At 46.7% G+C, this 55,397-nt stretch overlaps 1 long non-coding RNA gene across 1 annotated transcript; it reads left to right on the plus strand.

Moving 5' to 3' along the window:
• Positions 1-27,497: 27,497 nt before the first annotated feature.
• On the plus strand, positions 27,498-27,930 carry LOC129625155 (uncharacterized). The gene is made up of 2 exons (XR_008701288.1): positions 27,498-27,623; positions 27,710-27,930. It is a non-coding gene; the product is annotated as an uncharacterized LOC129625155 (long non-coding RNA).
• The last annotated feature ends 27,467 nt before the right edge of the window (positions 27,931-55,397 follow it).

The following is a 55,397-nucleotide window of genomic DNA, read 5'->3' on the forward strand; positions in this document are numbered from 1 at the left end:
CTATTGTCCCTGGTGTCAATAGGTAGGGACAGAGGATTACCATTTATGGAGCATTTATAGCTGTTGTGCTAGGCCCTTCGTGTACACGACCTCAATTCCTCTTAACCCTAAGCTCTCTGAAGAAAGACCGCTGACTGCGCCCAGCTTACAAGGGAGGAAACCAGCTCTCAGAGAGGGCGAGTGATCGGTGGTCTCATACAGCCAGCATGCGGCGGAGCTAGAAATTAGGTGTGGACAAAGGACCATCTCCCTCGAGCTGGCCTCTTAGATTAAAAACTCTCCCATCACCTTTCAGGGATCCCCTGGGTTAAATTCTGCCAGGTGCTACACCCAAGTGTGAGATGTGAATCCCGTCCGTAACTTATTTGTATGGGAGAGAAGATGAATGGGCAAAAAGAAAAAAAAAGTTTAAATATCTCAAAAGCTCAAATCTTTGACATAGACAACTCCCTACCACTTGGGCCCTCCAGAAAATTGGCACTTTCAACGTGCATGGTTGTATCTGGTACTTTTTTCGTCTATGGAGGAAAAAAATGATGTTTCAGGTTATGTTATTTTCAATGCTACATTACTCGATTTCACAGTCAAATAATTCTATTTTTGTTCACCAGCGGATTTTGTCATGTTTAATTGTTTATGACTCCCCCCACCCCTTTGCTGCAGCCTCCACTTCCCCCTTTTCTGCCTTCCTGTGGATCCTCTGGTGTGTAGTAACCATGGAGATGGGCCCCTCCTGGATGGTGTTTTTGCTCTGGTTTAGAAGTCAAAGACCAAGTGGGACCCCATCATCCCAGAAATGTAGGAGGATGAAAAGCGGGGGGAGGACTTTGGAAGCCGAGGTAAGGACCGTCACAAAATCTCAGATGATGGAGGCTTCCTGATGTTGAGAAGTCCTGTGAAGGAGCCCAAGGCAGAGCTCAGCAAGGATTCCTCCCTGCTGAGCTCTGCCTTGAACTGCTGAGCCCTGAACTGCTTCAGGGCCTGAGCAGGGCCCTTAACTGCTGAGCTGGGCCTCGGGACCAGGTCTCCACTTTTCAGCTGAGAGACCAGGGGCAGGTCACGTCGCTTCTCTGGCCCTCAGCAGCCTCTTCTGTCAAGCGGCTGCGCATAGGCCGGCCTGAGACCACGTCACAAGGTTGCGTGCGGAAGTGTCCGTCGCTCAGCATGTCCAACCCTATGTCTTTGCAACCCCAGGGACTGCAGCCCGCCAGACTCCTTGTCCATGGGATTTCCCAGGCAAGAGTACTGGAGTGAGTTGCCATTCCCTTCTCCAGGGGATCTTCCCAACCCAGGGATCAAACCCACATCTTCTGCATTGCAGGCAGATTCCTTACCTTCTGAGCCACCTGGGAAACCCCATTATAAAGTTAGCCTCTTTTAAAACCTACTAAGAATTGATGCTTTTGAACTTCGGTGTTGAAGAAGACTCGAGAGTCCCTTGGACTGCAAGGAGATCCAACCAGTCCATTCTGAAGGAGATCAGCTCTGGGATTTCTTTGGAAGGAATGATGCTAAAACTGAAACTCCAGTACTTTGGCCACCTGATGCGAAGAGGTGACTCATTGGAAAAGACTGATGCTGGGAGGGATTGGGGGCAGGAGGAGAAGGGGACGACAGAGGATGAGATGGCTGGATGGCATCACCTACTCGATGGACATGAGTCTGAGTAAACTCCAGGAGTTGGTGATGGACAGGGAGGCCTGATATGCTGCAATTCATGGGGTCGCAAAGAGTTGGACACGACTGAGCAACTGAACTGAATCCTCCTGGTACAGTATCAGGCACATAGAATTAAAGAGGGTATCTTTCATCCGTGTTAAAACATAGCATCCCTAGAATTAAAGACACATGAAAGTGTCTAACAGCTGGAATCATAACAGCAACCAGGACAGTTAGAATGTGCTGGAACCGAGTCACAAGTCCTGTCTCAGGAACAGGGAAAGACAAAGATGGAGACAGTCACTGAAGAGTAAAGGCCTGTCGTGTGCTGGGGGCCATGGCTGGGGCTGGGATGGGGCAGCCTGTTGAGCCGGGCAGGGACCAGAGCTACCAGTCACAGAGACAGAGCCCTCCCCGGAGCTCGGCGCCGCCCGGGAGAGCGTGCTGGACCGGTGGGCCCCAGGGCTGGGGGAGTCTGGCCACAAGCAGAGAGCAGGCTGATCTAGGGTGACCAGAGGACACCTGCCAGGCGGGGGAGTCCTGAGGGGAGAAGGAACAGCGAGAGTGAAGCCTTGCGAGACAGAGTGTGTGTGCTCGTCCTGGAAAAGGCACATCCCTCAGCGTGAAGGGAGCCTGGCCCAGGAATGAGCTGGAAAGACGCAGCCGAGCAGGCAGAGCCTGGAGGATGTTCAGATGGCGGTCTCGGCCTGGATGGGTCAGCTTTGTCTAGTGAGCCGCGGACAGGCAGGTGCCCAAGGGCAGTGTCCTTCCCTGAAGTGCTTGGGCGTTTGTGGAGTCTGTGCGTGATGCGTTCAGCCGCAGCAGCCCCGCCCTGCAGGACCTTAGAGAGGGGCGTCAGCTTTGTGTCCGGTGAACTGGCTCAGGTTGAAGTCCAGGGCTCCACCTTTATCAGTGAGTGAAAGTGTCAGTCATTCAGTCCTGTCCGACTCTGCGACCCCCCGGACTGTGGCCCACCAGGCTCCTCTGTCCAGGGAATTTTCCAGGCTAGAAAGCTGGAGTGGGTAATCATTCCCTTCTCCAGAGGATCTTCTCAACCCAAGGATGGAACCTGGGTCTCGTGCATTGCAGGCAGATTCTTTACCATTTGAGCCACCAGGGAAGCCCTCACTTAGAAGACTCAGGTAGATAACAATCCTAATGGCTAACATGTATTGAGCACAAAACAAAAAGTCAACAATTTCTTAGAACAAGGGGCCACCAAGAAACACGGGGCAGCGTGGGGGCCTAGGACAGGCCACATGCTTTAAACAGGGGCGGAGGGTCGGGGGAAGGAGACGGGAGGTTGGGGAGCACCGGACACGTGACAGATTCAAGGCAGCACATCCCAGGCGGGAAAACAGGAAGAGGGGCTGCGGGTCTGTTCAGAGGAAGTGGGGCACTGACAGCTGGGGGCGGGCACGCGTCAGGGCACCGCCGAGGGGGCACGAAGTTGGGGAGGGCTTTGCAGAAAATCCTCAGAACTGTGGGTTGTGTTTTTCCCCCCTTGAGCCCAGCAGAAAGCTGCTGGAGGGAGTTAAAGCAGCAAGTGGCATGATCTACTTTCTCTTTTGGAACGATCGCTCCAGCTATGCCGTGGAAGGGACGAGAGGGACGCAGATAGAAGGGGTGACCAGCCATCTGACCGCAGTGGGGACAGGGAGCAGAGACTCTGGAGAGGGGCTGGCAAGGCCGGGGGTCCGGGCCCTCAGGAGCATGCTTGTTTAGGAAGGAGAAAGGAATCAGGCGAAGAAGACCCACCCGGAGGGCCTCAGGACAGACCCCACAGGCTTCTCATTGTGAGATCCCCAGCGGGCCTCCGAGGACCTGGGGCAGCTGTTCCGCCCTATCTCTCCCAGACCGCCCTCAGCTCCCAAGCTTGCTATCGCCTCCTGTTTGCCGGGATGAATCCATTTTGATAAAAGTAAACCACTATCTGTATGCTTCTCTAGGAATCATGAAACACAAACGAAAGGCCCCTGCTGTGCTTGCCTTCCTATTTTTCAATCCTAATTTAATTCCTCTCTCCATTCTGTAATTCGGCGCCCCCCTCCTCGGCCCATCAACACTAGGCGGTCCCGACTTCGACGGGAGATTTACTGGCGAGATGAAACGGAGGAACACATTGTTTTTTCAAGATGATTTAACGACCTTTTTGGCATCCCCGTGACTGCTGAAATCTTCTGTAATTATTCAGTTTGGCGGCAAAGACTTCTGTTGATCAGAGGAAGGCTGATGTAGATGTCAAATGTCAATAAATTTGCAATCCATAATTGTAACCACTTGACGCTGGAGCAGACCGGGAGACAATTCGGTCACAAAGGCCGTGAATGGTCGAACCAAATTAAGCACCAAAGCATTTCGAGTGTTACACATGCAGAAGCATTGTATCTTTTCTTCTTGCACCAACTCACCGCTTTCTCTTGTCCTGACGTTTTTCCTTCCCTACCTCTGTCCTTGTTACTGTCCCCTCCCCTGGAAATGGGCCTTCTGCATATTCTACTTTCCAGAGTCTTCTGGGTCCACTCAACCCAGAGCCAGTGACAACTCTCAACGCAGCCACAGGTTTTCCCCAGAGAATTGCCATAAGCTCTTGTCGGTCTTGCCATTCAGGACTCTCTGGCCCCTACTGGCGATTCAGCATTGATTTTTTTTTTCCTGTTTGGCTTGCTTTCCAACAGCATAGTTTATATCAGAAAGGTCTGTGTCAGGAATTAGAGAATGTGCCTAACAATGGGGGGCGGGGGATACCCTAATATAAAGATACCATCCGTGGGCTTGCACTTTGACAAGTCCAAGTGAACTGAAAGATGCTAGGAAAATCTCTGAAGTCAGGAGCCAAGGCATTTGCTTTAATAACGCATCTAATTCCTTGAGCTCACCTTATCAAGTTTTAACCTCTGAATCTCTGAGTTCCCAGTTCAAAACTGCAGAGTCTCCTCTGTCCTTGTGTTAATTTTTAAATTATATATCATTGTAGAGAGGCCCTTGTGGTGAACATGATGAGCCATTTTCGCATCTGAAATGGGAAATTACAACTGAACATTAGCGATTGCTTATAAATCACTGCAAGCAAAGTGGCGTCTGTAACCACACGATATTAACTGGGAAGAAATGTAGGGCACAAAAAACGGGGACTTGGAAGGGGCAGGTGACTTTCCAGAGTGGAGGCTGTAAGCCGACGATCACATTCTTCCACCTGCTGAGCCGTCTCTAGGATCTCAGTGGACCTGAGCTGGGGATCAGTTGGAATTCAGTTCTGTGGCTGCCTTTCTTTTTTTCTTTTTTTTAAGTGGAAAGTTCTGGAGGTTGAGAAATGTGTCCTAAGGTTCACTGCTACTGCTGCTAAGTCATTTCAGCCGTGTCCGACTCTTAGCAACCCCATGGACTGCAGCCCACCAGGCTCCTCCGTCCATGGGATTTTCCAGGCAAGAGTGCTGGAGTGGGTGCCATTGCTAGGAGTCAGCAAAAAGGTGACAGGAGACATGAATCTGAGGCAGCACTTCTGCCAGCCCCTGGAGTGTGAGCCAGGCGCTCTGCTCAGGAATACAGACCCTGAGGGGCTACTCCCACCTTTGCTGGGGAACATGGAAGAGGTTTGTGGGCCAGGCCAGGGTTGGATCCAGGCCTACCACTTACTAGCAGTAAGAGCAAATGTCCTAATCTCTCTAAGATGGATCTCTTCATCTATACAATGGGCATAACTGTCCTCCCTTGGGAGTCAAGAAAATCATTGAAAAAGGTAATCTAAATGATGCTTTAGGCCAGTGGTTCTCAAACTTGAGTGTGTATCAGAATCGCGGGCAGAGGGTGGGAGGATTGTTAAAAACCCCCAGATGGCTGAATCCCTTCCCCAGAGTCAGACTCAGTAGTTCTTAGGTAGAGCCAGATAATTTGAATTTCTAACAAGCTCCAGAGGAGGAGATACTTGGATGGCATCACCGACTAAATGAACACGAGTTTGAGCAAACTCCGGGAGATGGTGGAGGACAGGGAAGGCTGGCGTGCTGCAGTCCATGGGGCCACAAGGAGTTGGACGCTATTTGGTGACTGAATAACAAGTTCCCAGCTGATACAGCGATGCTGGTCCCAGGGCCACACTCTGAGAACCCGTGCCTTCTGCACTAACCTGGCATGTTGTAAGTACTCTAACAAGTGTTTGCTCTTGTTGATTTTAACTCGGTCTTAGAGCCTGCCTCATGCTCTGTCCTGGGTGAGGAAGCAGCAGGACCCATTAGGTAGACTCCAGCTTGGTGTGCACACCACGGCCACGCTGAGTGCTCGGTCACGTCCGACTCTTTGCGACCCCACGGACGGTAGCCCTCCAGGCTCCTCTGTCCACGGGATTCTTCAGGCAAGAATACTGGAGTGGGTTGCCATTTTCTATTCCAGGGGATCTTCCCAACCCAGGGATCAAACCCATGTCTCCTGCATTGCAACCCGCGTGTCCTGCATTGCAGCTGGATTCTTTACCACTGAGGCACCTGGAAAGGCCGCTTGATGTACAAAATTGAGTCAAACCAAGATGGCAAGACTGCAGATCACCCATCAGAGGGGCTGAAGAGAGAACCAAAGCTAAAGTACAGGGGCAACAGAAGGGAGGACAAGAATCCAGGAAAAGCAGGTGGCCTGGAAGCTTGCGTGACTCTGCTGAGATCACTTAAAAGGGGTAGACAGTAGCAACTCAGTTGTTTCTACTATATCAGGAAGAATTTCCTGTATGAAGAGCCTTGACTGGCAGTCAGGGGATTAGGTCTTCCCCTTAGCTTAACACCTTCCTTGACTTTGAAAAGATGGGCTGTATAATTGCTTGGGAAGCAATAGTTAAAACTGCTCAGCATGTTACCTCCAAATTGTGTTTATCAAAATCTCTTGTTTATAATTGACTGCAAACCAGGTCAAACTTAATTAAGTGAAACAAGGAATTTTCTGGCTCATTCAAGGACAGAGTTGGTTTTGTGCACAGATGAAGCCTAGGGGCGACGGAGATGCGTCATCAGAACTTGGTCTTTCAGCTTCAAGTTCCTCCTTGTTGTCTTCCCCTTCAGGCAAATGACAAGATTGTCTGGACCAGCTCTAGAGTTATTTCTTAAAAAAAAGTAGTAAGGGGTTTCAGTGGAAAGAGTGCCTGTTTCCCAAGAGTTCCAATCAGCTGTGGAGGTTGTGTTGAGCTGGCTTGTGGGCTCACATCCCCTTGAAGAGATGCCCATGACTGGGAGAATGGGATGCTCTCTTTGGTTGGGGTCAGATGCAAGCTCCTAGAAGCACAGGTGGACTCCGCATGCTTCAGTTTGGCCTGAGATTGGTCAGCCCCAAGGGCTTGTGATCAGTGTCGGGGACATGGCGGGATGACCCTGAATCCAGCTCGTCTTATTCAAGCTTGACCCAGGCCAGCTTTTCACTGCCCCGACATCTGCTTATCTTTCCGATCGGAAGTGACAGTGAGTGGCCCCGCTGTTCTCGCAGGCTCTCAACTCAGGGCCTGCGACCCCTCTTCTCTCCCCTTTCCCCCAGCCCCTGCATCTCGTCCCTGTTTGTCTCTGCAGGGCCTCTCCAGTGCTTTGCCCACATCACCCCTTCCAGCTCGGTCTCCACAGCAGTTGGGTTAGCAGAAGGACAGCCTGTCTCTCATTAGGACTGTGGCAGAGGACACCTGCCAACCTTCTCAGCTCTGTTCACCACTTCGTGCCAGTTTGCCCAGCACCCCACTGCCAGATTAAAAGTCCTAATTCAAAGCTTATATTGTAATAAGAAGGCTGACCATTTTGTGAGTGCTTCTCTCTTGGGATGTCAAACATCATCTTCCTGAACCTTATATTCATCATTCTCATCCCTTAAATTCAACTTGAACGTCATCTTCTTTAAGGACTCTTTCCTGAAAATCTGTCTAAATCAGGAGTCAGCAAACTTTTTCTAAAGGGCCAGAGAGAAAATATTTTCAGTGTTGTAACCAGAGTCTCTGTCACAACAACACAACCTGCCGTTGTAGCGTGAGAATAGCAACAGGTTTTCAGGTTTTAGGTATGTGCGTATGTGTGGCTATGTTCTAATACAACTTTATCAGTGGACACTGAAATTTGAATTTAATATAACTTTTATGGGTCATGAAATAGCATTCTTCTTTGGACTTTTTACTACCATGCATAAAATACACAGCTAGCAGGAAGCTGCTATGTAACACAGGGAGCTCAGCTCAGCGCTCCGTGTTGACCTAGAGGTGTGGGGTGGGGGTGGGATGGAGGCGCAAGAGCAGGGGATATATGTGTGCGTAGAGCTGATTCACGTCGCTGTACAGCAGCAACCAACACAACATTGTAAAGCAAGTATCCTCCGATTAAAAATAAATTTTAAAAAGCTACAATGAGGTTCTTCTTCACACTGGTCAGAATGGCCATCATCAAAAAGTCTACAAATTACAAATGCTGGAGAGGGTATGGAGAAAGGGAATCCCGAAACACTGTTGGCAGGAATGTAAATTTGTGCAGCCACTACGGAACACAGTTTTGTGGAGGGTTAATACATGCAGGCTCCATGTCTGTGGTCTTCAAGGAGCTTCCTGGTAAAGAAAGAAATGCACATTCCCACACATATTCATCTGTGGTCCATTCTCTATGGGTGGCAGCCAGAGTGATTTTTAGAAGTGCCAGCTGGGTCATGCCATGTCATTAAAAATGAATAAATAAAGATTTTAAAAATTAACAATGTAAAAACTATTCTTAGTTTCTGGGGCCCACAGAAACAGGCGGCTAGGTGTGGCCCGCAGGCCACAGTTCGCCATCTCTGACTCTAAAGCCACCCAGCCCTTCGCATGTCCTTTTCTCATCACCCTGTTGTCTCTTTTCTTACATTTACGATGCTCTGATCTTCTGTGTCTGTGCCTGGCGTTGTGTCTGGCACTGCGCTGGACTCCAAGGGTACAGCAGGGAATAGATGGCATTTTCCTTCCCCTGGCAGATATTCTAGGAGGAGAAAGATAAAAACCAGGAAACAAATTAATAAACAAAGTCGCATCAGATCCACAAGGAAAATAAAGTGCTGAGCGCCTGGGTAGCGGAGGTGCTAGTTTACTCTGGGGGCTGCTGCAGGGAGGCCTCTTTGAGAGGAAAGAACTGAGGCATGAAAGACTGAGGGAGCCAGCCCTGAAATGAAGAAGAAGAGGGTTTTAGACAGGGACGACAAGTGCAAAGGCCCTGAGGCCAGTGGGAGCTGGAATGCTGGGGGAAACTGAAAGAAGGACCCTGTTGCTGGAAGTCCGTGATCTCAGGGTCAGACAAGTGTGAGTGTTTAGCACAGACCCAATAGTGCAGGCTATGGTTACGAGTTTAGATTATTCTGAGTTCATTGTAGGTGGGCGGGTGGTTAAGGGAATGGCATGACCCAGCTGGCACTTCTAAAAATCACTCTGGCTGCTACCCATAGAGAATGGATCACAGATGAATATGTGTGGGAATGTGCATTTCTTTCCTTACCAGGAAGTTCCTTGAAGACCACAGACATGGAGCCTGCACATATTAAACCCTCAACAAAAGCTTTATGAAATTAATGCACTAATTAAACCATTAACAGAGTAAAACTTGATCCCTTGACAGCAAGGCTTTTTATATCCAGGTTCTTGAAGCAGGTCAATTTATATCATAAAATTCAAAAATTACAGCTTATCACATAAAGTGACCTCCCATTATATAATGTGGCAAAACAAGCACATTAATACCAGAGATTATAAGTGTCCAGGCACTAATACAGCTTAAGCATAAAATATGTTCCCATCACTTTGGGAGTAAGGATTCAAAACAAAGTTGGAATTACCCAGCACCATCTAAACAGAGCACTTGATGTCTAAATCCAACTGGAATAGGTGCAGCCCATTGAATATTTTCCATTCTTCCTCATCATTCAATCAGCACATTTTTTCTTTTGTTATTAATTTTTATTGGTGAATAGTTGCTTTACAATGTTGTATTAGTTTCTGCTGTACACCACAGTGAATCAGCTACATGTACACATATATCTCCTCTTTGGGATTCCTTCCCGTTCAGGTCACTACCAAGCATTCGGTAGAGCTCCCGGTGCTGCACGGTGGGTCCTGTTAGTTAGCTGTTTTAAGCGTGGTGGTGTTTGTGGTCAGTCCCGATCTCCCAGTTCATCCCACCCCTCCTTCCCCCTGGGCATCCGTATACTTGTTCTCTGTGCCTCTTTTCCTGCTTTGCAAATAAGCTATATGCCTACTGTGTCCTAGATTTCACATATATGTGTCAACATACAATATTTGTTTTTCTAACTTCATTCTGTGTGACAGTCTCCAGATCCATCCACACCTCCACAAATGGCCCAGTTTGGCTTCTTCTAATACAGTGAGGGATACCCCACTGTATATATGGACCACATCTCTGTCCGTAGGTATTTTGGGGTGCTTACTGGGCCAGGCGCTGGGATCCAGAAACGAGCAAAACAGAGAAGGCGTCTGTCCCTCATGGAGCTTATGTGCCAGTGGGTAATACGGGGGGGGGACAGGAGTCCTTAAATAGAGGCAAGAATCTCATAGTTGAAATGTTCTGAATAGAGGGCAAGGGGTGGGGCGTGGGGAAGGCTACCTTGGGTGGATGGGCAGGGAAGACCTTTATGAGGAAGTGATGTTTCTACTGAGGTCTAAGAAATGAGAAGCAGCCCATCACCCATTAAGGCAGGGAATAAGAACCACAGGCAGAAGGAATAGCTCACACAAAGCTCCTGAGGTGAGAAAAAGCTTGGTGTGATCATCATTATTATTAATTATTATAATTCATTATAATGGATAATGTGTCCAAAGCATGATCTAGTACAAGAGCAGGAAAACTTCGTCACAGGATTAGATAATAGATATCAAAGGCTTTGCGGGCTGTGCAGTGTTTATCGCAGTGACTCAACTCTGCCATCCCGAAGCAAAAGCAGCACATACAAGAGCGGGTGTGGCTGTGTTCCAATAAAACTTTATTTATAAAAGCAGGTGGTGGGCCGGATTAGGCCCACAGGTTGAACTTGGCCAGCCCCTGGTCTAGTAGGATAAGGTTTTGGGGGGGGGGGGTGTCCCAGGAGCAGACTCCCAACCTCAGGATCCCCAGACAAGTGATCTTTTTTTTTAAGGAACAGGCTCTCAGGAGAAACCAGTGAGGGAGTGGATAAGCGCGACAGAGAAGGAGGGAAGCCAGACGCAGATGTAAGTCCAGACAAAGCCCGAGGCTCAGCCTGAACCCCAAGGGAGCTCTAGGGCGCTTATTCTGCCCCCGAGTTTAGGCCCCCTGGAGTAAGGGCTGGGACACCTGCGTTGGTCAGTCATTGGTGAAGGACCGTCCCCAGCCATATGAGCTCTGCAGGCGCTGGGGGTGCAAAGCACACGCAGGCAAAGCAGCTTCAGAAGCTCCAGACCCTCCCCAAAGGGCAGCTGCACATGCGTCTGTTAGAAGGAAAATCACGTACAGAAGCCAGGCGTGGGGCATGGGATACAGTGTTCAGGGCATCTCGACATCGCCCTCTGCGGGAGGTTCTCACTGCGGCCGGAGTCTAAATATGGTTTCCGAGCAGGGGTGAGGCCCCGGCAAAGCCGCATCGCTCTGCAGGCGAGTGAGGCGAATCCGCGCGCCTCGGAACCGCAGCAACTCCTCCCTACTCCAGGCGCAGTGCATGCCAGCAACTAATACAAACAAACTAGCCAATTCGTATTTATTCCTTTTAAGTTCCAGCCTGAAGGATGCAACTAGAAAATGCACAGTCTTAGGCATCATGCGTGCGTGCCTGCGTGCACAGTCGCTTCAGTTGAGTCCCACTTTCCGCAACCCCGTGGGCTGTAGCCCGCCAGGCTCCCGTGTCCGTGGGATTCTCCAGGCAAGAATACTGGAGTGGGTTGCCATTTCCTTCTCCAGGGGATCTTCCTGACCCAGGGATCGAACCTGCGGCTCCTACATCGGCAGGCGAATTCTTTCATCCTCTGAGCCACCAGGGAAGAATGAGTAGGCTGGAATGCTCAGGTTGAGGCACTGAGCACCTGCGTGCGGAGTTGTGATGAGTTAGGGGTGAGAGGAACGCAAACCTGTCTGGCCACCTCCTGGCCTTGGGTTGAGTTTCTAACCAAATGCCCAGGGCAGGGGCCTTCTCCTTCCCCTTCTTCCACTTCTTCCTTCATTCCCAAGAGCTCGGCCGCCTCTGACAACAGGAAACGTGGCCTGGACTTGGTGAGGATGGAGTGTGTCTGTTCAGGCTGCTCCTTGGATGTCGGACGGCCCCCTCCATCTTAGTCATGCACGCCCGTCTTTTTCAATCTAATGAACTCCCACCATCAGTGCAACTTAAGTTCGGCTGTCTGTTCGAGCATAGTTAATATTAAAAATGTACTAACAGTGTGGCTGAGAAATCAAATTATGCACATAAATATGCTGGCATAGCAGAGGCGGCGGCAGAAGCTGAAGTTAGCAACACTGATGCCAGTTCACATTTGCAAATCTCCCGTCAATCTGTCATTAAACATGTTATCAAATGATGATAAGTGTATGCTTCTTGCTTGCATTGGTGAGCCGAGGCCCGATGTTGATGCACATTAATGGGATAATACGCATTAACAAAGTTGTGCTTGGATGAACGCAAAACATTTTTTATCTATCTCAGTTTGTTTCCCCCTGTGGCCCCCAAGTAAGCGTTTTGTGTTATCAAATTGCCAAAAAAATGGGAAAACATATTACTTTTAATTAGCAAACCTTGTGGTTGGTGGGGTGTGTTTTTTTCCCCATAACACCCGCTCCCCCCCATAATTCCTGTGAGTTGGCAATAAAAGAGAGACAGAGAGAGAGAGAGAGAAAGACAGAGAGAGGGAGAGAGGAGCTGCACTGTCTTCTTTCAGTAAAACGATTAATGTCAGAAATTCAGAAGCTGGCAATTATGCTCTGTCTTAATGCACTGGCCTTTCATCCGGGGCCCTCGCTCTTGACAGGCCTGATCGTTTCAGTTCAGTGATATGAAAGGCAGCGGAGGAAATGATCGGAGACAGCCCGGGTCCATCAGGAGGGCCAGCGCTGACACACGGGCCTGGCTCTGTCTCCTGACGCTGCTCCACGGAGTCGCGGGCGAGGCAGACGGATGGTGGCCCCGGGCGTTGCCCAGCCTTCGGGGTGTCACCATGAGGTGTGGCGGAGATGAGCTACAACCATTCTTCCAAACTTGGGAACTGAGAAAGCATGCAGGCCCCCAGATAGTGGGGAGCATTCTATGAAAAAAGCCGAACCATGTCCTTTTCCCTGATTACTGGGCATCTTCTCAATCACAAGAACAAAGCAAGTGTAGACATTGATTTCATGCAGCCGTGTTCAGTGAGAAGTCCGTTCTCCTGATGACCCTAGATACAATGGGATTAATTTTGTATTGAAGTGAAATTTAGGAATGCTTGAGTGAACACTTCAACCTTCGTAGCCCCAGAGCTGGGCCAGTTTTGTATTTGAGAAATGGTGCTGGCACCCAGGCTTTTTTTGTGACATTCTGAAGCACTCGGGTTCTGTTCTTTTGAAGGAGATCTGTTAGCACACCTCTGAGGTTTGATTAATTCATTCATTCAATTTGATGCATTGAATACCTAAGTGCACAGAGTCTGCAGACTCAGAGCCGCACGGACAGGTGCCCTGCCCTCATGAAGCCTATGGTGCTTGGACGAAACATGTCTTTAAAGAAATCATTGTTGTTACTGTTGAGTTGCTAAGTCGTGTTCAACTCTTTGCAACCCCATGGACTGTAGCCCCCCCAGGCTCCTCTGTCCATGGGGTTTTCCAGGCCAGACTACTGGGTGGGTTGCCAGTTCCCACTCCAGGAGATGTTCGAAGACCAGGGATGGAACCCACATGTCCTGCGTTGGCAGGTGGATTCTTTGCCACTGAGCCACCAGAGGATCAATTTCCCTTGTGAAAAGTGTAAGTGGAGGAACACAGGGCACGATTATTGTAGCATTTACTTCTCAAGCCTAGCGGAAACAGTTCTTTGCCATTAATAATGCCAAAAGGTTATTGCGTTTGGCCTTTCCTGGATTCTTGTTTACATGTGTTTTAAAATTAACATTGACTTCTTGCCATTTAGTTTGTTCCTAAGTGGGGTGAGCGGCTTATTAATGATTAGAATTATTGTTGCTGTTATGAATGTGCTAATTAAAAGAAAATTCTGTCACGCGGCTTTGTGAGGCAAGCACGACACTTTACAGTCATAGACGTCACGGCTGGGAGTGCAGAGGAGAAAGTGGGGAAGAATCAGAAAGACAGAGTTCAGGATGAGGGAAATAGCTCCCAGGATTCCATCCACCAACTCCAATTTCCTTTCAGGGCATTTTCCCTACTCAGGACAGGAAGAAAACTCACTTGTCTTTTTTTTAATTTAGGTGTCCCTTCTTATCGTCTTTGTCTTAGGGGAGAAATAGCCAGCTTTTCTCAGGCTTTCGCCCTGAGGTCATCTTGTTTTCCACAAGTTCATGCAGATATGTAACACTTTTGAACTGATGACCGGGTGCCAGACGCTAGGCTAGATGTTGAGGATGTAATATGACCACACACCGTCCCTCCCTTGAGGGGAGCATGACAGAGGGGAGGAGAAGACACACGATTTCAGTGCTGGATGTGAGTGTCATGATGGAGTCACAGGCTCTCATGAGAGGGACCTCGGCCTCGCCGGTGGGAGGAACAAACCACTTCTTCATGTCACTGTTGTTATTGTTTTGTTGCTAAGTTACGTCTGACTCTTTGTGACCCCATGGACTGTAGCCCACCAGGCTCCTCTGTCCATGGGATTCTCCAGGCAAGAATACTGGAGTGGGTTGCTCTTTCCTTCTCCAGGGGATCTTCCCAACCCAGGGATCGAGCCCACATCTTCTGCTTGCCAGATTCTTTATCACTGAACCACCCAGGAAACCTCTTTATGTCGTTAATAAGCATTTATTCAGCATTCTCAATATACTGAACTTTGTCAAAGAGACAAAACTAGGTGTAATAATAATGAGCTTCCTTATATATTGAGAAATTATGTGGCACTTTTCCAGTTGTCCATTTTAACTGTTCTGAATTGTCTAAAATGTTTCTGATCTTTTTCACTCGACTCTGAGCTCCCTCCAATACAGACGCTGTGTTCACCAAACACAGCCCAGGGTCTGGCCCACAGTGGATGGGCGTTCCTCGTGTTCTGACGTACTCTCCGAGGATTCTGGTTCAGATGTTGGTGATAGCAATACAGGAGGCAGACACAGCGTGGGGACCCTCAGAATTGTCGTGGATTCAGAAGAACACAGCTGGGCACGTGCCGCTCACAGAGTGAGCAGCTGTTACTGATCTGTCGAATATCCCCAGAAGATCAGATGCTCTTTGATTGTCTGAAAGGTTAGTAAACTTGCCTTGAGACTAAGATTGGCAAGAAACTTGGGAAATGCTAGTCACTATGCCAGCGTGCTGGTATTTTGGAATTTTTTTCCTTCTAAAATTATTTCTGTGTGCTAATGTCACTTTGACAACAAAGAAAATTCAAAGGAGATGAAAGTAGAAGTCATTTTTTAAAAGTCAATATTTTTCTTATTTTACCTGAATTACTCACACCTTTAAAACTTTTAATGACTTCGAGCTTTTTTTTTTCCCTCTAAGTATATTTCAAAATGGAAAATCTCTATATTCTATGACAAGCTCTTCAAATCTCCTCCTGTCATTTGTTAGAGCAGCTTGCGATCTTTGATCTTCAAGCTTCCTTCTGGCCACTGTAAAATTCTCCTCAACCAGTACCAGGAGACTGCCTATTGGAAACTATTGGGGCTTAAATATGGTGAGAAAGGCTGACTTTAGACAAATTTATAAATTGTTCACAATGTCAAAACAAATCATTGGTCAATAGGTTTTGTGGTGGTTTAGTCGCTAAGTTGTGTCTGACTCTTTTGTGACCCCGTGGACGGTAGCCCGCCAGGCTCCTCTGTTCATGGAATTTTCCAGGCAAGTATACTAACGTGAGTTGCAGTTTCCTTCTCCAGGGACTCTTCCCGACCTAAGGATTGAACCCACATCTTCTGCATTGGCAGGCAGGTTCTTTACCACTGAGCCACCAGGGAAGCCCCAATAAGTTTTAGATTGTCATTAAGATTGCTGCTAATAGGAACCTGTTTTCCTCACATGCCTTTTTTTCCCCAGTGTCTTGGAGAACAAAAAGTCTTGGTAACTCATCAACAGTGATCAACAGGATCACTCATTCATTTATTGGACAGATTTATTAGGTGCCTCTGCAGCCAGAAGTGGTAGCGTGTTCTGGAATTGTGTCGAACAAGATGACATCCCTACTTTCAAGAAACTGACATTCTAGTGGAGGCAGACAGATCACAAACAAAAAATATGATATGTCAGAGGCTGATAAGCAGTCAGAAAAGGAAAAGGAGACCAGTGGGTGCTATTTTAGACAGGCTGTTTAGGAAAGGCTTGTCTAAGTAGGGGACATCTGAGCCGAGGGCTGAATAAACTGAAGGAGGAAGCCTGAGGATATCTTGGGAGTTGTACAAAGTCAGTTTCTAACAATCATGGCAACTGGATAAGTCATCAGAGAAATAGTACCACGATCAAAGCATCATTGAAAATCGAAATGACCAAAAATTTTGCCATGGGTGATAAGGACCATTCATTACAACCAGGGAATCAAAAGGCAATGAAAGCTAAGAATTTCCTACATTGCTATGTTTCAATTATAATTGTCATCTAGATCTTCTAGAAATCATACAAGACTACAAAATCGCCCTAGAGAGAGGTGCAGTGTTCTTTAACCTTGAGGATTCGTTGCTGAGGTCTAAAAAAACGAGAGACATTTGCTTTAAAAATCTGTATTTTCACCTTCTCTTGAAATAAATGGAAAAGTTGTCAGTGGTGACTCCATACTCCCACACGGTGTCATTTGGAGCAGGGGCACGACATCCCCTCCGACTGGGCGTGCTTCATCCTGGTGTGTTTCTCTCGTTCCCACCACTTCCCAATACCTCACAGCGATTCATTTATGGTTTTGCATTGATTTATTTATTTTTTTGCTTGGTGTCTATAAGCATTTAAGTTTGGGGCCACAGCTTTACAGATTTATAATCTTCACACTTACCTGTTCATTTAGGTTCATTTGCGATTATTCAAACATTAACTTACATGTATGTGTATGTGTGCGCTTAAGTCACTCAGGCGTGTCCGACTCTGTGTGACCCCCATAGACTGTACGCAGCCCTCCAGGCTCTTCTGTCCATGGGATTCGCCAGGGAAGAATTTTGGAGTGAATAGCCATTCCCTTCTTCAGGGGATCTTCCCAACACAGAGATCAGATCCAGGCCTCCTACATTGCAGGCAGATTCTTTACCATCTGAGCCACCAGGCTACGATAAAAAGTCCTCTAAACCAAGAGCTAAACTGTTTGTTTACTTAACAAGCATTTATAAAAGGTGGACTTGTGAAATGTTATATGCCAGAAAACAGAAGAGCTAAGAGATACAGACCTTCTTCTCAGGGAGTTCTTTGTTTTATAGGGAGTGAAAATATAATTATATTCTTTATTGTAAATTTTTTTATTTTATAATTATACTTTTACTCCCCATAAAACAAAGAACTCCATGAGAAGGTACACATGCAAAAATATAATTATAATAATATACTCCATAATTTTTGAGTTAAGCTTTTAATAAAGTGCTTTGAGATCTGTTCCTTCATTCGGTCTCTCCAGCAGTCTGGGTGAGGGGAAATACAAGTATGCCTTGTTTTATCATCAGCATATGTGGAAAGACGGGTGCAGCGAGGGAATGGATGGGTCCAGGATGACTCGGGCAACAGCGTCAAAGCTAAGACAAAACTAGAGTCAACGTCCGCTCTCAGGAGGTTTTGTTTTGCTCATTGTAATCTCCAAAGGGCTACCTAGCTCACTGCTGGTTTTTGTAAATTAGTTTTATTAAAATACAGCCGTGCCATTTGTTTAGATATTGTCTGTGGCTCCTTTCAAGTTATAATGGCAGAGTTGAGCGGTTGTGACAGAGACTGTATGGCCCCCAAAACCTAGAATACTTACTGTTGTTCAGTTGCTCAGTCATGTCTGACTCCTTGTGACCCCATGGACTGCAGCACGCCAGGACAGCACGCCCTGTCCTTCACCATCTCCTGGAGCTTGCTCAAACTCATGTCCATGGAGTCGGTGATGCGATCCAACCATCTCATCCTCTGTCATCCCCTTCTGTTCCTGCCCTCCATCTTTCCCATCATCAGGGTCTTTTCCAATGAGTCAACTCTTCACATCAGGTGGCCAAAGTATTGGAGTTTCAGCCTTAGCTTCAGTCCCTCCAATGAATATTCAAGATTGATTTCCTTTAGAAAAATATTTATTATCTGACCCTTAACAGAGAAAGTTTGCCAATCCTTGCCCTGTGTGAAAGAGTCAGTCGCTCAGTTTTGTCCAACTCTTTGCAACCCCAGGGACAGCAGCCTGCAAGTCTCCTCTATCTGTAGAAGGCTTCAGGCAAGAATACTGGAATGGATAGCCATTCCCTTCTCCAGGGAATCTTCCTGATCTAGGGATCGAATAGAACCTAGGTCTCCCATAATTCAGGCAGATTCTTTACCGGCTGAGTCATAGGGAAGCCCTCGTCCTGTGTGGTAGATCTTACTGGACATGGGGTGGGAGGATGGAGAGAAATGATGTGGTCATGCCCCCCAAGAACTTGAAAACTGAAGGAAAGCTCTCTAGTTCACGTGGGGAAAGCCAGCCACCCTAAACACACCGGTCAGAAAATTGAGGGTTCCAGCAGGATTCTCAGTTGCATGTCACAGAATCTACACCAGCTAACAGAAAAGAAATTAGTTAAATATTATTATATGGCTCATGGAAGTTCCCAGAGGTCTATTGGAATCAGATTTGAAGACCATGCATCAATCACTCACACCCAGATTAAAGCCAGGACTGTGGCGTGGAACCACCCCTGTATCAGCAAGCGCATAGACCCCCATCTCACACTAGCTTCCCCTTAGAAGCTCTGAAGACACTTTTCGCCTCTGACGTGCAGAAGGCTTTTAGCCTGCCAGCCAAGAAGCTGCCCTGCACCTACTTCCTCATGATGTACCTCCCGCCTCAGCGTCTTACATCGTGTGTCTGATGGATGGGCCCTGAGCCCTGTGTCTGCACTCAGTTGCAAGAAAGGCAGGGCCAGCCCATTTCTGATTTCTGCCATGAGGAATGCCCTTCCTTCCAACCACGTCATGGATGTATTGACACTATGGCCCAGACTTTATTATTAATTTTTTAAGAGAAAAATATATGCCACAGAACGGTCAATAGAGCATTTTTTAAGGGAAAAGCATTTCATAATTTTGTCAGGATGCGTCCAAATTTGCCCACAGGAAAGAACTTGGCTACTGTGCATTGAATGTCTGGCCTCAAGTGGAAAAAGTCTCATATGTAATAGTGTGACTAGTAACAAGTACTGTTACTAGTGCATTAGCCTACGAGGCAAGCACAACTATGGCCCACAGGCCACAGATAAGAAAACTGAAGCACCGCAGGCTGCTCAGTCTATTCTTGTAGGTGAGGAAGGAAGATTCCGTCTGGAGTGGTCTGTGCCTTAAACCTCTGCACCGGCAGTGGTGGGGATGGAGGTTGACCATTAATTTGGAGGGTTTCTGAATCCAGTTGCTACGCAGGCACTCGTCAGCTTCTCTAGCCTCTCACCAACTCTTCCTGAAGTCCATCTGAATGCCATCCCCTGGCCAGTAAAAGCCACTTTCTGACTATAATTTGCTTTCCCACACTGTATGTGTATGAAGAGTATCTACAGTACCCAGAATAGGGGTTGACATCTTACCGAGGGTTTGCATCCTGTTCAGTTCTCCTGCGTCAGCTCCTTTAATCTCTCCAACAGCACTATGTCATCACTTTCAGTTGCAGACTGAGTCTTGGAGAGGGAAGTAACTTGGCCAAGGTCACGCAGCTAGTAGGAGGCAATGTGTGTGTGTTAGTCACTCAGCTGTGTCCGACTCTTGGCGACCACGTGGACTGTAGCCCACCAGGCTCATCTGTCCGTGGGATTCTCCAGGCTGGAATCCTGGAGTGGGTTGCCTTCCCATTCTCCAGCAGGCAGCAGAGCTGGAATCAAAGCCACATGCGTCCATCACTACACCCCTCATGTGCCTCTTCACACGCATCTACCACCACATCTCTACATCCTTCTTATTTGTCCTCTCATGGATGTGGAATCAGGCACAACTCTGGTTGAGGATGCATTCTCATCACTGGTCCATTTATAGTCAATATTTTAATTAGGCAGGTGGATAGTTCCAATGAAATAAGATCCATCATTAAAAACAAGAGCGGGGAGGGGGTGCTTTCCTGGTGATCCAGTGGTTACGACTCCATGCTCCCAAATCAGCAAGAGTGGGTTCAGTCTCTGGTTGGAGAACTAACACCCCGCATGCTGTATGGCATGGCAAAAAATTAAAAAAAAAACCTTGAAACTCACATCCATTAGCCAAAACTCATGTTCTTTAATGCTGATCGTATGAGTATTTTTCATCTCTGTGTATTTCTAGAAATATAATTTTCCCATATAGATTAATACATGATAATTCAAAGGTAGGTTTCAGTCTCCTGCACCTTGCAGACAATGGGGCTATTGTTCAGAGTAAATGGGCACCACGGAGAAGCGTGAGGGGAAGAGTCTGGAACCAGGCTCCATGGTCCTGAATCCTGCTATTCCAGTTACCAGTTGTGCACCCATGGGGTGCTTGTGAGTGTTTACACACTGGCTCTCCAAGGATAACCAAGCCCCCACTGGTCGCATTTACCCATCTCTGTGAAAAGGCAACCCACCCCAGGATTCTTACCTGGGAAATCCCACGGACAGACCCTCTGGACTGTGGGCTACAGTCCACAGGGTCGCAGAGAGTTGGACTCAACTTAGTGACTAAACCATCACCACCGACGTCTGTGGTATAAGCTGTCCCACTGTGGGAAGAAACGCACACGCTGGGCTTTCACGAGCTCCTGTAGGCTGAGATGCGCCGGGTCTTGCACACCTCGTGTGCCACAAACCACTGAGTCTCTCCAGCTTCCAGAGACTGGGCTGAAGGGAATACCAACCTCAAAGGTTGTTAGAAGGATTCAGGACTGATCATGACAAAACCTGGTAAAGCAGTTTGCGCTGCATCCAGCACTGATGCAGGCTTTCACTGAACGTCATTTATTACTAGCTGAGACTCTGTTTGGTAGAATCCTGATGTCTAGTGCCTCAATTTCATTATCTTAAAAATAGTAATAAGATGCTTTCCCAGCCCCTCTTTCACGGGATCATTGTAAAGCTCAAGTGAAATAATCTATATCAACTGCTTTGCAGAGTTGCAAGCTTAAACAAAGATGTATTTTATTAGAGTCAAGTCGAAACCCAGAGAATGAATTTTTGAGCAAAAATTACCCAACTGAGTCATAATTTTTAGTTCTTCTGTCACTTTTTTCCCCCATACTTTCAAGATCCCCTCAGTTCCTGATCCTAATTCCCACTTAGAAGCTGTTTAATGAGAGGGGTCTGGAAACTCACCAGCTCAGTAACAGATTCAGTCCATCAAGAGGTTCTGAGAGTCTTTTCAGTTTAAGTCTTTTTGATCTTTTACCCCTCAATCCTCTAATCCTTTTTGTGAGGAATCTTCAATTATCCTTGCTTTTGGTTCTTATTTCTCAACTTCCCTTTTGAAAAGTGGGATTTCCATCACGTCTTAAAGGTGAAGGCAGTATAAGACCTTCCCTTGACAACGCTGCTTCGGTTGATAAAGGCACCAGTCATCCCTCTCGCTTGAGGCTCCACTGGGCCATTCTCTTAGATACTCATTGTTTCCTCAGCCCTCCCTGTGATCTGGGAAAATGTAGCATTTAAGATCATCATCCTGGTGGTGTTCATTTAACACATTTCTGCTTAGTCATGAGTTTCGTCCCCAAACCCTCTGTTTACAAATAAAAATGCTCAACGAATGCTTCTCCCACTCAAATCCATAGTCATTGGTCATTGGAGGGACCATTCCCGCCAATGATCACAGGTCATTTCCATTCATGAGCACTGCTAGGCCTCCGGATTGCGAGACAGCACAGTATTTATGAACGTGCGTCCTATGGCCCAGATCCTCCAGTTCAGAGCTTCACTGCACTTCCTAGGTATGAATTCTGGGTAAATGACTTAAACTCTTTATGTTTCAGTTTTTCCTTTAAAAACATGGATAATAATAAGCTCTACCTCAAGGGGTAGCAAAGAAAGCTCAGTGAATTGGTACATATACAAAGGGTTTGGAATATGTCCTGGCTAACACCAGGACATATGCGTTACCTACTCCATCAGAAAGCAGACTTAGGTGAAGTTCATACTTTTAGCCATATCTGCAAGCCTCTTGGGATATTATTTATTTATCAAAAAACATTTTTATTAAGGAGGAAATTTCATTAATCTTTGATCTAAATGGAAAACCAGTATCATTTGCCAAAAAAAAAAAAGGAAAATAATGGTAAAAAAAAAAAAAAAAAAGATGGTGATAGATAGATAGACAGGTGAACAGAGAGTAGAGAGACAGATCAAATCCCAGTTAAACAGTGTTTTTACATCCGGCCAGACCCGATGCCTGCTTAAGTCTTGGAGCTGAAATCTTCTGTCTCTTTGTTGAGATAGAGGTTAGGAAATATTTTACTGAGAGCTGAAGTCCTTGAACTTGAGACTTGAACTAACGCTTTTTTTCAGTTCAGTTCAGTCACTCAGTCGTGTCTGACTCTTTGCGACCCCGTGGACTGCAGCATGCCAGGCTTCCCTGTCCATCACCAACTCCCAGAGCTTGCTCAAACTCATGTCCATCGAGTCAGTGACTCCATCCAACCTTCTCATCCTCTGTCGTCCCCTTCTACTCCTGCCCTCAATCTTTCCCAGCATCAGGGTCTTTTCCAATGAGTCAGTTCTTCCCATCAGGTGGCCAAAGTATTGGAGTTTCAGCATCAGTCCTTCCAATGAATATTCAGGACTGATTTCCTTTAGCATGGACTGGTTTGATCTTCTTGCAGTCCAAGGGACTCCCAAGTGTCTTCTCTAACACCACAGTTCAAAAGCATCAATTCTTTGGTGCTCAGCTTTCTTTATGGTCCAACTCTCACATCCATACGTGACTACTTGAAAAACCATAGCCTTGACTAGATGGACCTTTGTTGGCAAAGTAATGTCTCTGCTTTTTAATACGCTGTCTAGGTTGGTCATAACTTTTCTTCCAAGGAGCAAGCATCTTTTCATTTCATGGCTGCAGTCACCATCTGCAGTGATTTTGGAGCCCAAGAAAATAAAGTCTGTCACTCTTCGTTTTTTGAATGTTGAGTTTTAAGCCAGCCTTTTCACTCCCCTCTTTCACTTTCATCAAGAGGCTCTTCAGTTCCTCTTCACTTTCTGCCATAAGGGTGGTGTCACCTGCATATCTGAGATTATTGATATTTCTGCCTGCAATCTTGATTCCAGCTTGTGCTTCAACCATCCTGGCATTTCACATGATGTACTTTGCATAGAAGTTAAATAAGCAGGGTGACAATATACAGCCTTGATGTACTCCTTTCCCTATTTGGAACCAGCCTGTTGTTCCATGTCCAGTTCTAACTGTCACTTCCTGACCTGCATACAGATTTCTCAGGAGGCAGATAAGGTGGTCTAATATTCCCATCTCTTTCTGAATTTTCCACAGTTTATTGTGATCCACACAGTCAAAGGCTTTGGCATAGTCAATAAAGCAGAAATAGATGTTTTTCTGGAACTCTCTTGCTTTTTTCATGATCCAATGGATGTTGGCAATTTGATCTCTGGTTCCTCTGCCTTTTCTAAATCCAGCTTAAACATCTAGAAGTTCTCAGTTTATGTACCCGCCAGGCTCCTCCCTCTGTCCATGGAATTCTCCAGGCAAGAATACTGGAGTGGGTTGCCATGCCCTCCGCCAGGGGATCTTTCCAACCCAGGAATAGAACCCAGGGATAGAACCCAGGTCTCCTGCATTGCAGGCAGATTTTTAACCATCTGAGCCACCAGGGAAGCCCCGAGTCTTTCTTTGGAGGGTTAGACAAAACTCCCAAACAGAGCCATCATCCACTCCGCAGTCCTATTTTTTTATTGCTGAGCTGAAAGCATCTCACAGACACCCAGCGATGTGTGCCTGCACTCCGGCTAAGATGGAGCCACCCGGTTCTGTGATGCTACAAAAAACGTGAAGCAGTTTGATGGATATTATTACTGAGGACTGTTTCTCCTCGCAAGCTTAAGTTCTCATTACCCAGATGTTTCATCTCCAATTTTTCTTCATGAGCTTTTCAAATCTAGGTCTGGGTTCATGTCTCCTCTGAAGTTCAGAGGCTGACGTCTTTTTGAGGGATTTGACATTTTCTCTAAGCTTCACTATGCTGAGGAGTCCACCTCCTGGCTCAGAAGAAAAGGAGGTTAGACATCAATGTAGGCGAGCAGAATAGTGCGATTCTGTAATGTAGTTGCTGTGAATTTTTATTGTTAAAATACTATCTATATACTATCTATATCTCTATACTATCTATGTCTATATACTATCTATATCTATATACTATCTATATTTCATGGACTGTATAGTCCATGGGTCTCAAAGAGTCGGACATGACTGAGCAACTTCACTTCACCATCTGTCTTATAGCATAGTCCCCCAACATGCAATACACCCGTACTCTCCAGTCTTTAAGAAGTCAGCGCCTTCTGCCTAAGCACTGTGTTGTGGTCTCCCGTGCCGACCAGTACATCAGGATGAGTGGCTTGCCCTGACACAGCCGCGCCAGCGGGCGCACCCCCCGGGAGGCCTCCTCTCAGCCCTTTCCCTCCAGCGCCCTCTACCTTTCTCTGAAATCAAAGGCACTGAAATATCTCTGCCTCTGATCATAACTTGAGTTTGTTCTGTTCTTCCTTGGTCTGAGGTCAAAGCCATTGTCCTACAAACTCCTTTACATTCTTGGTCCAAGGCTAAGGTTAGAATGATACAAACAGAAGCACAGCTCTTCTCTCTCCTGCTCAAGACAACGGAAAGCTCCTGCATAGCCATTCAAATCTCTCAGGCAAGCTCTGGGTGTGTTCCCCAAGAAAGGACTGAGACAAAACCAAGTGTGGGAGTCTCTGCAGGTCCAGGGACCCCATCCCAAAGTGCACTTCAGAGTCTCTTTATTATACAGATGAATAAAACACAAAGAGGAAAATTATTCTCTCAAAGCAAATCCAGGGCCTTTGGTCCGCTATTCATTTCTCCCAGGCAACTCCAAGACAGAGAGAGGCACCTGACATTTACAGCCTCTATACTGCCCTGTCCAGTGGCCCTGAAGACCGGGCCACGTGGGCCTTTGACATCACCCTCTCTCTAGAGGCACCATGTTCTCTATACTCTCCTCTTACTGCAGTAGATTTCACTATATTTTAAGAAATAGAAAGAGAAATGATGTCAGGACATATATGCACACCCCAAATTCAGAAACATGTGGGAAAAGTAACCCAGTGAGAGAAGCTGTAGCGTCCTGATACAATTTCTAATCTATCAAACCTCGATATGACTTGGGCGAGTCATTGCCAAGAGACAGTGGTCTCAATAATTTAGTCTGACCCTAGGCTTCATCACTTATGAACCGTGTGACCTTGAGTGAGATTTAGCTGGCCCAAGTCCCAGTTTACTCGCCTGTCCGATCCAATGGAGACAGTAATAGCATCTCCTCCCTAAGGCTGTTCTGTGGATTAAATGTTATAGTTAGATCCATGCCTCACATTCTGAAAACACTAAATAATTTGTCTGTAATTATCACGTGACCTATATGAACAGCCCTCCACCCTGGATCATCCACCAGAGAATTTAATGGCTTTTTACATGTATCAAAGGACTGCCTATGAAATTATACAAAATGTGGGACCTGACTATTATTCTCTCCTTTCCAGGCAGAGGAGCAAGAGAAATAATGTAGCTGTAAAAAAGCTTCTTAGATGGATGGGCCTAGAATTCTGTTTCTCTAACCTGTTTCCACCACAATCCCATCATGGGTAGTCCTCTTCCTTGGAGGTCTCATTCACACAAAATCTATAACCTCGCCCTTTTTCTTCCAGTTATCCCTAGTGAACAAGATAAGCTCTCATGCCTCCTACAGCCTAGAGGAAAAGGGCAGACAACCAACATGTAAACAAAAACACACAAGACCATTTCTAGAGCAGCAGGCAGGGCCCCAGCATCGAGAAAGGTTAGGTGGCGGGTGGTGGGGTGTGAGTCGCATGGGTGGGCTATTTAGAGAGCCCGCCCTGGAGAACTGACCTGCTTGCTGAGACATAAGCAGTTAAAAACAGCTGGCTTTGGAAATCTGGAGAAGAGTATTCTGAGCAAAGGCAAAAAGAAGTCTCTGATATGGGGAAAGGGCTTGGTTTCCATGACAACCAGAAAACAGGATGAGGTTTAGAGGAGGAAATGAGGTTGGAAAGCTAGGCGGAGACTCTCATTGGCTGCTGGAAGGAAGGCTCGGGGAGTCACTGGGGCAGTGTGAGCCCAGGCATGGTGGCATCTGGTCCACCCTTTGAAAGAACCCAGGGAAACGCCGCTGAGCCGGGAGAACAATGCTAGCGGAACTACCATCTGAGCCCCTCTTTTCCAAAGCAGATAAATAAATTGCCTTTAGTCCTTAAAAGGGTGGATCACAAATTACTTGCAACACACCTAATAACCATCCAAAGTTTATTTTTGTCTCATTCTTCTTTTTTTCTCTTTTTAAATTTTTTTCACTTATTGGATTATAATTGCCTTACAACTGTACTCCAGGTCTTAGAAAAGACCCTGGGAAAGACTGACGGCAAAAGGAGAAGAGGGCGGCAGAGAATGAGATGGTTAGATAGCATCACTGACTCAACAGACATGAATTTGAGCAAACTCTGGGAGATAGAGAAAGACTGAGAAGCCCGGCCCGCTGCAGTCCACAGGGCCACAAAGGGCTGGACATGACTTAGTGACTGAACAACAACAATTGCTTTACGACGTCGTGTTAGTTTCAGCGGCACAACAGGAACCCCCTGTATGTACATGTAGGTCCCCACCCTGTTGGGCCTCCCTCCCACCTCAGTCTCATCCTTGAGAACTGCTCATGTGAGCCTGCCTATCCCAAAGGAATTCGTGCAAGTCATCTGGGGGCTTACAGATAGACTCCTAGAGTGTCCTGATACCTGTGAATTGCACAGCCCCACCAGGCAGCAGTGGCAGGGCCCTGGGGTTGGCAGGGAAGCTTGGAGCCTGGGAATTGTCCTATTCCTGGACAGTCCCCCAACCCAGGAGATGACGGGCGGCTGACTAGACCCCATCTGGTCCATAGTAGAGACAAGCTGCACCCTGTTTTATGACAAAACTGTAATGTTTGAACACAATTTGGAATCATCACACTAGCAAGGTCAAGAAAAAAACTGAGGCAGCTGGTCGAATAATTAATCAGATAAGTCAAATCCCACCCCAAAGACTTTATGTAAAATAATTTGAGCAGCTATTTTCCCCTTAAATTATAATAACTAATCAGCTCACCACATAGTGTGATGAGTCCTGCATAATTATAATAAATGAGCCCCCCATAAAAATATATTCCACATAAATATTATGGATCCAATTCCTCTAAAGATGTATTATAAGATTTCTGCATTTCCCTTTATTCCACTTTAAAAATGCGTGTACTATTTTTATTCTTTGCTCCTGCACACAACTGTTCTATTTCTTTTGTCATTTTGTTGTTGAAGTTGTCTTTCTTGTTTGTTTTTAATACGAAGGCTAACAGATTATTCTCCAGCCCCACCCCCCCATCAACAACCCAATTCTGCTTTCTTGATCCTCTTAATTGCTAAATAATTAGTCAATATGGTGTCACTCTATGTGTGGAGCCCGACAGAGAAGCAGTCATTGGCCTTTGGCACAACTCAGCAAGTGAGCTCTTGATACTGAAGTTTAAATTTTGGCTGCATGTCCTTATTTGCTGGTAAACATCTAAGAATCTAATTAGGTGACTACAGTTCGGGAGTTCGTACTTGGACAATTCATTTTGCACCAGAAATGCAGATTGCATTTTGCACCCAGATTCCAGAGGCCACCGACGTCTCAACATTACACAGAGCTCATCAGAGGACAGCATATTACCTGATGTCATTGCACATTTTTGGTCTTAAAAGCCTTAATCTTAGAAAGGTAAAATAAATAAAAATGCAACATAAAATAAAACTCAAGCACGTTTTTCTCTCCTGGGTTTAATTTTCTTTTCTCTCCCCCGTGCTGTTCAGCTAATTCTCTGCCAGGGAAGTATTGCTGTAACCAAGCCATTACACAAAGACACGCCAAACACACTTTCGAATAAAGTGTTTATTTCTCTCAACAACAGAGCCAGCAATTTTCAGATTTTCGCTAAATGCAGCCCCCAGCAAACCCTCACTACCTGGTTTAGTAACTTCCCACAGACTTTCGCATTTTGGTAGATTCTGTGCATTGTTTCGTAATGATCTTTAGGAGAGGGAGGGGGGAAAGCAAAGCAAATGTCAAACCTCAGGATGTATTCAGGAGGCCTTCAAGTCACTACCAATTCAGGATCTGCAAAATCACTACAGCACTTACATCCCAACGTGTGCCTTTTAAGGTCAGAAGGATCATAAAATCACTGAGAACACCCTGTTCTATGCAAGCTCTTTTCATTTTCCCACCCTAATGGCAGTCGCTCAAACTTCTTGAGAAAGACAGCTTTTGATGTTCACCTGGAAGAGATTTTCTTGACAAAAGATTTGAAATGTTCTTGTTTTCTTTCTTTTCTTCGTCTTTTTTTCAATCTGAAACTTAATATTTTTGATCTCTAATACACAAGATACAATAAATGCTGTCCCGTCCCCCATCGTCTTTTTCTTTTTAAAATGAGTGGCATCTGCCTGCACTGGTCTGCTGTTGGCGAGTGAATATCATTAGCCTCAGATCAGGTCATCAGTCATTAGCTGGTGAAACAATCTAATTTCAAGTTCACGTGCAAGGGTCTAAGTGCTGAAACCTTAGACCTTCAGGCAAATCTCTTTGGGGATTTGGAGAGAAAGCAGGGAGGAACGAAGGCATCAGGATTGGTCAGTGGAACCCCTTTAGCCCCAGGAGAAGGAGTTATATATTTGTTTCTGTGAATTAAATAATGTAAGGGTCGGAGGAACTATAGACAGTGATTTCTAAAAGCAAAAAAATAGTTATTAGAAACCATGTGATGGAGCAGAAAGAATTTGAACTTGAGAACCAACAAGACTAAAGTTCAAATTCCATCTTTCTCACTGACCGTGTGACTTCAGGCAGACCTCTTACCCTCTCTGAGTCCTATATTTCCCTTGACTACAAAATCAATATCTAATATCTAATATCTATACCTTCCCTACTGATTTACTAGGAAAATTTAAAATTTGGCAACAAAATACTCAGGAAGCTGTAAATTCTCAATAAATGTTAGTCTTCGTCCATCCTCGAAGTCAAACAAAGCTTTGATTATTTACACATGTAGACCACCTCAACCAAATCCCACAGAAAGAAGATGGCAAATAAGCTTTTGCAAAAAAGCAGCATTCTCTTCAATGGGTGCCCCCTCCCTTCTACAGTTCCTTAGTTACTTTGCAACCTTTTTTTTTTGACCTTAAAAATTCTGTTTAATGCCTCTTTTGTAGCCCTTTCTTTTAAAAAAAAAAATTGTATTAGAGTATATTCATTTAACAATGTTGAGACAGTTTCAGGTGAACAGAGAAGGAACTCAGCCATACATACACATGTATCCATTCTCCCCCAAACTCCCCTCCCATCCAGACTGCTCTTAGCAACTTTAATCCCATCATCCTTAAAAGCACAGTGCCACCTTCAACCCCCAGCTTCCCGGTTTTTTAAAAAAGAATCTCCTACTAAGAGACAATTCACCTTTGTGGCAGTACCATTTGATAGAAGAAAAGGATACATTTTTAAGAAGCACCCCAGCCAACATGAATTCATCTCCACTTAGCACTCGGAGATGCGAATATCATAATATTTAAATCAGCTTTGAGAACTTTCTTTGAAAACGAAAAATCCACTAGTTGAATACCCAGGAGGCCAGGGGAGTTCAGTTACCATAGAGACTCAGTGCTGGCAAATGGTGCTGGGGAGCAGATTGGTGTCTGTTAATTTTTTTTATTTGTAACTTATGTGTGTTGGCTCTTGCTCCGAGCCAGTCCAGATTTTCCCGTTTACCTGCCATGCTGGCTGATATGAGTGAGGAATGACAATGCCAGGTTTCAGCCATTCCTTCAATTTGTAAACATTATCGAGGGTCAGAGGGACCGCTCAGAACACATGGAGAAGTTCATGCACTGAGTTTTCAGAAAAGGGTTGGGGAAAACTGTGTGGGGACTGCTGGGTGGAGAGGGAGGCCTGCAAAATTCTTTACAATAATTCAGAAGAGCTCTGAGACCCCTTTTAGTCATAAATTCTGGTTGCAGAGAACTTTACTACAACTCATGATTATTTTTTGGTGAACACAAAGAGATAAGGTGGAATTCTTTCTGTCTTATCCATCCTAACAACCTGTGGCAAACAGGATCCTTGCCAATCAGTCGTCCTTGTGGTCTAAACTTCTAAGTAATTGTCTTTCCAGCAGTGCATGAATGCTGGCTGGGAAAGTGCATATTAGCAGGATTTCTCAAACCCTGGTCACACTTCCCTGGGATTAGGCTACGCGAAAAAGTCCGTCCCTCTGACAATTAAGCGGAGCGGGTTCCACAGTCTCAAGAAAGAGCAAGGAGATTAATACTTTATAAACGCCATCCTTTCGTCCCAGTGAGCTGTGGACTAAGAGCCAAGCCTTAGAGATGGGCTTCAGTGGATGACAACTAATAGATACTCATTTCCATAAAATTTAAATGAACCCAGTAAAATCTACCTCTTGCTGTGCAAGAACCCCATCTCATTACTCAAAATAGCAGCAATGTAATTATTGGAAGCCACGCCCTCCACATCGAGGTGGCTGGTGGTAAAGTCATAACTAATTTTCACGCACACAGCCACCAGGGCAGTAAAAATAAGTGCCAAGGCCTCTTCACGTTCTTTCTGCTCTAGGCCATATCTCCTTCCAACCACATGCACCTTATAAAATAATAATTCTCAAATGCAGGGCTGCATTTTGATTAGCAAAAAAAACATACGAAGACTTCTTTTTCAGCACACATAGGCAACAGGCCCAATGCTTCAGTACTTAAAAAACGGCATATGCCATTTAAGAAAATTTCAAAACTTTAGACACCCACGGAGATGGACCGATTTAGCCCCCTCCCAGCTGAGTTTTGCATCCTCTTTGCATTTTAAATGACCTTTAAGCAATGATGAGATCTGTCTTGTTGAGACTTAATTGCTTAATTAGAGAAGACGTTTTCAGTAGACAAATATTTCCTTTAAAACTCATCTTTTAATTTTACAAAGCCTTCTTTGGATTTCAGGCAAAATTGGAAGCTGTTTCATAGCTTCACCTTCAGCTGAAACTGGAAAATGGTTTAAACACTACGGAGACAACCTGTGTTTACCTGCAGAGCTTGTCATATCTAAAGCAGCTATTACAGAAAATTTTCAAGTCAATTGATGGACATGTTCTCAGTCAACTGAGATACACCTAAACTTTCACATCACCCTAAAATCCAGAGCCCCCTTTAAATTTCAGTGAGTTTCTAGAAACTTTATCTTCCTTCATCCCTTCTGGTTGTGATAGAGAGACCACATGGGATTGTGGGAAAGAACATAGGTGCTGAGGTCAGACTGCCTAGAATTAACTGCCGTGTGACCCTGGACAAGACGAGTCAGCTGCTTGCTCCTCAGTGTCTCCATCTAAGAAAGAAAGCAGAGTAGTAGGTCCTACTTTATTGGGTTGTTTTGGGGATTAAATAAGTGAACTTCAAGCACTTCAAACAGGGCTTGCCATATAGTCAGCGTTCAAAATAATGTGTGCGGTTATTATTCTTTCCTTTTGCAGAGTTCCTTTTTTCCCACTCTTGGCTTTGCTATGATGTTTTATCACTTCCCCGAGCTGACCCAACGTGGATGCAGTCCTTTCTCCTTAATTAGTGACCATGCTCAACACCTTTGTATTATCAGGTTGGCCCAAAATTTCATTCTTGTTTCTCTGTAAGATGTTATGGAAAAAACCCAGACAACCTTTTGAGCCAACCCAAAATAACTGAAACAACATATCTTGTAGTGAAGTTTTATACAAGGTGGGGGTGACTAGGGTAAATAATTTAATATTTGGGGTTTGAGTTCTGCATGATTATATCTGAAGTTCTAAACATCATCCTAGCTATGGCACATATAATATTACACTACAATTGAAAAACCCCCCAGCTCACCACGTAGTTTCTTCTCCTCACCATCTCACTGTACCTTGGAAAAGCAAAACAAGACAAAAATCAAAAAACCTGCCTCTTCATTATGCAGACCTATAAAATTCTTTGCCCCAAATCTAAAATCAGCCCTTGCCTGAGTCTACACAGCAAAGATCTGATAATGAACTTTTAAAAATGCTGATAATGCCTCCTGGATTCTAATTCTGTCTGCCCTCCATCAATCTGGGTACAAAAAAGGGGGTGGGTGGAGCTATGTGAATGACGCTATCCCAATAGAAGGCCATGTCTGTTCCAGTTTTAAACAGCTCACTTTTTCTTTTTTCTACCTGTCTTTCTTTTTCCTTCCTTCCTTCCTTTCTTTCTTTCCTTCCTGCTGCAATGGTCATCTGTCCCTACAGACAATGAGGTGTCTCAGATTTACAGACTCCAAGTCCCTGACTTCTTCACAGTATTTATTGGCTCCATCGGGTCTTGGTCGTGGCACACGCATCTTTCGCGCTGGCTCTTTGTTGCGATGCACGGACTTCTCTCTAGTTGCGACACTTGGGCTCAGTAGCTGTCGTGCGGACTTCGTTGCCCTGGGGCGTGTGGGATCTTAGTTCCCGGACCAGGGATAAAACACATATCCCCGGCACTGGAAGGCAGATTCTTAACCACTGGACCTGCAGTGGAGTCCTTGAAGTGGCCGATTCCTTAGTGCCGAGTCCCTCCACTCATCAGCTACCCAAGCCAGCAGGGCCCGCCCAAGGGCTCCCTGAGCTCACCCGGACCAAAGACAACGACGGGCTGGTGGAAGAAACGCCCCTTGACGAATGTCAGGCAATCCCCACTTCTCCTGGTTCCCTGCTCTCTTGCTTTCTGCTCTGGCTTTCACTGGCAACAGGAGATGCCTTGAAGATCTCACCTGGAACATGTTCCAATCTCAGTACCTGGCTCCTCACTGGACATCACATGTGGATCATGGAAACGTGTGTCTGGCTGCAGTAACGGTGGACTGAGGCTTCCTGGGCTTTAGACAGCAGGGTCTGCTCGGTCTCACCTAGTAGCAGACAGCTGCTCCAGGGTCTCTGCTACTCGAGCATTTCAGGGTCTCTATGGTTCTCCTGTTCTTTCTGACTGTGCGATCTGACTTCACGATCACAGCTCTGTGAGCATCACAGCCAGACGCAAGGCTAGGAGCCTGGGAAGGAGGACCACGAAACTCGTTTGCTCTTGCCAGAAAAGCAAGCCCCTCTTTTTTTTAATTTTTAGATGTTTCAAAATTTGTTTTCAATATTACATGCCAAAATAAACATTTGTCAGTAGTCCAGAAAGAGAAATGAATATTTAGGAAACTGTATAATTGAGAATTGCATATGAAAATACATTCATAGGTATATTAATAATTGTACATTTTCATAGAATATTATATCAACTTCATAGTGCAAGGTCAAAAAGTATGTTAAATATTTGTCTGTTTGAGGGAATTCTATGTGGTGGAATATCCCTTATTTTGATGCCTTGTATTTAATTATTTATATTTGAGAAAGATTCACATTCCTCATTGGTATACTTAGTTGACCCTTATTATGAAACAGTGAAAATATTGTCCCGATATTATTTGGTAAATATAATAATTGAATGGTCCAATTAGCTTATCAACAATAGTCATCCTACATAATTTCTTATTTAAATCAAGCAGCCTCTTTCTTAGACCATCCCTCCAGACACGACTGAGCGACTTCACTTTCACTTTTCACTTCCATGCATTGGAGAAGGAAAGGGCAACCCACTCCAGTGTTCTTGCCTGGAGATTCCCAGGGACAGGGGAGCCTGGTGGGCTGCCATCTATGGGGTTGCACAGAGTCGGACACGACTGAAGCGACTTAGCAGCAGCAGCAGCTCCACCTTAGCAATTTATTTGCCAGGAAAGTATGCTCGGCCACACCTAGACAAAAGTGAGGCTGAGAAATGAGGATTTTGCTCCTCCAGCCCCTACAGTAAAGGAAGGGGTTGAGAGGAGTGAGGGGGGGAAGGTCTGGGTTGGGGTGGTGGAGTCAAGTGTCCGGGGGTGGTAAAGACTCTAGAACCATCTATCCAGCAGGATTAGCCACACCAGAAAAAGAGAGGTCTGAGATGGAGCGATTTGAAGTGCCTGACTTCCTACTGCTGACTCCCTCTGCTTATCATCTACACAATGCCAAGAGTCTGCGTGAAACCTTGAGGAGAAAAAAAAAAATCAGCTAAATATTTAGATGATTTGCCGACATGGGGAACTTGCCGTTGGCAGCAAAGATTTATTAAACAGGCTACAAAACAAGATGTCATTAAACAGTTTGAAAGCATGCCCTCATAATTAAGAAAGGAGAAGATCTCTAATTTGGGTAATGAAATCTGTGGCTCAGACAGGCGTTCATTTTATTAATACTTACTGCACACCTACTGTGCGCCAGGTACTGCCTGGGCTGACCCTGAGCCACAGAACAACACGCCTCCCTCTGCCAAACGTACTGGTAATAATAGCTGTCGTGTTTTGGATCCTGAGACGGTGCCAAGCCAGTGCTAAGCATTTTCCATAACAAAGGTTTACCTCTGTGACAATCCCAAGAGGTAAGAATCGTTGCTTTCGACTCAGACATGGGCTGAGCAAAACATCTCCATCTCCCTGGGGCCAGGAGGTCTCCCAGGACACAGTGCTGAACCAAGAAAGTCTCAGGCCCGACTGCTTAGACTTGAGGAAAGTGAGACCAAGGGCAGATAAATGACCTCCCAATGGGGACACAATTAGCACGTGGGATTCCTAGACCCCAGGCCCCCGCCCTCCTGGGAAGCAGCCTGATCCCGATTTCGTTTCCTTTCGGGGTCTGTGCTGGGTTCTCGTCGCCGCAGGTGGGCTTCCTCTAGCTCTCCTTGCGTGGCTTCCCTCGCGTGGGGCGCAAGCTCAGGAGGACAGAGCGTGCAGTTGTGGTTCACGGCTTCGTGGCCCCGGGCACGTGGCACCTTAGTTCCCAGGCCAGAGACTGAGTGCACATCTCCTGCACGGCAAGGCAGATTCCAACCACTGGACCACCAGGGAGGCCCCCCATAGTTCTTCTTGACCCCACAAACCCCTCCACCTCCCCTAGCCAGCCTTCTCCCTCTCCCCTTCTGCCGCTCACCTTTGCTCAAACACGAAAGAGCGGTGGACCCTCTCCCTTTTGGGGCCCTGGATCTTTCAAGAAAAACCCCCACCCCCAGCGGATGAGCTTGGGTGGTCTTTCCAGGGCAAACACCAGTGTGTAAGAGCAGGTCTGCTCTGACCCCACAGCACAGAGGACTGCGTGGTCTCAGGGCCCCTTCTCCGGGCCGTTAGGTTTTAATTGCCTACAGACTGTTTCTCAGCCCTGGTTGCACATTAATGTCACCTGGGGAGCTTTTACAGCATGCTGAAGCCAGGACCGTTTAAAACAGAATCTCTACGAGCAGGCCTGCATGTAGGAATTTTTTTTTTTTTAACCTTTGTAAAAATTGAGTTTATCCTATCTACAGGATAAGCGTTGAGTGTAAAGTTCAGTGGATTTTGCATATATTCATACCCAGGTAACCACCCCCCAGATCAAAATATGGACCATTTCCAGCTCCGCACGAGACTCTTACAGCCATAGACAGACTTTTTAAACCCTTCTAGATTATTTTAAGGGCTTCACTGGTTGCTCAGTGGTAAAGAATTTGTCTGCATTGCCAGAGGCGTGGATTCAATCTCTGGGTGGGGAAGATCCAGAGAAGGAAATGGCAACGCACTCCAGTATTCTTGTAGCCTGGTGGGCTACAGCCCATGGGGTCCCAAAAGAGTCAGATGTGACTTAGCAACTAAACAGTAACAACGACAAAGGTTATTCTAACATGCAATCGGATTAGACGGCTGCTGGTTTAGAGTTCAGACTCTCTCTGGCCAAAGACAATCCTTATTTCCAAGATAGCAGTGGCCGCATGTTCCCTCTCTCAGTGGACAGAGAAGAGAAAAGCATCCTTAACTGTACTGGTTTGACTGTATTTATACCCCAGGACGTGGTGAGCACCTTGAAAGCAGAAGCTGCCTCTTTGCCAAAAGCCTAGCCTAGCGCGTGATCCACTGTAAGCATTTACCAGATGGAGGGAGAAGAGCAACTAGACCCATGGAGCGGGGAGCCCCGGTTGGTCTCCATCTAGGAGATTTCAGAGGGTCTCTGAGAAGACACGGCAGCCCCGAGTCGTCTTCCTCGGCGCCTGCCTTTTTTCTTTGACCTGAGAAGGGCGAGATGGCAAAATGTTGACTCGGGGCCTTGTTCTCCTGCAGAGCTCACGCTCAGCCTGCACACAGGTGATGCCAGCAATGGGCGGGGTGGCGCTGAAAGACGATGTCAGCCGCTTAAGTCGGGGAGAGCGGGAGGCTTGGCCTCGGTGTGTGTGTGTGTGTGTGTGTGTGTGTGTGTGTGTGCACGTGCGGCCGGGAAAGACGCTAAGGACTCGGGGAAATTGATGTTGTCCCAGAGAAAGGCCAGCGACGCTCAGGAATGATCTGTGTCAGATGCACGTCTGGTTGCCCTGGGTCACCAGGGAGGGTTTTTTCCTAATGTATAGAATAGAAGAAAAATATGTGTTTTGCCTTGAGAGCAGTTACAAAGAGCTTATTGTGTCAGTATCCCCCAATCACTTATATACTTTTCAGCCCGTGGACTTTATTCATAATGTCTATTTTACTCTCCTTCATTTTGTCAAGTTGGGGTTCCCTGTTACCGCTTCTCTCTTAGAAAATGACCCATTGTCAGAGCAAGGCCACATGGCTGTGGTTAAACCAAGCGCATTGTTGGGCAAGTTTAAAAATCAGGAACGGAATAAAATACATATATCAAGAAAAGATAAAAATCAGGAACGGGCTGAAGCAGCTGGGAAGGCTTCGAGGTCTGAGCTCGGGGTTGATGACGACGGTGCCCCCTTCGCCTTAGGAAGCAGGGAGAGGGTGTGGTTTGAAGGCAACAGAGAGCTCAAGCAGGAGCCTGAATGAGCCTGCGGTTCTGGGCACAAAGGGAGGACTAGTCTCGCTCGCCAGTGGGAGAGACAGAGCGGTCGCTTCAGTCCCACGAAACAGCGAAGACAGAAAACACAAACCACTTGCTTCTCGTGGATTCTCCAGGCAGCTCAGAAGTTTTCGGGAAGTGACTGCTCTGAGTCTTGGGCTCAAAACCCTGCACTGGTTCAAAAATAAAAATGAGTGTCCTGTGGCTCTTGCTATGCTATGCTATGCTAAGTCGCTTTAGTCGTGTCCGACTCTGTGCGACCCCACAGACGGCAGCCCACCAGGCTCCATCGTCCCTGGGATTCTCCAGGCAAGAATACGGGAGTGGGTTGCCATTTCCTTCTCCAGTGCATGAAAGAGAAAAGTGAAGTCGCTCAGTCGTGTCTGACTCTTCGTGACCCCATGGACTGCAGCCTACCAGGCTCCTCCGTCCATGGGATTTTCCAGGCAAGAGTACTGGAGTGGGGTGCCATCGCCTTCTCCACCTGTGGCTCTTAGGCTACTCCAAGAGGTGTTTCAACTCTGCATTGGGTTCTGGACTCCAGATGTGGACTCTGAGGATGTTACGCTCTTCCTAGAGTGGACTCATTGGAAAAGACCTTCACGCTGGGGAAGATTGAAGGCAGGAGAAGGGGACAGCAGTGGATGAGATGGTTGGATGGCATCACCGACTCGGAGGACATGAATCTGAGGGAGCTCCAGGAGACAGTGAAGGACAGAGGAGCCTAGCAGGCTACAGTCCTTGAGGTCGCAAAGAGTCGGACACGACTTGGCAACTGAACGACAAAAATAGTATCAATAACCTGCAGCCCCCCCACTCCCTTCCCAGAAAAGCCGTGTCAAAGATTTGAAAGCCATAGGAGTCCCATACATAAATGGGAGGCCCGTACACAAATGAAAAGAGCGGGCAGGAGACCAGAGAGAGTGAATGGGTCAGGGTGAAATGGCAAGCAATAGCCGGATCTCTGTAAAGACGCTCAACTTGGAGACTTCTCCAGGCTCCGTGTGGATGAGACACAGCAGGCCTGCAGCTGGATCCCTCCAGCGAGCACACGGTTCCACACTCTTAAGGGCCTGCAGGTGGCGAAGGCTGTTTATGTTGTCCCTCAGACACTCGGTTTTTAAAAGGAAAACACTATTTCCCCAGGATGGAAGCAAGGTAGTAGATTTTATGTTGGTCTGAGCACACTGAATCATCTCAGCTTTGGTGTCATCTGCTGTTCGCTCTAGAACTTGTAGCCACAAACCTCCAGGCGAGGTTAGGGAGAGGTTAGGTTCTATTTCCATTATTTTTCCGTGAAGGACTGTCTCTCAGTAACTCTCACTACTGTTATCCCATCTGGTTATAAGTGAAATATGGATTTGGAATATCATTTTTATCTGCACATATTTAAAATGTAATGTCCAAATATTATGCTGTTTGAAAAGAGACACCTGTCCAAAAAATTCCCAGGAAGGTTTTAGAGAGTGCACTTAAGCTCAGATTTAGACACAAGTGAAGCTCATTTTTCATCTAGCAGAAGCCCCAGACCAGCCAAGATTTGGAATACATGCCGAACGCTTTGCAAATACAGCAATGCCTCATTTGTCTGACGTGGACGGTGCCGTGTAAATGCCTTTTTCACATAACTGAAGCTTATCCCTTTGCACATCAAATCATGCATTTATTTTCACCATTTTGCATAGGAATATTCCTGAGAGCACATTACACACCCCCCGACCTCCTCCAGTAGAAGATGAGAAACATTATTTAATCTTGGCTTTCTGACTCGGGTCACAGCCACGCACATCAAGTACTGGTCTGTTCTCGGCTCAAACAAAGGGACGACTCTGGGTCCCTATAGCTGTGTTGGGGCTGTTTGACTTCAGTCTGCAGGAACTGGGGTTTGTCCTGCTTTTGAGACTGTGCCTGCCTGCTTTCCCTCTGATCATCAGTGTTCTCATCAGACCTAAAGCCATTTTTGTTCCCTACCCATTTAAATCTGTCTCTTCTGTGAAATAAAAAGGGAAATTGAAGAGATTCCCTTACTTGGATGACCTGACATCCTGGATTACTTGCCTGTTTTTAATACGTTCTGTGACTTTAGTAACCAAATAAGTTACTCAACCCCTCTTGGCCTCTGTTCCACCATCTAAAAGTGTGAGGATTAAACATAATGTTCTTATGTTTGAAATCCACTAAGCCTGTTCCAATTTGCATAATTTCATACTGTTTTCGACTCTGATATAAGATGAACAAACACCTTAAAACTGTACATAAACAGATTGTAGGTCCTGAGGAATCAGACCTTGAGCCTGAGGTCTGCTGGGAGCCAAGTACCTGAGTTAACATTTTGCCTTATTTATTTGTAGGCTGTTTTCAATGTGATTGAGGCTGCCAGAGAAGTACTGCTCAGTCACGGGCGTATCATATTGTATCAGTTATCTATTGCTGTGTAACAAATCAACCTCAAATTTAGCAGCATAAAGCAACCTTGATTTGTTATTTCTCATGATTCAGTGATGCAGGAATTCAAGCAAGTAGCTGCTAGGCAGGTGTGCTGGATTCATATAAACCGAGGGCACTCCCCTAACTGCCTTTACTTGCAGCTCAGCCGGACTGGGCGGGTGACGGAGTCCTTACTTGCGTGCCTGACACTTTGATGCTCCCCGTCTGGCTTCTCTTGAACCACTTGTTGTCATCCTTCTGTAGTTTAGCCACAGCTTTTTTACAGCTTGGTGATTGGCTTCCCCAGGGCAAAGCGAAAGCTGCCAAGCCTTTTAAAGGGAAAGCTAAGCATTGACACAACATCACTTCTACTGAATTTTATTGGTCAAAACAAGTCACAAGTCAAAGAGATTCAAGGAAAGGAGGAATAGATGGCACGTCCCAATGGGCAGAGCTACACACATGCGCAGGAAGGGAAGGGGTGTGTGGCCATGCTTGGAAACCCTCTGCTACCCACCTGGATACATCTTCACGTTGTATTTCACAAGCCTAAAGGTTTCCTCTCAACATCAAAGGTATTCATTAGTGTTGACATACCTAATTATTCTCTTAAGTGGTGTTGGTTTGGTAAACAGCACTTTTCCTCTGGGAAAGGGATGAAAAGCAAGCCCGTGTGTTTAGTAGAGAGCTGCTTTTGGAAACAGATTCCAAATCTGTACTTTTCTCTTGTAAACATACAGCCAAGTCTCTGAGTTCTGAGTCACTATTTGACGAATCAAAGTCAATCCTGTGAAAGACAGAAATCCTCTTTCTGAACTTTCTATATAACTGTGCTTGCCTTTAGTTGTTGTCAAAATTCTATGAAAGTATTTGCCCAACAAATCAAATTATCCAACTGCAATATTCTATTTGCTTTCTTATCAGAGGAAAATAGGTTTCTTTCTCCTTCTGGTTTTTGTGCATTTCCTTTTGTCTGTCCTGATGCTCATTTATTCATTTATTTATGCAGATTTCCTGAGCACGTTCTATGTGCCCAGCTTAAATAAACAAAAAATAAGGCAGACATCACCCTGCTCTCATGGAGCTAATGTTTGGGCATGGAAAATGGATAACAGAGAGATCACCAATCAGTAACAACAGCAGTGTGTGCTACAAAGGAAAAGTCTAAAATGTGGGTACTACGGCACAGGGACCTAACTTAGTATGAGAAACTGGCAGAGGCCTCGCAGAGGAGGTGACAGCTAAGCTGAACTCTGGAAGGGGCTGGGCATCTGCAGTATGAAAGACCAGGGAGGAAGCAGTCGAGGAAGGGGCACTCCAGGCAGAGGGAACAGCACATGAGTAGACCCTTCGGGAGACAATGGGATGTGGTGGGTCCAGTGTGGAATGACAAGACCAGTGGACATGTGTCAAAAATTGAAACTTAAATGGCCACTTAAGATCTATGAACCGTTGGGTGTGATGTTCTTTGAGTCTTAGGGAGAAGAGTGAAACAAAAATCATGACTCTTCTTTATCAAACATCCCCACCCACCAAAGGGCAAAGAAATCTCACCGCCATCTGGCCAATCATGTTGCTGTTGAGGCTTTATGTGAACCAATAACATCTTCTAAGTGCCAGGCATCACGCTACATGCTGGGAGTAGAAACGTGAGTAATAACAGGTGCACAATAAAGATGAGCTTATGAGAGAAAAAGACAGTGCCCTCCAGGAACCCCCAGACTATGTGGGAGGGAACGGGGTAAAAGGATGGATTATTGCCCTGAAATGCAATCAGAGCTAGGATGAAATAATCTGAGGGATACAGGCAAGTCAGATTAAGATCCTAAGCAGCCCTGAGGGCTAAAGGTGTTACTGTACCTTCCCTTCCATCCAAATGCATTTCAAAATAATATTTTGTCTTTAAAAATGACCCAAAAAAGCAAGCACTAAAAATGAAAGAAATTCTTGTTAGATTTCTGATAATGTAATTTTGGCTAAGTTCATCACAGCTGAATTGCACTCATTTGATTCATGTAGTTACATACACCTTTGGGCTCAGTGTATGGTGGCTTGGTGGTAACGCGTCCACCTGTCAATGCAGGAGATGCAGGAGACTCAGGTTTGATCCCTGGGTCAGGAAGATCCCCTGGAGGAGGAAATGGCACCCCACTCCAGTGTTCTTGCCTGAAAACACCATGGATGGAAGAGCCTCAGTTCAGTTCAGTTCAGTCACTCAGTCGTGTCTGACTCTTTGCGACCCCATGAATTGCAGCACGCCAGGCCTCCCTGTCCATCACCAACTCCCAGAGTTCACCCAAACTCATGTCCATTGAGTCGGTGATGCCATCCAGCCATCTCATCCTCTGTCGTCCCCTTTTCCTCCTGCCCCGAATCCCTCCCATCATCAGAGTCTTTTCCAATGAGTCAACTCTTCACATGAGGTGGCCAAAGTACTGGAGTTTCAGCTTTAGCATTGGCCCTTCCAATGAACACCCAGGACTGATCTCCTTTAGAATGGACTGGTTGGATCTCCTTGCAGTCCAAGGGATGCTCAAGAGTCTTCTCCACACCACAGTTCAAAAGCATCAATTCTTCGGTGCTCAGCTTTCTTCACAGTCCAACTCTCACATCCATACATGACTACTGGAAAAACCATAGGCTTGACTAGACGGACCTTTGTTGGCAAAGTAATGTCTCTGCTTTTCAATATGCTATCTAGGTTGGTCATAACTTTCCTTCCAAGGAGTAAGCATCTTTTAATTTCATGGCTGCAATCATCATCTGCAGTGATTTTGGAGCCCAAAAAATAAAGTCTGACACTGTTTCCACGGTTTCCCCATCTATTTGTCATGAAGTGATGAGACCAGATGCCATGATGTTAGTTTTCTGGAAGAGCCTACTGGGCTGCAATCCATGGGGTCACGGAGTCGGACACGACTGAGCGACTGAGGATACGTACATTTTGGTGTCCTCACTTCTCCAATCACCTAAGCACGTGTCTGCCCTCTGCCCTTTCTTTTGAGTAGTTTTGCTGTGACTCACAGTGTTGGGCATGACAGACTCATTCTATTGGGCTCTTGGGATGGGATGGGAGAATAGGAGAAGAGGTGCCAATTAAGCCTCGGTTTAAAAAGTAGTGCATTAGTTAGGAAACAGATTCTGGTTATTATTTTTTAAATCCCTAATGTAACAGAGGCATAAATAAAAGCATTTTCTTTTCTCTCACCCTAACCACACAATTATAGCCAGCCCCAGGACCAGTATGGTGGATTCAGTGTCTTAGTCCCTGGTTCCTTGAGTGTTATTGCTCTGCCAACCTCAACGCAAGGTCTCCATCCTATGACCTAAAATGGCTCGTGGCTCTTACCATCACACCTGCATGCAGTCTGCAAAAAGGAGGGAAGGAAATAAAGAGGAAGCATGCGCATTCCTTCACAGAGTGCCACCCACTTTGCTCACAGCCCTCCTGCCAGACCTAGCTGTAAGGGAGGCTGGGCACTGTAGTCTTTAGCTGGGTGGCTGTGTGTCCTGCTAAAACCCAAGGGAGCCCTATTACCAAAGGAAGAAAAAAGAGCAAATACTGGAGAGCACCCAGCAGCTTCACCACAGATGATGGTGGGCATGGCCAGGATGGGTAGCCAAAGACAGAAACTTAGGAAAGTCACCTATGAGGTTTTATGATGCCCATTTTATAGAAGAGGAACACAGAGACACACAGTGGTTAAGGTAGACAGCGGGGCTTACCTTGGGGGAGGTGGGAGTGGCTCCGCCCTGGGGACGGGCAATAAAGAACTGCAGTATCTTCATGCTAATTCTCTTCAGTCATGTCGACTCCCTGTGACCAGGCAGACCGTAACCCACCAGGCTCCTCTGTCCATGGGATTCTCCAGGTGAGAATACTGGAGTGGGTTGCCATGCCCTCCTCCAGGGGATCTTCCTGACCTGGGGATCGAACCTGCGTCTCTATGTCTCCTGTGTTGGCAGGCGGGTTTTTTATCACTGGTGCCACCTGGGCATGAGAATAAGCAAATAGCATGGCAAACTCTTCAGCTTTGCATCATGCAGTAGCGGCTGTAACGGGTCAGTGAGCGAGCACCCCTTCCCATGGGCGCAGACGCTTCTCTCTGCCCCCACCCAGCCCCGGCACCATGGCCAGAGCAGGCACGAGCCAGAAAAGAGCCTAGGACATCTTGGGCTGGAACAAACAGTGGGGAAGGAGAGGGCAATGGCACCAACCTCTTCTCTAACACACACATACACACACACACTCCCTCCTCCTGGCCCTGGCCGACTCCTTTGCCATCGGTTGATAAATGCTGACTTTGAACCCGTATATCCCAGTATTTAAGGTCCTCTTTAGATCTTTGTTCCAATCCTGGCTCTGTCACTTCCTAGGTCTGTGATTTTGAACACGTCAGTGAGCTTACAATTTATATAGACCAGTGATTCTCAAACTTGAATCCATGGGAATCAAAATCCTCCAAGGTCCTTGACTCCTGGGTCACTCTGCCAGAGATTCTGGTTCAGTAGGTCTGGGCTGCTGCTGGAGAATTCAAATTTCTAACAAATTCCCAAATGGGGTGCTATGGGTCCCAAATGCCATGAGTCCAGAGACCACACTTTAAGACCTCTGGTCTAAGCAGAAGGAAGTGTGTTTTACTTTTGTTTTGGTGAGTGCTTTTGTTGTTCAGTCACTCAGGCGTGTCCGACTCTGTGACCCCATGGCCTGCAGCACACCAGGCCTCCCTGTCCATCACCGTCTCCCAGAGTTTACTCAAACTCATGTCCACTGAGTTGGTGATGCCATCCAACCATCTCATCCTCTGTCGTCCCCTTTTCCTCCCACCTTCAATCTTTCCCAGCATCAGGGTCTTTTCCAATGAGTTAGTTCTTCACATCAGGTGGCTGAAGTACTGGAGCTTCAACTTCAGCATCAGTCCTTCCAATGAATATTCAGGGTCACAAAAGATCTTAATGGAATGGGAGGTTGTGGGAGTTTTAACTATTTTTGAAAACAGAAAATACATAGTAACAACACATGACATTACCTACTGACTTATGACTTCTACTTTGCTTTCACAACGTCCAAGAATCATTAATAATAACAATAGCTAACAGTCTTTATCAGGTTCACTAGATTTTAAGTTCAATGATACAAATTAATGTTAAAAATGCACCAGTAACTTAGAAATTACTCAGAAAATATTTGTTGAACACATAAACTTTATTGAGTTCTTACTAAGTTCCAGACATAATGCTCTGCCTTTTATGGGTGTTATTTCCATTAATCCTCAGGATAACCAGAAAGTAGCTCCTATCACTCCTTCTTTATAGTTGGGAGATCACAACATTAAGCATCTTGTTGAGGGTCATTTATGAAGAAATGACCACACCAGGCCTTGACCCAGTTCTACTTGACCCCAAGGCCTGCTCTGAATCATAAGCCTCTAAAGCAGGGGTCAGCATGCTTGGCCTGCAGGTCTTGCTTTCACCCATTTCTGAAAGACCTGTGAGTTTAAAATGGCTTTACTGTTTTAAATGGTTGGGAGAAAAAAAGAATCCAAATAAAATAACAATATTTTATGACATATGAAAATTGACACTGAAATTTCCATATCCCTCAGTAACATTTTGTCAGAATCCAGCCACATCCTTTTGTTGACATATTTCCTGTGGCTGCTTTTGGGCTGTGATTACAGAGCTGAGTAGTTGCAACAGAGCCTATTCAGTTCACAAAGCCCAAACAACTTACTACCTGCCCTTTACAGAAAAACTGTGTCAATCTCTGCTCATTTGATTCCTATTATTCTTTTCATAATGTTACATTCGAATATTTCCAGGTGAAAGCATCACAATCAATCTTTTTTTTTTCTAATTCTTAAAAATAACACCTTGTTTCATGAACTGCCCGCAATCCCCACCATTAAAGCGTCTGTGTTCCGGCTTAATGCTGGCTGCAAGGAGCGCCTTTCCAGAGGCAAACACCCCTGAGAGTAGTAGCTCATTATTTGGTTAATAACAGTGAAAGAAAGCAGTGTGATGTTTAGCAAAAGGCAGTGGTCCAAGGAAAAGGTCACCAGTATTCCCAAACGCTGCGATGTCTAGTTTTCCAGTCCAATTTCCCAGAGTGGAACACACTCACACAGCCTGGGCTGCAGCACTGAGAAGTTCCAGCCAGACTGAGTTCCCTGGTCAGGGGCAAGATCCACTGGAGATTTAACCTGTTTGCAGGATCCCAAAGAATCAAAGATAAGGATTACAGTGGTCAAGTTCATACAGGGAATTGTTGATTGCATTTTATCCTTTTAAATATGTGTAAGTCATAGACAGCTCTGCAGTCAAAAATATTGACTGCATTGATCTCTGCCAACCACAGAAGCAGCCGAGGTGGGCTGCGGCGGAAAGGCTGAGAAATACTTAAAATAAAGATGTGAATGCTATGGAAGAGGCCGCGCCTGGCCGCCTCCTCTCCCCCACCCGGAACTCAAGTTCCAGCGGAAGAGGCGCGCACACCATTCACAAAGGGAAAAAGTACTTTTGCAGCCTGACTTGACATCAGCATGCAGGCCTTGAGTCCAGCACCACGTTCTGGGGCAACGGGACACAGATTTCTGCAGCAAGCATAGATTTCACAAGGAGCATGTCAGACTGGACCGTCCCAGCCGGCCTGATGAGCAGCGTTGGTTTTCTTACCTTCGTCATGCAGGAGGCAAAAAGGATGTAGCCAGTAAAGGGCCTTCCTTGCGCAAACCCGCAATCCGCGTTCCAGAGCAAAAGCTTTACGCCTCATTCCCTTGTTTGGGTAATCAGGCGTCTTTCTCCCCTGCAAGGCCAAGCACCTGCTCAGGGCCCGCCCCTCTGCTGAATGTCGTGGAGTGTGGCTCTGCCCTGGAGAAGCTGATGGGGAGACACATCCATCTCCAGGCTCCTGGTGGCAGCGAGTTCCCTCTTTTTTTTAACCTTTTTATTTTGTATTGGGGTATAACCAATGCATGATAGTTTCAGGTAAACGGCGACGGGACTCAGCCACACATATACATGTATCCATTCACCCCCAAATGCCCTCCCATCCAGGCTGCCACATTGAGCAGAGTTCCCTGTGCTGAACATAGGTCCTTGTTGGTTGCTGCTGCTGCTGCTGCTAAATCGCTTCAGTCGTGTCGGACTCTGTGCGACCCCATAGATGGAAGCCCGCCAGGCTCCGCCGTCCCTGGGATTCTCCAGGCAAAAATGGTCCATTTTTAAATACAGCAGTGCATCCACGTCCATCCCAAACTCCCTAACTATCCCTTCTTCCCAGCAACCATACTTCGTTCTCCAAGTCTGTGAATCAGAGATTCTCATCTTGTTTGTCCTTCTAAGAGCACAGGACCCAGCAGAGTAGGGGCTCAGCCAATATTTGTCAAACACCCGATGAGGCGAATAAGCTGACTGTAACACAGGGAGTAGAAAGTGAGCTGGGATCATAGAGGAAGGGCCATTTCAGCCAGGCTGCAGAGAAGAGGAGAGATTCCATCTGGGCCTTGAAGGAGGCGTGAGCATTCGGGAGGTGGAGAGAGTGGATGGGGTATCAGAACGAGTCCTCTGGCAAAAGGGAGCAAAGGATAGGTCTCTCTTCCTCAGATCCTTCTAGAAATAGGCACTGAATAAATAAAAATAGCTAAGCCTCATAAATGCACCCGAACCTTCTAGAATTCAACATATTGCACCATCCATAGATATTCAGAATGCACTAAAGCTGCCTTCTGCTGTCTTCTGGAGCACCGCTCAGGGCCTGGCAAACAGGACCGTGGTTGGTCCTGATTGATTTAAAGAGGGAATGACTTAAAGACAGAAGCTGTGTCCTGACTCCCGGGACAGGGCCGGAGAGCCCACCATGACACAGGATCTGCAGGCGGAAGGATGGGGAGGGTGGGCTTGGCAGGAATGCTGCGTGGCTTTCCTGGGAGCACAGGCAGGAAGAGCCGCCGGACCCAGGTCTGCTTTCTTCACGGAGCCGCCCCCAGGGCTGGGCCCCAGGCTGGGCAGAAGGTATAAAACAACAGCGTGAGCAGGAGGGGCAGGCTGGCACAGTTGGTGCAGACACTGGCTTTGCAGGTAAACGTTCATTCATTCATTTATTCAACATTCATTCATCCAATATTTATTGAGCACCGACGCTGTTCCAGACTCTGCATGCCATCACGAAAGACCAAATAAAGTGCTGCCCTTGTAGAAGTTTTGTTCTAGTAAAGAGCATAAATGTTAATGTTTATTGACTGCTCACTGTATGTTGTTGTTTTAAGTACTTTCAGTTCAGTTCAGTCGCTCAGTCGTGTCCGACTTTTTGCGACCCCATGAATCGCAGCACGCCAGGCCTCCCTGTCCATCACCAACTCCTGGAATTCACCCAAACTCAGGTCCATCGAGTCGGTGATGCCATCCAGCCATCTCATCCTTTGTTGTCCCCCTTTCCCCCTTCCCCCAATCCCTCCCACCATCAGAGTCTTTTCCAATGAGTCAAGTCTTCGCATGAGGTGGCCAAAGTATTGGAGTTTCAGCTTTAGCATCAGTCCTTCCAAAGAACACCCAGGACTGATCTCCTTTAGAATGGACTGGTTGGATCTTCTTGCAGTCCAAGGGATGCTCAAGAGTCTTCTCCAACAACACAGTTCAAAAGCATCAATTCTTCGGTGCTCAGCCTTCTTCACAGTCCAACTCTCACATCCATACATGACCACTGGAAAAACCATAGGCTTGACTAGACGAACCTTTGTTGGCAAAGTAATGTCTCTGCTTTTTAATATGCTATCTAGGTTGGTCATAACTTTCCTTCCAAGGAGTAAGCATATTTTAATCTCATGGCTGCAATCACCATCTGCAGTGATTTTCGAGCCCCCAAAAATAAAGTCTGACACTGTTTTCCCTGTTTCCCCATCTATTTCCCATGAAGTGATGGGACCAGATGCCATGATCTAACTTTTTTATTCTCCTCTTTCACTTTCATCAAGAGGGTTTTTAGTTCCTCTTCACTTTCTGCCATAAGGGTGGTGTCATCTCCATATCTGAGGTTATTGACATTTCTCCCAGCAATCTTGATTCCAGCTTGTGCTTCTTCCAGCCCAGTGTTTCTCATGATGTACTCTGCATAGAAGTTAAATAAGCACTTTAGGTATACATTAAATACAACATTTCAAACTCGCAAACAGCCTGTAAGTTACAGTGACATTCCCATTTCACAGATGATGACAGGAGTCCCAGTTTAAACCAGAGGGAGAGCTGGGGTCCGAGGGGCAGGTATCTGACTCCAGAGTCTGCCCTTGACACCACATTGTGCTGTAGGACAGAGGGTGACCAAGTCTGGGGACAGGCACAGCTGTCTGGGACCTGGGAAGGCCCCTCTGAGCAGTGACGTTGGGCCGTGACCCGAATGAGCACGTTAGCCGTGCTGAGATCTGGGGAAACTATTGCAAGGAGAAGGAAAAGCAGGGGCCCAGGCCCCAAGGAGGAAACAAGGTTAGTTTGTTCCAGAAAACAGACCGGGGCCAGAGTGTCATGAGCCAGGCAGTGAGCGGCAGGAAACACACCAGAGAGTGTGAGGGTGGCTGAAGAGAAAGAAAGTGCAAGAATTAACCGCATGCAGGGGGCCAAGGTTTCCAGAAATTGAGAAACACTTCACGTTCAGATCACACCTGGACCCTGTCCTTACGGCTTGGGAATCGTGCACTTAAGCTCTCCACTTTCTCAAAGCCTTGGTTTTCTCACCTGAAACACAGGGTCAAATTGTTTTTAAGAGAATACATGTAATGCACTTACCCAAAGTCTGGAGCTGAGCAAGCACTCAATAAGTGTGGCCATTATTTCTGTTAACAAGACAAATGCCTGTTTTCAAGACTGTCACTCCTGAGAGTGGTACAGACAATTTTGATACAGCAGGATTTGGGTAGGGCTTCCCTGGTGACTCAGCAGCAAAGAATCTGCCTGCAGTGCAGGAGACACGGGTTCGATCCCTGGGTCGGGGAGATCCCCTGGAGAGGGAAATGGCAACCCACTCCAGTATTCTTGCCTGGGAAATCCCATGGACAGAGGAGCCTGGCAGGCTACAGTCCATGGAGTCGCAAAAGAGCTGGATATGACCTAGCAAGTAAACCACCAGGATCTGGATATGAAATGTTTCTCATTTCCTGGAAACTTTGACATCCTGGATATGGTTAATTCTTGAATTTTCTTTCCCTTCTTCAAGACAAAGCTCAGCTACCCTTTCTGGGCCATCAGCCTAGATTTCAATGGTCAGGAGCCCTCCTGAGTATCCCTCCCCCCAGGTCATCCCAGGCCCACAGAGCAACCGTCACCCCAGCAGCACCACCCAGCCCAATCCTGACGGATGGGAACTGTCCTGGGGACAGTCAGTAAGGCAGCCACAGCCCACCCCCTTGGCTGTGGTTACTGATCCCTCGGAGCTCTAACCGTCACAGTACAGAGCCAGGCCCACTCTGCGACCAGGACAGTAGTTTTGTCATATGGAACAATCCAAAGAGGAACCGAGGAGAGGTGGCAAGTCAGTGCCAGTCTCTCATACACAAGGAGAGCCTGGTACATACACCACCTGGAGAACCAGCCAGACACGAGGATGCTCATGGGAGGGAGGAAGAGAGAGAGAGGGTCAGCGTTCTGAATGGGAGTGCTGCTGGCTTCCCCGGGAGTGGAGGCTGGGTGCACTCGCCACCACCAGCACCCCCATTCCTAACCCTTGAAAAGCACCTGCAATGTGCCAGTCTTGTTCCAAAAGCTTAGACGTGTCACCTCAGTCAGTCATCATTGCAGCCTCTAAGCTTGGTTCATTATTTCCTGAATTCTCCAAGTGATGAGGCGAAGGATCAGAGGTTGAGTGACTTGCCCATAGTCACCCAGCTAGGCGGTGGGTCTGCACCCATGCAGTCCAGACCTGCCGCCCCTGCATGGAACCTCGTGCGTGCGGCCATCATGATGCTTTGCTTTTTGGCACTATTTTCCTGCCAGTATTTACATCAAACTTTTTCTTGGCATCCCCTCACACTTCTTTATCTGAATCAAATGAATGCTTTGTAAAACCACCACCATCCAGGAAACCAGTTTCTTGTCATAAATAGCCAATCACTCTAACAAGAAAATGCAGTAACAACAAAACTATGGCATTAAAATCCTTGCCACACGTTGTCTATTGAAGCCTCTGAGCCCAAGCCCTGCCCTTTCTTTGCAAAAAGGAGAGATCACAAGTGTTAGAGGGGCGCTAAAAACACGTCAGCACAAAACTCACTGACTTCAACAGAAAAAGTAAAAGGATTGAAAAGAAAATGTCTTATTCGACCACCATGCAGAAGATAGCTCTCCCCAAGCTTCTCATTCCTTTTCACGGACATATAGAAGTAGAGGAGGCCAGGGGTTCACAGGTCAGAAGACCAATTTGTAGTGAGCTGTGTGTCTTGGAGCAAGTCAATGCCCCTCTCTGGACCTTATACCTACTCTGAGTGAGTGATGAAAAGTGGTTCCAGATCAGGGTCCTCGAGAAGGCAGTGGCAGATTAATTCTGGCCCATGATAAATTTTTATCTAGAAAAATAAGTCCCAAGATAAGTGAGATTTCCATAAAGAAAGTGTCTTTCACTTGAGTACTCTTTCTCGGTCTGAAATTCCTCCAATAGCCCTACTTTCAATAATATCTGTGGAGCCGCCATGATATGCCATCACTCTGTGGGTTCAGTTCAGTTCAGCCAGTTCAGTCGCTCAGTCGTGTCCAACTCTTTGCGACCCCATGGACTGCAGCACACCAGGCCTCCCTGTCCATCACCAACTCCCGAAGTTTACTCAAACTCATGTCCATTGAGTCCGTGATGCCATCCAACCATCTCGTCCTCTGTCATCCCCTTCTCCTCCTGCCTTCAGTTTTTCCCAGCATCAGGGTCTTTTCCAATGAGTCAGTTCTTTGCATCAGGTGGCCAAAGTACTGGAGTTTCAGCTTCAGCATCAGTCCTTCCAATGAATATTCAGGACTGATTTCCTTTAGAATGGACTGGTTGGATCTCCTTGCGGTCCAAGGGACTCTCAAGAGTCTTCTCCAGCACCACAGTTCAAAAGCATCAATTCTTCGACACTCAGCTTTCTTTGTAGTCCAACTCTCACATCCATAGATGACTACTTAAAAATCATAGCTTTGACTAGACGGACCTTTGTTGACGAAATAATGTCTCTGCTTTTTAATATGCTGTCTAGGTAGGTAGGCAAGTTTCCTTTCAAGTATTCTGTGGGTAGCAAGTTTTCAAAAGTGAGATCTGTTCCCTGTTACTTTAGAAAAACTTAAATGTCTTCTTTTTTCATGACACGATGGTCACAGTAATTCATCTTTCTTGTTTTGTGTGTCCAGACACAGCAAATACAGCTTTCCTTCCTTTTTCCCTCTCCTCGGACATTTCACTGGTCTGTGCATTATATCCTTGAGCCTGTGAACTCCTATTCTAGCCGTTACTCCTGAGCTCAAGAATGCCAGCGCCCATTTGTGTGATCCTCTGCAGAAATTCCTACAAATGGAACCTGTGTGCGCATGCGCATGTGCTCAGTCGTGTTCAACTCGGTGCGATCTCATAGGCTGGAGCCGCCAGGCTCCTCTGGCCGTGGAATTTTCCAGGCAAGAATACTGGAGTGGGTTGCCATTTCGTACTCCAGGGGATCTTCCCAACCCAGGGATCGAACCTGAGTCTCTTGCATCTCCTGAATTGCAGGCGGATTCTTTACCACTGAGCCACCTGGGGAGCCAAAGTTCCAGCAGGTGACAAACTGAGTGAGGGGCTGAGGACAACTGGGCAAGCTGGGCTGCTGATGCTTCCTCTAAAGGGGCCGCTGCGCCTCAAAGCCAGGGAGTCGTTGCCTTGGCGGAATGTGGACCAGAGATGCTCGATCTTACGATATGAAGGGAAGGCAAAAGGCAAAAGACTTTCACATCAAGTCCTTGTAGGTAGGCCACAAGCGGTGACTTCTGCTCACAATTCCCAAAGCTCTTTCACTTCAGTGCAGGTAGGGGAGCTAAATAAGAGGCCTGCCACTTCCCGCCTTGTTCTCATTAACCAGTCTGCCGTCAGCCACGGAACAAAAGGACAGGAAAGGACAGAGCAGGACGCAGAAAAGGGCCTGGACTTTGGGTCCGTGGAGCCGAGCTCTTGTTGCTCTTAGCTGGGTAACCTTGGGCAGAGGACAGCCTCTCTGGGACTCTGTTTCCTTATCTGTAAATCAAAGGCTTTTAATCCTACTTTGCCAATTTTGTGGAACATTAGAAGTAACATATAACGTCACAGAAACAGTGATTTTATTTTATTTTAAATTAAAATTTTAAAATAAGCCTTTTACTTATAAAATAAGTAAAAGACTTGAACCCTGCTCTTCTGGTCTCATTTTTTTAGCTGCTCCCCAGGGGGCCACTGGCCAGTCTTTGCTGCCTTTCTGCCTCCCCTGGAGCCCATGAAAGACACATTAGGGGTCCCTTGGGTTTCCCCTCACCACCCAAGGCTGGGCTTTTCTGGTACACTGAACCTCTGGGGAGACCCCATGGAGAAATGCAAGCTGCTGAGCCAGTATATCTGGGCCTGGCCCTTCATGGACCCAGAATCCAATAAAAAGCAGTTTTATTGGCAGGAATGCTAACATTCACTTACACTGTAGCCTGAGGAATCATGAGCGGCCGGCCCATAGAAGTGAAACATCACCCTTCCCTTCTCGCTGAAGCCTGGGTATTTGGAATCCATGGAAATGAGAGTCTCAGGGCTGTAAGTATATAGGACCAACTCTTAGCAGATTTGCCTAAAGGATGGGTAATCAACCTCCCCAGGTGGCTTAGGACAAAGTGGGTTATAAGATGCCAGACTTCAGTTTAAATCTAGGGAAGTCCCAGGCAAACCAGAACAAGCTGATCCTTACACCACAGCTTGACCCAGGACTCTCTTCTTTCTAGCTATAAAATGTCAGGGCAGTGTTCCCAGGTATGCCCTTGGACCTCACGCGACTTCCTGGGGTCAGGACATGCACCTGAGCCTCTGAGTCAATGCTTGAGATCCAGAGCTTGGCAAACATCAGCCAATGAGTGTGTATGTGAGTGCTCAGTCCTATCTGACTCTTTGCGGCCCCATAGACTATAGCCTGCCAGGCTCCTCTGTCCATGGGATTCTCCAGGCAAGACTACTGGAGTGGGTTGCCATTTCCTCCTCCAGGGCATCTTCCCGACCCAGGGATCAAACCCATGTCTCTTGTATCTCCTCCACTGGCAAGTGGATTCCTTACCACTGTGCCGCCTGGGAAGCCCTAGCATCAGCCAAGGCAGTATCACAAGTCAACTCATCTTTCCTGCTGAGCCTCAGATCTCTTCCATTACAGGATTCCAGGTGAGTCTTACAAAACAATCTTCCTGGGCTCACCAAGTGACACTGACCAGCCATGGTACTTTGATATCATGCATTTCGCCATATGCCCCGGAAGTGTTTTTCTAATGAGTAAAGAAATAACGGAATAAATGGGTGGATGAATGAATAAATGACACCGTTAAAGTTTAAAGGCTTAAATGGATAAAGACATACATACATACATACCATTACATTTAAGAATTCCTTCCTTCCTATCAAAGCCACCCTTTTTTTTTAAAAATCTCTTCTGGTGCTTAAGTACATCCTTTTGATTGGCTCCTTTAAGACCGACGAACATGGGGTAACTCCTGGCTACGGGGGCATAAGGCCTGGGGCTGTGGACCAGGCTGAGACTCTCAGCTCCCGCTCGCCTCCTCCGACCTCCACTTACTCATCTGCACACGGGAGTCCCAGCCAGACCTTCTGTTCCCTTCCCCAGCAATATAGGGCCAGCTCTCCACCTTGCTCATGGCGCCTCTTCCGCATGAAACATTTTCCTTTTAAACTCTTGAGACAATGCTTCACCGCACAAACGGTTCCAGGGGTGGGAAGTTCGGGTTCTGGACAGACGTCTGTGCGTGAAAGGGCGTTTCTCAGCCGTGAACCGTATCGGAAAGCAGACAGCCTCCCGGGACACGGCACTCGCTGCTCCAAAGCGGCGGGACCGGCAGAGAAGCTCTGGGCGGGCGCGGGGCCGGGGCAGAGTCCTCGTCGCCCCCTAACGTCTGGCCAAGGTACTGCTCCGGGGAGCCTGCGCTGACCTCCCGCAGAGCTGGAGCACGTCCCCGGGGCTTTCGGGACCCTCTGAGGCGCCCTCTGCTGTAGTCTTGGTTTCCAAGCATCGCAAGATGCATTTATTTACATTCTCCTCCACTGATTCAGAGCACCGGGCTCGTGGGCCCGGGGCTCAGCCCTGCTTCAGGCAGCCCGTTTCGCGCTCATCGAAAGTTAGCCGGTTGAATTCATGAAGCAACAAATGATTAAACTAATAAGCGGAGGCGCGGCGGGGGCGTCCATGCAGTCCATGTAGGTCCAACCACAACAAGACGCATGCACCTGCCGGAGTTTCTGAGGCCTCATTATTGGGGAAAAGACTTGCCAAGGGGCATGGAATAATCCAGAAGCAAAGTTTGGTCCTGGTTAAACGGCACTGTGAACACAGTGGCTGTGGAAATGGAGCTGTGGGTTTCTCCGCCCGAAGCATTTTACTTCTCGTGTTTTGTTGGGTTTTTTTTTTTCACACTTACGTTCATTATCACGTAGCTGAGTTGAGCTCTCAAGCAGCTCATTAATTGTCTTGGAGCACCGTTCGGTGCAATTTCACCTGGCCTACTTAGATCGTTGAGGTGAGAATTTTGATGTAACTTGAGTGTTTTTAATGACTTTCCCTGAAAATCTAACACACACACAAAACACGTTGGCACAGAGGAAGTTGAGGATGACGCAGCGTTGAGTAGGTGCCCTGGAGAGGAAGCTGTGTGTGGACGCGGAGGCAGGCGGGAGGAAAGCC

This window comes from Bubalus kerabau, chromosome 13 (genome assembly GCF_029407905.1).
Source record: "Bubalus kerabau isolate K-KA32 ecotype Philippines breed swamp buffalo chromosome 13, PCC_UOA_SB_1v2, whole genome shotgun sequence".
In the NCBI taxonomy this organism is placed as follows: Eukaryota; Metazoa; Chordata; class Mammalia; order Artiodactyla; family Bovidae; genus Bubalus; species Bubalus kerabau.